The 60,948-nt window shown below is 44.6% G+C and overlaps 1 long non-coding RNA gene across 1 annotated transcript; it reads right to left on the reverse strand.

Moving 5' to 3' along the window:
* Positions 1-55,661: 55,661 nt before the first annotated feature.
* On the reverse strand, positions 55,662-59,489 carry LOC120968032 (uncharacterized). Its single transcript, XR_005762023.3, has 2 exons — positions 57,745-59,489; positions 55,662-56,661 (listed from the first exon to the last, which is right to left on the reverse strand). It is a non-coding gene; the product is annotated as an uncharacterized lncRNA (long non-coding RNA).
* Positions 59,490-60,948: the final 1,459 nt, after the last annotated feature.

Consider the following 60,948-nt stretch of genomic DNA (forward strand, 5'->3'; position numbering starts at 1 on the left):
GGTATGACTTGTATGTTTTATGTTGGTGCTGTCCTATTGTGCCCTCCGTGTCGCGCAAGCGTGAGGGATTCCCGCTGTAGGGTGTTGCAATACGTTTACGATTCGCTTATAGTGGGTTGCTTGAGTGACAGAAGCATAAACCCGAGTAAGGGGGTTGTTGCGTATGGGATAAAGGGGACTTGATGCTTTAATGCTATGGTTGGGTTCTACCTTAATAATCTTTAGTAGTTGCGGATGCTTGCTAGAGTTCCAATCATAATTAAGTGCATATGATCCAAGAAGAGAAAGTATGTTAGCTTATGCCTCTCCCTCATATGAAATTGAATGACGACTACCGATCTTGTTAACCGTTGCCTAGGATAATTCCGCACACCGACCCATCATTATTCCACATTCGCTATTTATAATATTTAGTAATATCTTCTAACTTTATGATAACAGCACCTACTTTTATGTTTTAGCTCTCCGATATCATGCAAAGTTATCCTCTTCATACCCACAACGTAGTTTTATTTCTCGTTTCTTGTTGGAAGCAAACGTTCGGTGTACGTAGAGTCGTATCAGTGGCAGATAGGACTTGAGAGAATATTGATCTTACCTTTAGCTCCTTGTGGGTTCGACACTCCATACTTATCACTTCCACCATTGGGAATTGCTACGATGATTCCCTGCACTAGGGGATTATCACCCCACTTCACAAAATTTGCCGTTTTATTCGCCTTCTTTTTCGTTCGCCGTTTTCTCATTAGATCTATCCTTTGCTTGCAATCTTGTTTGCCTCTTTGCTTGTGTTGCCATGTGTCTTCTATTTGCTTGCATCTTCGCTTGCTAAAATTCTATTGATATGGATCCTCATCCACTTGCTAATCTTTTTAAAAGATCCAATTACATGAACCAATTGCTAGTGATTTGAGTGCACTAGATTATCTCTATGAAGTTTTGCTTGAAATTCGTGAATCTGAAAATTGTGATGAAGTGCTAAAAGAAGACATATATGAAGTGATTTACGATAGCTCCTTGAATGAAAAGCTTGATTACAGTAGTGTTACTATAAATTCTATTATTGTGAATTGTGCTAATAATATGCAAAACCCAAGTTTGGGGATGCTAATTTTGCTATGTCCACTACTTTGTTGCAATGATCATGATTGGGGTGATAGTGATTCTTATGATCTTGAAAATTTATTTAAACCTCATGATGAATATGCTTGCGATAATATTAAAAGTGGGTTTGGAAGAATGTCAAATTTAGCTAAAAATAATCCCACATATTTGGAGAGTGTTCAATCTTATGAATTTTTTTTATGAAAGTGGGTTTGGAGAGGTCATGACTTTAGTTGATGATAATCACACTATATTGGAAGAGTGTCAACTTTGCATGCATGTGGATCATGTAGAGAAAATTTTATATGATAGCTATATTGTTGAATATGAGTATGATCCTACATGTAATTATTATGAGAGGAAAATATGGTTGTGGAAATTTTCATGTTACTAAATTACCTCTCGTTATGTTGAGGTTTTCAATGTTTTATTCCTCTCCTTTGCATATGCTAGATATTTGTTGTCTTGACAATTTGTTTTCCTATAAAATTCCTATGCATACGAAGTATGTTAGACTTAAATGTGTTTGTCACATGTTTCATGATGCTCTCTTTACATTTCAATTATTATCTTTCGTGTGAGCATCGTTGAAATCTTATGCCTAGCTAAGGGCGTAAAACTATAACGCTTGTTGGGAGGCAACCCAATGAATAAAATTATTTTTGCTTTTGCTTTCTGTTCTTGAGTGTTTGCACAATTATGCTACTATTAGAGCATCTCCAACCGCGCCCCCAACAGCCCCCCCGGGCCACTTTTTTGGCGTCGGCGCCAAAAAAGTGCCCCAGTCGCGCCCCGACGACGCCGAAAAGCGCCGGTTCGGCCCGTTTTTGGGCCCGACGGTCGTAGGCCGAACTCGGCGCACTGGGAGCGATCAGGGGCTCCGGCGCAAAGGAAAAGTGCGGCTGGCCCACACCGTCAGGTGGAAAAGTCAAGTTCTTCTTCCCCGACTCGCCTCCCACCCCCCGCGCCCTCGGCCGCTACTAGCTATCCCGGCGCCGCCCGCCGCCCTTCACCGCTAGATAGCCCATCCCCGCCGAAAAAATAGCAGAGGTTTGCCAAGGCAGACCCACCACCAGCACCTGGCCTTTTCCGGCCGCCGTTTCCGGCCGCGGAGGGGCAGTTTAGCGGCGGGTACACGCCCACCGGGCGCAAGGTGTTCGGCGATTTGCCTACCCCGGCGATGGACTCGGATGACGAGGATGCGTTGGCCGCGCTGCTGGAGGAGGAAGCCGAGGCCGACGTCCAGGAAGAAGAGCATCTCATGGTGCTCGCCGCCCTCGCCCAGCTGCTGGGGAGCAATGAAAAGCCGCGGCGAGGTGGCTCGGCGCCGGGGCGGGTGAAAGCAAAAAACCGGCATCGTCTCGAAGGCTACTGCATGCTCTACTCCGACTACTTCGCCGATGCTCCACTTCACGGAGAAAAAACATTTTGGCGCCATTATCGGATGAGCCGAAAGCTCTGCCTCAGGATTGTGAATTCCATCCGGGAGTTCGACAACTACTTCAACTGCAAGATGGATTGCACCGGCAAACTTGGATTCACCTCGATCCAGAAGTGCAAGACAGCGATGAGGATGCTTGCATACAGAGCTCCCGGTGATTCACTCGACGACTATGGGCGCATGGCCGAGTCCACCAGCATAGAGTGTTTCTACAAGTTCTGTCGGGCAGTGGTGGCAGTGTTTGGACCGCAATACTTGAGAACACCCAATGCGGAAGACACTGCTCGGATCCTAGCACAGAATGCAGCAAGAGGATTTCCTGGGATGCTTGGAAGCATCGACTGCATGCATTGGAAATGGAAGAATTGCCCATTTGCTTGGCATGGGATGTACAAAGGCGCCAAAGGTGGTTGTAGTGTGGTACTTGAGGCGGTGGCCACACAGGACCTCTGGATTCGGCACTCCTTCTTTGGTATGCCAGGAACTCACAATGACATCAACGTGCTGCAGTGCTCCCCTGTCTTTGCCAAGCTTGTTGAAGGTCATTCTCCTCCTGTGAACTTCGAGATCAATGGGCGGCCCTACAACAAGGGGTACTACCTAGCTGATGGCATCTATCCGAGATGGTGTACATTTGTGAAGACTATCTCAAATGTTGTGCCAGGAGGCAAGAAGTCCTACTTTGCCAAGTGCCAGGAGGCTTACAGGAAGGATGTCGAGCGGACTTTTGGTGTGCTCCAATCTCGATTTGCTGTTGTCCGGTACCTTGCTCAGACCTAGTCAAAAGATCAAATGTGGGAGATCATGACTTGTTGTGTCATCTTGCACAACATGATCATCGAGAGCGAGCAAGAAGACCCATTGTTTGACACTGAACCATACTACAGGCAGGGTCCTCTAGCCGAAGTTGATCACCAGCTACCGGCAACCTGGACTGCCTACCTCAGTATGCGTCAGGAGATCCGAGACCCATAGGTGCATCATGAGCTGCAGCAGGATCTAGTGGAGCACCTATGGAGGCTCAAGGGTGACGCAGGGTGCGACGTCTGATGAAATATGAGTTTTTATTTGTTGAACTATATAATTTGTATTGAACGATTTGTTGTTGCACTATTTTGTTGAACTATTTGATTTTCTGTTATGAACTATGTGATAGAAAAATATTTATGTTGATAATTGAACGCCGAGCCACGACGAACCATGCCGAATATGGGCCTATTCTCGCCCATATGGGCCCTTTATTCGCCGAAAGTGGGCCAATATCGGCGCCTGGGGGTGACGGCTGGACGCAAAACTGCCCCCAGCTCCGATTGTATCGCCGGCTCCCCCCCAGGGGGCGATTTTTACACGTCCTGGGGGGCCAACGGCTGGAGATGCTCTTATGATTGTGCTTTTTATGTTTTAATTAGTGTTTGTGCCAAGTAAAGCCTTTAGGATCTTCTTGGGTGATAGTTGTTTGATCTTGCTGAAAAACAGAAACTTTTGCACTCACAAAAATAATTTTCATAAATCACAGAAAAGTGCTTTTACCCTGATTCTTTTTGAAGAAGATTAATGTACAAATTACCCTGGTCATGCTAATTTTTCAGAATTTTTGGAGTTACAGACGTATCCGAAATAGTCAGATCGCTACAGACTATTCTGTTTTGACAGATACTATTTTCTTTGTGTTGTGTGCTTATTTTGATGGCTCTATGGTTTTCTTTGATGAGTTTTTGCCATACAAAAGTTGGAATACAGTAGATATAATACAAAAACAAAATATAAATTGGTTTGATACAGTACTTATAGTAGTGGTTTGCTTTCTTATACCACCGGATCTCACGAAGGTTTTGTTGAGTTTTCTGTGATTGAAGTTTTCCAGTTTTGGGTTATCTTACGATGGATGAAGGAAGGATTGAAGAGCCTAAGCTTGGGGATGCCCGGCATCCCAAGCTATTATCCAAAATGAGCAACCAACTAAGCTTGGGGATGCCCCCGAGTGGCATCCCCTCTTTCTTGTAACGACCATCGGTATTTTACTCGAAGCTATATTTTTATTCGTCACATGATATGTGTTTTGCTTGGAGCGTCTTGTATGATATGAGTCTTTGATTGATTTATTTTGTGTTTTAAGTCATCAATCCTTGTTGAACACACCTATTTGAGAGAGCCAAAATTATGTCATGACTTGTTAGAATTGATCTCTATGCTTCACTTGAATTTTTATGAGCTATGGACTTGCTCTAGTGCTTCACTCATATCTTTTTGAGCACGGTGTGCTTTAGTATTTTTGAAGAAATGCTCTCTTGCTTCACTTAGATCTGTTTGAGAGTTAGTAAAAGTTTCAAGAAATTCTCTCTTGCTTCACTTAAATTATTTTGAGAGAAAAAAAAGAATTATGCTCATGATCTTCACTTACATTTGTTTGAGCTTATCAAAAGCAACACATGAAAATTAGTCCCAAAGTGATAGATATCCAAGAAGGATATAATAAAAACTTTCATGAAGATCATTAGAGAAAATAAACTTGATTCTTAGTAATAGTTTTGAGATATGATGATGTGATATGTGAGTTGTGTTGATGAGTAATTATGCTTTAGTAAGAATATTGGTGTTAAGGTTTGTGATTCCCTATGCAAGCACAAAAGTCAATAGTCATACAATGAAATTATATCCTACTCGTGGTGCATTATTCGGTGTTAGTTATGCTTAATGATTGCTTATGCGATTATTCGTTTCTTGGTTGGTCACTTCTTAATCTTTTGCTAGCCTTCATTTTGCACTAAGTATGATCTCTACTTGTGCATCCAAAATCCTTTAAACCAGTTTTGCCACATGAGTCCACTATATCTACCTATATGTGGTATTCTTTTGCCGTTCTAAGCAAATTTGCATGTGCCATCTCTAATTTTCAAAATAAACTTCTATTTTGTGTGTTCGTTTCGCTCGCGGAACGGTGAGGGGGGGCTAATATTTTCCATGCTGGATGTGTTATTCTCACAATGAGTGTTTATTCACTTGTCATTGCATGAGAGTAAGTCAAAGGTTTTAGGGATGCCCAGTCCCGAAATGCAAAAAATAATTTACTTTATGTTGTCAAATAATAAGTTCCTTGGAAAGTGTTGGTATGGAGGGCAACCGTGGATACGGCTAACCATGGAAAGTGAAAGTATGGTGGAAAAAGGAATAAACTTTATTTTCTGTTTGGGAACCGCCTATGATATATCTAGCATGAAAAGTGTTGGGAACTCTAAGTCATTTTCGTTGATGGGATGGATACACCTCCCAAAATGTTTTTATCTGTAATTTTTCGCTTTGAGCTCTGGCACCTTTACAAATCCATGCTTCCCTATGCGAATGGCCTTTCTTTTACTCTATGCAATTTTTATTTGAATTTGAGTCTCCATCCTCTCTCATTAAATCACCAACTAGGAGGCAATATGATCGTACTTAAGTATTGGGTATAGCTAATATTCGAGTGTGTTTCATGATGGATCAATGGTTGAGCATGATGGGCTAGGGATAACTTATCTTAGTGTTGATATTTTGAAAGACATGGTTGCTTGTTAATATGCTTGAGTATCTAAATTATTATGTCAAAACTAGACTATTGCTTTGAATCACATAAAAGTCCAATTGTCCATGCTATAAAGAGAAGAATATGATATGACATGTTAGGCATCAATCCCCATCAAAAATTCTGTTTTTATCACTTACCTACTCGAGGACGAGTAGGAGTTAAGCTTGGGGATGCTGATACGTTGATACGTCCCCAACGTATCTATAATTTTTGATTGTTCCATGCTATTATATTATCTGTTTTGGATGTTTAATGGGCTTTACTAAGAACTTTTATATTATTTTTGGGACTAACCTACTAACCGAAGGCCCAGTGCAAATTGTTGTTTTTTGCCTATTTCAGTGTTTCGCAGAAAAGGAATATCAAACGGAGTCCAAACGGAATGAAACCTTTGGGAGAGTTATTTTTGGAACAAACATGATCCAGGGGACTTGGAGTGGACGTCAAGAAAGAAGCGAGGAAGCCACGAGGCAGGGAGGCGTGCCTGCCCCCCTGGGCGCGCCCCCCACCCTCGTGGGCCCCTCGCAGCTCCACCGACCTACTTCTTCCTCCTATATATACCCATATACACCAAAAACATAGAGGAGCACTACGAAACCCTATTTCCACCGCCGCAACCTTCTGTACCCGTGAGATCCCATCTTGGGGCCTTTTCCGACGCTCAGCCGGAGGGGGAATCGATCATGGAGGGCTTCTACATCAACACAATAGCCTCTCCGATGATGTGTGAGTAGTTTACCACAGACCTTCGGGTCCATAGTTATTAGTAGATGGCTTCTTCTCTCTCTCTTTGGATCTCAATACAAAGTTCTCCTCGATTCTCTTGGAGTTCTATTCGATGTAATTCTTTTTCCGGTGTGTTTCTCGAGATCCGATGAATTGTGGGTTTATGATCAAGATTATCTATGAACAATATTTGAATCTCCTCTGAATTCTTTAATGTATGATTGGTTATCTTTGCAAGTCTCTTCGAATTATCAGTTTGGTTTGGCCTACTAGATTGATCTTTCTTGCAATGGGAGAAGTGCTTAGCTTTGGGTTCAATCTTGCGGTGTCCTTTCCCAGTGATAGTAGGGGCAGCAAGGCACGTATTGTATTATTGCCATCGAGGATAAAAAGATGGGGTTTATATCATATTGCTTGAGTTTATCCCTCTACATCATGTCATCTTGCCTAATGCGTTACTCCGTTCTTATGAACTTAATACTCTAGATGCATGCTGGATAGCGGTCGATGTGTGGAGTAATAGTAGTAGATGCAGAATCGTTTCGGTCTACTTGTCGCGGACGTGTTGCCTATATACTTGATCATTCCTAGATATTCTCATAACTATGCGCTTTTCTATCAATTGCTCGACAGTAATTTGTTCACCCACCGTAATACTTATGCTATCTTGATAGAAGCCACTAGTGAAACCTATGGCCCCTGGGTCTATCCTCCATCATATAAGTTTCCAATCTATTTTACTTTATAATCTTTACTTTTCAATCTATATCATAAAAATACCAAAAATATTTAACTTATTATCTCTATCAGATCTCACTTTTGCAAGTGGCCGTGAAGGGATTGACAACCCCTTTATCGCATTGGTTGCAAGGTTCTTATTTGTTTGTGCAGGTACAAGGCGACTTGCGTCTAGTCTCCTACTAGATTGATACCTTGGTTCTCAAAACTGAGGGAAATACTTACGCTACTTTGCTGCATCACCCTTTCCTCTTCAAGGGAAAACCAACGCAGTGCTCAAGGGGTAGCAAGAAGGATTTCTGGCGCCGTTGCCGGGGAGGCTTACGCAAAGGCAAGTCAAAATTTGATCTCTCGTCAACTAGCCAATTTCTGGCGCCGTTGCCGGGGAGATCTACGCGAAGTCAAGACATACCAACACTACTAGGGAAAACCCTAGCAGTAGCGCGGGTATTTTGCCTATCAGTAGCGCGGGACAACGCGCTACTGATAAGGCGCTACAGCTAATATGTAGCAGTAGCGCCTGTCGTCCCACGCTACTGCTATACATGGCTAGCAGTAGCGCGCTTTAGTGAAGAGCGCTGCTGCTAATATCTGCAGCGCTTTTCAGCAGGAAGCGCTACTGGTAAGGCAGCGCTACTGCTAACTTTGTTCCCCTCGCTACTGCTAGTTTTATTAGTTTTTTTCTGCATATTTGTTTTGTATTTGAATAGGCTTTATACAATAATCTTTAGCATATCATACACATGCAAATGTAATCATAGCATATACATACAAATAGTCTCATCAAATCATGTCATCATCATAATCATCATCCAACACAAAGTGGTCTCTCGTCATCATCTCGAAAATAGCGATACAAGTCTCGATTACTTGCAACTGTACATTGTTATCCATCTAAACAATGATATATGCGAGAAGAGCTATCCCTTTGAGTGAGAGCGGAACTATGCAGTACATGAGTTCGTATCCCTCTCTCACATTAGCGTGAACCTAAGCTAACTACTGCCTGTCGCTCGGAAACCGGAAACCGGTACAGCTGGGCCTAACACTCCGACCACTCGTCGTATATACAATCCTAGCGTAGCACTTCTTCGCCATCGATGATCTATGCACCAGCATCATCACATGAGTCGATGATATGCAACATATATAGTTGAGCAACAGAAAGAGACAGACTTGGCAAAAATAGAAGCAACATATCATCAGCATAAATAACAAAGTTGATCATGCCCCAAATGCCCTAACTAGAGTGATCGTCGCTAGTCGAGGAGGACGGTTTAATTACATCACAAATAAATTTTCGTCGTGCATAACTCAAAGTTTCGTCATACAGAAAGTATGGACTAAACGGACACATTGTCATATATAGACAATCACTCCAACATGTCGTGCCATCCATCCAAGTCAGGGAGATAGTCCCCGAGCCTAGTGAAAGGCTTCAGGTCGAGACGCTGAGCGGCTACCCGTGTTCGGACGTCTTCCCGCGACATTTGTCCTTCTTCGTAGAACATCCCTGTTTTTCTGACGACCTCCTTCATGATGATTTGGGCAAGTTCGTGCTGGATGTGATAGAACTCAGCTCGAAGTCGATGATCCTCGATATCTCCTACGTTCTTTGCCAATTGCAGAATATGGGCATCGTGGGATGTAGGTGACATGCGAAGGTTCTGGTGATCCCGTCTGTACTCCAGCATGTGGTGTAGGACATAGAATCCATCATTAAGAGAATCACTCGTTGCTGGATGAAGCTGAAGTCGGTCTTATGGCCGAAGGCGGGCCTGCCGTCCCTTCTCTTCTTGTTCTTGACCTCTCCACCCCGTGCGTCGTAGTAAAACATAGCACTATCGAGAACATCCTTGATGTGGGTGTAATCCTTTTTGTTAATCTTCTTCGACGAGTCCAAGTAAAGAGCGTGTGAGTACCGGGGGTAGAGGATGATGAGGATGGCGCGCCCGCCGCTGCGCAAAATAAGTACACCTCAAATTAATTAGCCTCCACCGTGCAAATGAATGATTGAAATCGAAGGAAGGATATCCGCGCGGATGACTTACAGGGGATGATAAGGCACGAGAATCGCCTCCTTGTCCTTATTGGCGAGCATGAAATTGACGATGTGTTCCCTTGCGTATTCACGGTGCTTTGCGCAGACTCCCAAGAAGCCATCGTGCATGAAGTACCGGTCCGCGACACAAATATGAGGTATCTGCTCAACCCCGATGATGTAGTTCATGTGCAAGCATAAAGGCGAACAAACGTAAAATCCAGCTTCTTCACGTGAAACATGTCGAATATGTAATCGAATCGAAGGAAGAACTTCTTCGCGGGGAATGTGTCAACGTACGACAATTGCCGCGGAACGTTAACCACGTAGAGTGGGTATCCTGGATCTTTCGAGGCGATGAGGCCTTTCTCTATCCGCAGCACATCGTCATGAAGTCTCCTTAGATCGCCGAATCTGGCCCCTAGCGCTACTGCAGGTAGGACTGGTTGACCGGGGATATGCCATTTATCCGCACCGGGGATATCTATAAGGTCTTGAACCCGAGGCTGCTGAGGCGGTTGGATCATAGAATCAGCTTTTTGGCCTTTCCTCGGTCTCTTCCTAGCTTTCTTTACTACCGGAAGGTCGTCCATAATACGTTCAGCCTCCGGAGACGGCAATTCAGGCACCGACTCATGATGCTCAAACCCTAAGTAGGCGCCAGTATAGACATACTATTGAGTGCCATCGTCATCCTCATCCTCATCTATGGCGACGTCACCAGTGACTAATGGAGCCTTTTGTTGGGGAACGTAGCAGAAATTCAAAATTTTCTACGCATCACCAAGATCAATCTATGGATTAACTAGCAACAAGAGAGAGGGGAGTGCATCTTCATACCCTTGAAGATTGCGATGCGGAAGCGTTGCAAGAACGCGGTCGGTGGAGTCGTACACGAAGCGATTCAGATCGCGGCCGAATCCGATCTAAGCACCGAACAACGGTGCCTCCGCGTTCAACACACATGCAGCCCGGTGACGTCTCCCGTGCCTTGATCCAACAAGGAGAGAGGGAGAGGTTGGGGAAGACTCCGTCCAGCAGCAGCACAACGGCATGGTGGTGATGGAGGAGTGTGGCACTCCAGCAGGGCTTCGCCAAGCACTGCGAGAGACGAGGAGGGAGAGGGGTAGGGCTGCGCCAAGAGAGAGGAAGACTCGTGTCTATGGCAGCCCCAAAACCCCCACTATATATAGGGGAAGGGGAGGGGCTGTGCCCCCATCTAGGGTTCCCCCCTAGGGGTGGCGGCCAGCCCTAGATTGGATGGAGGGGGCGGCCAAGAGGGGGAGAGAGGGGGGCGCACCCTACGTGGGCCTTAGGCCCATCTGAGCCTAGGGTTTTTCCCCTTCCCCTTTTCCATGCGCCTTGGGCCTCTTGTGGGAGGCGCACCAGCCCACCTAGGGGCTGGTACCTTCCCACACTTGGCCCACGCAGGCCTCCGGGGATGGTGGCCCCTCCCGGTGGACCACCGGAACCCTCCGGTGGTCCCAGTACATTTCCGGTGACGCCCGAAACTCTTCCGGTGGCCAAAACGGGACTTCCCATATATAAATCTTTACCTCCGGACCATTCCGGAACTCCTCGTGACGTCCAGGATCTCATCCGGGACTCCGAACAACATTTGGTAACCACGTATATCTATTCCCTATAACCCTAGCGTCATCGAACCTTAAGTGTGTAGACCCTACGGGTTCGGGAACCATGCAGACATGACCGAGACGTTCTCCGGCCAATAACCAACAGCGGGATCTGGATACCCATGTTGGCTCCCACATGTTCCACGATGATCTCATCGGATGAAACACTATGTCGGGGATTCAATCAATCCCGTATACAATTCCCTTTGTCAATCGGTATGTTACTTGCCCGAGATTCGATCGTCGGTATCCCAATACCTCGTTCAATCTCGTTACCGGCAAGTCACTTTACTCGTTCCGTAATGCCTGATCCCGTGACTAACTACTTAGTCACATTGAGCTCATTATGATGATGCATTACCGAGTGGGCCCAGAGATACCTCTCCGTCATACGGAGTGACAAATCCCAGTCTCGATTCGTACCAACCCAACAGACACTTTCAGAGATACCTGTAGTGTACCTTTATAGCCACCCAGTTATGTTGTGACGTTTGGTACACCCAAAGCATTCCTACGATATCCGGGAGTTGCACAATCTCATGGTCTAAGGAAATGATACTTGACATTAGAAAAGCTCTTAGCAAACGAACTACACGATCTTGTGCTATGCTCAGGGTTGGGTCTTGTCCATCACATCATTCTCCTAATGATGTGATCCCGTTATCAATGACATCCAATGTCCATGGTCAGGAAACCATAACCATCTATTGATCAACGAGCTAGTCAACTAGAGGCTTACTAGGGACATGTTGTGGTCTATGTATTCACACATGTATTACGGTTTCAAGTTAATACAATTATAGCATGAACAATAGACAGTTATCATGAACAAGGAAATACAATAATAACCATTTTATTATTGCCTCTAGGGAATATTTCCAACAGTCTCCCACTTGCACTAGAGTCAATAATCTAGTTCACATCACTATGTGATTGTAATGAATCCAACACCCATGGGGTTTGTTCATATCTCGCTTGTGAGAGAGGTTATTAGTCAACGGGTCTGAACCTTTCAGATGTGTGTGTGCTTTACAAATCTCTATGTCATCTTGTAGATGCAGCTACCATGCGCTACTTGGAGCTATTCCAAATAACTGCTCTACTATACGAATCCGGTTTACTACTCAGAGTCATCCGGATTAGTGTCAAAGTTTGCATCGACGTAACCCTTTACGATGAACTCCTTTTCCACCTCCATAATCGGGAAAATTCCTTAGTCCACTAGATACTAAGGATAAGTTCGACCGCTGTCATGTGATCCATTCCTGGATCACTATTGTACCCCTTGACTAACTCATGGCAAGGCACACTTCAGGTGCGGTACACAGCATAGCATACTATAGAGCCTACGTCTAAAGCATAGGGGACGACCTTCGTCCTTTCTCTCTCTTCTGCCGTGGTCAGGTCTTGAGTCTTACTCAATACTCACACCTTGTAACACAGCCAAGAACTCCTTCTTTGCTGATCTATTTTGAACTCCTTCAAAATCTTGTCACGGTATGTATTCATTTGAAAGTACTATTAAGCGTTTTTGATCTATCCTTATAGATCTTGATGCTCAATGTTCAAGTAGCTTAATCCAGGTTTTCCATTAAAAACACTTTTCAAATAACCCTGGATGCTTTCCAGAAATTCTACATCATTTCTGATCAACAATATGTTAACAACATATACTCATCAAAAATTCTATAGTGCTCCCACTCACTGCTTTGGAAATACAAGTTTCTCATGAACTTTGTATAAACCCAAAATCTTTTATCATCTCATCAAAGCATTCATTCCAACTCCGAGATGCTTACTCCAATCCTTAGAAGGATTGCTGGAGCTTTGGATACTTGTTAGCATCTTTTAGGATTGACAAAACCTTCTGGTTGTATCACATACAACCTTTCCTCAAGAAAATCGTCGAGGAAACAATGGTTTGACATCCTATCTACAAGATTTCATAAATAATGCAGTAACTGCTAATATAATTCTAACAGACTCTTAGCATCGCTACGAGTGAGAAAGTCTCATCGCAGTCAAATCCTTGAACTTGCCGGAAAACATCTTAACGACAAGTCGAGCTTTCTTAATGGTGACACTTACCATCATTGTCTGTCTTCCCTTTAAAATCCATCTGTACCCAACAGCCTTACAACCATCAAGTAGTTCTTTCAAAGTCTATACTTTATTTTAATACATGGATCCTCTCTCAGATTTCATGGCCTCGAGCCATTCGTCGGAATTCGGGCCCATCATCGCTTCTCCATAGCTCGTAGGTTCATTGTTGTCTAGCAACATGACTTCCAAGACAGGATTACGTACCACTCTGAAGTAGCATGCATCCTTGTCGTCCTACGAGGTTTGGTAGTGACTTGATTCGAAGTTTCATGATCACTATCATAAGCTTCCACTTCAATTGGTGTTGGTGCCACAGGAACAACTTCCTGTGCCCTGCTACACACTAGTTGAAGTCATGGTTCAATAACCTCATCAAGTCTCCACCATCCTCCCACTCAATTCTTTTGAGAGAATCTTTTCCTCGTTAAAGGACCTGTTTCTAGAAACAATCACTTTGCTTCCGGATCTGAAATAGGAGGTATACCCAACTGTTTGGGGTATTCTATGAAGATGCATTTATCCGCTTTGGGTTTGAGCTTATCAGCCTGAAACTTTTCCACATAAGCGTCGCAGCCCCAAACTTTTAAGAAACGACAGCTTAGGTTTCTCTAAACCATAGTTCATACGGTGTCGTCTCAACGGAATTGCGTGGTGCCCTATTTAAAGTGAATGCGGTTGTCTCTAATGCCTAACCCATAAACGATAGTGTAATTCGATAAGAGACATCATGGCATGCACCATATCCAATAGGGTGCAGTTATGATGTTCGGACACACCATCACACTATGGTGTTCCGGGCAGTATTAGTCGTGAAACAATTTCCACAATTTCTTAATTGTGTGCCAAACTCGTAACTCAGATATTCATCTCTATGATCATATCACAGACATTTTATCCTCTTGTCACGACGATCTTCAACTTCACTCTGAAATTACTTGAACCTTTCAATAATTCAGACGTGTGTTTCATCAAGTAAATATACTCAGCATCTACTCAAATCATCTGTGAAGCAAGAACATAACGATATCCACTGCATGCCTCAGCACTCATTGGACTGCACACATCAAAATGTATTACTTCCAACAAGTTGCTTTCTTGTTCCATCTTACTGAAAACGAGGCCTTTCAGTCATCTTGCCCATGTGGTATGATTTGGATGTCTCAAGTGATTCAAAATCAAGTGAGTCCAAACGATCCATCTCTATGGACTTTCTTCATGCATATATACTAATAGACATGGTTCGCATGTCTCAATCTTTTCAAAAACGAGTGAGTCCAAAGATCCATTAACATGGAGCTTCTTCATGCGTTTTATACCAATATGACTCAAGTGGCAGTGCTACAAGTATGTGGTACTATCATTACTATCTTATATCTTTTGGCATGAACATGTGTATCACTACGATCGAGATTCAATAAACCATTCATTTTAGGTGCAAGACCATTGAAGGTATTATTCAAATAGACAGAGTAACCATTATTCTCCTTAAATGAATAACGTATTGCGATAAACATAATCCAATCATGTCTATGCTCAATGCAAACACCAAATAACAATTATTTAGGTTTAACACCAATCTCGATGGTAGAGGGAGCATGCGATGCTTGATCACATCAACCTTGGAAACACTTCCAACACATATCGTCATCTCACCTTTAGCTAGTCTCCGTTTATTCCGTAGCCTTTTATTTCGAGTTACCAACACTTAGCAACCGAACCGGTATCTAATACCCTGGTGCTACTAGGAGTACTAGTAAAGTACACATTAATATAATGTATATCCAATATACTTCTGTCGACCTTGCCTACCTTCTTATCTACCAAGTATCGAGGGTAGTTCTGCTTCAGTGACCGTTCCCCTCATTACAGAAGCACTCAATCTCGGGTTTGGGTTCAACCTTGGGTTTCTTCACTAGAGCAGCAACTGATTTGCCGTTTCATGAAGTATCCCTTCTTTCCCTTGCCCTTCTTGAAACTAGTGGTTTTACTAACCATCAACAATTGATGCTCCTACTTGATTTCTGTTGGGGAACGTAGCAGAAATTTAAAATTTTCTACGTATCACCAAGATCAATCTATGGAGTCATCTAGCAACGAGAGAGAGGGGAGTGCATCTACATACCCTTGTAGATCGCGCGCGGAAGCATTCAAGAGAACGGGGTTGATGTGGTCGTACTCGTCGTGATCGAAATCACCGATGATCCTAGCGCCGAACGGACGGCACCTCCGCGTTCAACACACGTACGGAGCGGGGACGTCTCCTCCTTCTTGATCCAACAAGGGGGGAGGAGAAGTTGATGGAGATCCAGCAGCACGACAGCGTGGTGGTGGAAGTAGCGGGATCCCGGCAGGGCTTCGCCAAGCGCAAGCGGGGAGGAAGAGGTGTCACGGGAGGGAGGGAGGCGCCAGGGCTTGGGGTGCTGCTCCCATGCGCCTCCCCACTATATATAGGGGTGGAGGGGGCTGGTTTCTTGCCCTCCAAGTCCATTGGGGCGTTGGCAAAGGTGGGGGAAAGAAATCCCATCATTTCCCTTTCCCACCGATTGTTATCCCCCTTTTTTAGGGATCTTGATCTTATCCCTTCGGGATATGATCTTATTCCTTCTAAGGTGGGATCTTGGTGCGCCTTGACCAGGGGTGTGGGGCCTTGCCCCCACTACCCACGTTCATGTGGGTCCCCCCATGCAGGTGGGCCCCACTTCGGAACCTTCTAGAACCTTCCCGGTACAATACCGAAAAATCCCGAACATTTTCCGGTGGCCAAAATAGGACTTCCCATATATAAATCTTTACCTCCAGACCATTCCGGAACTCCTCGTGACGTCCGGGATCTCATCCGGGACTCCGAACAACTTTCGGTTAACCGCATACTAATATCTCTACAACTCTAGTGTCACCGAACCTTAAGTGTGTAGACCCTACGGGTTCGGGAGACATGCAGACATGACCGAGACGACTCTCCGGTCAATAACCAACATCGGGATCTGGATACCCATGTTGGCTCCCACATGTTCCACGATGATCTCATCGGATGAACCACGATGTCGAGGATTCAATCAATCCCGTGTACAATTCCCTTTGTCAATCGGTACGTTACTTGCCCGAGATTCGATCGTCGGTTTCCCAATACCTTGTTCAATCTCGTTACCGGCAAGTCACTTTACTCGTACCGTAACGCACGATCTCGTGGCTAACTCCTTAGTCACATTGAGCTCATTATGATGATGCATTACCGAGTGGGCCCAGAGATACCTCTCCGTCATACGGAGTGACAAATCCCAGTCTCGATTCGTGCCAACCCAACAGACACTTTCGGAGATACCTGTAGTGTAGCTTTATAGCCACCCAGTTACGTTGTGACGTTTGGTACACCCAAAGCATTCCTACGGTATACGGCAGTTCCACAATCTCATGGTCTAAGGAAATGATACTTGACATTAGAAAAGCTCTAGCAAACGAACTACATGATCTTGTGCTATGCTTAGGATTGGGTCTTGTCCATCACATCATTCTCCTAATGATGTGATCCCATTATCAATGACATCCAATGTCCATGGTCAGGAAACCATAACCATCTATTGATCAACGAGCTAGTCAACTAGAGGCTTACTAGGGACATGTTGTGGTCTATGTATTCACACATGTATTATGGTTTCCGGTTAATACAATTATAGCATGAACAACAGACAATTATCATGAACAAGGAAATACAATAATAACCATTTTATTATTGCCTCTAGGGCATATTTCCAACAGTCTCCCACTTGCACTAGAGTCAATAATCTAGTTCACATCACCATGTGATTAACACTCAAAGTTCACATCGACATGTGACTAATACCCAAGAGTTTACTAGAGTCAATAATCTAGTTCACATCACCATGTGATTAACACTCAATGAGTTCTAGGGTTTGATCATGTTATGCTTACGAGAGAGGTTTTAGTCAACGGGTGTGCAACATTCAGATCCGTGTGTGCTTTACAAATCTCTATGTCATCTTGTAGATGCAGCTACCACGCGCTACTTGGAGCTATTCCAAATAACTACTCTACTATACGAATCTGGTTCAGTACTGAGAGTCATCCGGATTAGTGTCAAAGTTTGCATCGACGTAAACCTTTACGACGAAACCCCTTTCCACCTCCATAATCGAGAAAATTCCTTAGTCCACTAGATACTAAGGATAAGTTCGACCGCTGTCATGTGATCCCTTCCTGAATCACTATTGTACCCCTTGACTAACTCATGGGAAGGCACACTTCAGGTGCGGTACACAGCATAGCATACTGTAGAGCCTACGTCTAAAGCATAGGGGACGACCTTCGTCCTTTCTCTTTCTTCTGCCGTGGTCAGGTCTCGAGTCTTACTCAATACTCACACCTTGTAACACAGCCAAGAACTCCTTCTTTGCTGATCTATTTTGAACTCCTTCAAAATCTTGTCACGGTATGTATTCATTTGAAAGTACTATTAAGCGTTTTTTATCTATCCTTATAGATCTTGATGCTCAATGTTCAAGTAGCTTAATCCAGGTTTTCCATTAAAAACACTTTTCAAATAACCCTGGATGCTTTCCAGAAATTCTACATCATTTCTGATCAACAATATGTTAACAACATATACTCATCAAAAATTCTATAGTGCTCCCACTCACTGCTTTGGAAATACAAGTTTCTCATGAACTTTGTATAAACCCAAAATCTTTTATCATCTCATCAAAGCATTCATTCCAACTCCGAGATGCTTACTCCAATCCTTAGAAGGATTGCTGGAGCTTTGCATACTTGTTAGCATCTTTCAGGATTGACAAAACCTTCTGGTTGTATCACATACAACCTTTCCTCAAGAAAATCGTCGAGGAAAAAATGGTTTGACATCCTATCTGCAAGATTTCATAAATAATGCAGAAACTGCTAATATAATTCTAACAGACTCTTAGCATCGCTACGAGTGAGAAAGTCTCATCGCAGTCAACTCCTTGAACTTGCCGGAAAACATCTTAACGACAAGTCGAGCTTTCTTAATGGTGACACTTACCATCATTGCCTGTCTTCCCTTTAAAATCCATCTGTACCCAACAGCCTTACAACCATCAAGTAGTTCTTTCAAAGTCTATACTTTGTTTTCATACATGGATCCTCTCGGATTTTATGGCCTCGAGCCATTCGTCGGAATCTGGGCCCACCATCGCTTCTCCATAGCTCGTAGGTTCATTGTTGTCTAGCAACATGACTTCCAAGACAGGATTACGTACCACTCTGAAGTAGTACGCATCCTTGTCGTCCTATGAGGTTTGGTAGTGACTAGATCTGAAGTTTCATGATCACTATCATAAGCTTCCACTTCAATTGGTGTAGGTGCCACAGGAACAACTTCCTGTGCCCTGCTACACATTAGTTGAAGTGACGGTTCAATGACCTCATCAAGTCTCCACCATCCTCCCACTCAATTCTTTCGAGAGAAACTTTTCCTCGAGAAAGGACCCGTTTCTAGAAACAATCACTTTTGCTTCCAGATCTGAAATAGGAGGTATACCCAACTGTTTTGGGTATTCTATGAAGATGCATTTATCCGCTTTGGGTTCGAGCTTATCAGCCTGAAACTTTTTCACATAAGCGTCGCAGCCCCAAACTTTTAAGAAACGACAGCTTAGGTTTCTCTAAACCATAGTTCATACGGTGTCGTCTCAACGGAATTGCGTGGTGCCCTATTTAAAGTGAATGCGGTTGTCTCTAATGCCTAACCCATAAACGATAGTTGTAATTCGATAAGAGATATCATGGTATGCATCATATCCAATAGGGTGCAGTTATGATGTTCGGACACACCATCACAATATGGTGTTCCAGGCGGTATTAGTCGTGAAACAATTTCCACAATTTCTTAATTGTGTGCACAACTCGTAACTCAGATATTCATCTCTATGATCATATCACAGACATTTTCTCCTCTTGTCACGACGATCTTCAACTTCACTCTGAAATTAATTGAACCTTTCAATAATTCAGACTTGTGTTTCATCAAGTAAATATTCTCAGCATCTACTCAAATCATCTGTGAAGTAAGAACATAACGATATCCACTGCGTGCGTCAGCACTCATTGGACTGCACACATCAAATATATTACTTCCAACAAGTTGCTCTCTTGTTCCATCTTACTGAAAACGAGGAATTCAGTCATCTTGCCCATGTGGTATGATTTGCATGTCTCAAGTGATTCAAAATCAAGTGAGTCCAAATGATCCATCTGTATGGACTTTCTTCATGCATATATACTAATAGACATGGTTCGCATGTCTCAATCTTTTCAAAAACGAGTGAGTCCAAAGATCCATCAACATGGAGCTTCTTCATGCGTTTTATACCAATATGACTCAAGTGGCAGTGCCACAAGTATGTGGTACTATCATTACTATCTTATATCTTTTGGCATGAACATGTGTATCACTACGATCGAGATTCAATAAACCATCCATTTTAGGTTCAAGACCATTGAAGGTATTATTCAAATAGACAGAGTAACCATTATTCTCCTTTAATGAATAACCGTATTGCAATAAACATAATCCAATCATGTCTATGCTCAACGCAAACACCAAATAATAATTATTCAGGTTTAACCCCAATCTCGATGGTAGAGGGAGCATGCGATGCTTGATCACATCAACCTTGGAAACACTTCCAACACATATCGTCATCTCACCTTTAGCTAGTCTCCGTTTATTCCGCAGCTTTTATTTCGAGTTACTAACACTTAGCAACCGAACCGGTATCTAATACCCTGGTGCTACTAGGAGTATAGTAAAGTACACATTAATATAATGTATATCCAATATACTTCTGTCGACCTTGCCAGCCTTCTCATCTACGAAGTATCTAGGGTAGTTCTGCTTCAGTGACCGTTCCCCTCATTTCAGAAGCACTTAGTCTCGGGTTTGGGTTCAACCTTGGGTTTCTTCACTAGAGCAGCAACTGATTTGCCGTTTCATGAAGTATCCCTTCTTGCCCTTGCCCTTCTAGAAACTAGTGGTTTTACTAACCATCAACAATTGATGCTCCTTCTTGATTTCTACTTTCGCGGTGTCTGTGACGCCCCCGATTTGACCGTACACTAATCATGCACGCAAATGTGTACGATCAAGATCAGGGACTCACGGGAAGATATCACAACACAACTCTACAACATAAATAAGTCATACAAGCATCATAATACAAGCCAGGGGCCTCGAGGGCTCGAATACAACTGCTCGATCATAGACGAGTCAGCGGAAGCAACAATATCTGAGAACAGACATAAGTTAAACAAGCTTGCCTTAAGAAGGCTAGCACAAACTAGGATACAGATCGAACGAGGCGCAGGCCTCCTGCCTGGGACCTCCTAACTACTCCTCGAAGCCGAACTCCATATAGAATCATCCTCGGGATCTCTAGCTCCTGGACTCCAGCATCTGGTTGCGACAATCAGGTATAGGAAGGGGAAAAGAGGGAGAAAAGCAACCATGAGTACTCATCCAAAGTACTCGCAAGCAAGGAACTACACTACATATGCATGGATATATGTGTAAAGGGCCATATCAGTGGACTGAACTGCAGAATGCCAGAATAAGAGGGGGATAGCTAATCCTGTTGAAGACTACGCTTCTGGACATCTCCATCTTGCAGCATGTAGAAGAGAGTAGATTGAAGCCCTCCAAGTAGCATCGCATAGCATAATCCTACCCGGCGATCCCCTCCTCGTCGCCCTGTTAGAGAGCGATCACCGGGTTGTATCTGGCACTTGGAAGGGTGTATTTTATTCAGTATCCAGTTCTAGTTGTCATAAGGTCAAGGTACAACTCCGGGTCGTCCTTTTACCGAGGGACACGGCTATTCGAATAGATAAACTTCCCTGCAGGGGTGCACCACATAACCCAACACGCTCGATCCCATTTGGCCGGACACACTTTTCTGGGTCATGCCCGGCGTCGTAAGATCAACGCATCGCAGCCCCACCTAATCACAACAGAGCGGTCAGCACGCCGGTCTAATCCTAAGCGCGCAGGGGTCTGGGCCCATCGCCCTATGCACACCTGCACGTTGCGAACGCGGCCGCGAGCAGACCTAGCAACCCACACGATCACGACGGTTACGTCAAAGCGGTCCAACACGGCGTGCGCCACTCAGTCGCTGACGTCACGAAGGCTTCGGCTGATACCACGACGCCGGGATACCCATAACTACTCCCGCGTAGATGGCTAGTGCGTATAGACCAAATGGCCAGACTCAGATCAAATACCAAGATCTCGTTAAGCGTGTTAAGTATCCGCGAACGCCGACCAGGGCCAGGCCCACCTCTCACCTAGGCGGTCTCAACCTGCCCTGCCGCTCCGCCATAAAGTAACAGTCGGGGGCCGTCAGGAACCCAGGCCCACCTCTACCGGGATGGAGCCACCTGTCCTTTCAGCCCCCTCATCAGAATCACTTGCGGGTACTCAACGAGCCGACCCGACTTTAGTCACCACATGTGTCATGTATATAATGTATATAGTATATACCCGTGATCACCTCCCGAAGTGATCACGGCCCAGTAGTATAGCATGGCAGACGGACAAGAGTGTAGGGCCACTGATGGAACACTAGCATCCTATACTAAGCAGTAGGATAGCAGGTAAGGGTAACAATTGTAGTAACAAAGACAGGCTATGCATCAGGATAGGATTAACGGAAAGCAGTAACATGCTACACTACTCTAATGCAAGCAGTATAGAGAAGAATAGGCGATATCTGGTGATCAAGGGGGGGGCTTGCCTGGTTGCTCTGGCAAGTAGGAGGGGTCGTCAACTCCGTAGTCGAACTGGGCAGCAGCAGTGTTGGTCTCGTAGTCTACCGGAGAGAAGAGGGGGAAGAAACAGTAAATACAATGCAAACATAAACATGACGATGCATGACATGACAATGAGCAGCGCGAGGTGTGTCCTAACGCGAGAGTAGGTGGTACCGGCGAAGGGGGGGAACATCCGGGAAAGTATTCCCGATGTTTTGCGTTTTCGGACAGATGGACCGGAGGGGGAAAGTTGCGAGTTCGGTAGGTTAGGGAGGTGTGGTGGACGAATGGAGTGCGTATCCAGATTCGTCTCGTCATTCTGAGCAACTTTCATGTAGAAAGTTTTTTCATCCGAGCTACGGATTATTTTATATTAATTTATAAAGATTTAATTTATTTATAGAATTAATAGAATTAATTTAATTAGAAAAGTAATTATGACGTCAGCGTGAGGTCAGCATGATGTCATCAGTCAACCATCTGTTGACTGGGTCAACAGACGCGTGGGTCCCGTTCGTCATAGTCTCAGGTTAACTAAACAATAGTCAGTTTTTATTAATTGAATAATTAGTTTTAATTATTTAATTAAACAGATTAATTAAGTTAATTAACTAAATTTTATTAGTATTATTTTTATAACTTTATTTTTCCTTTTAAAAAAAACAAGTTTCCAGGGGGGCACTGTCAGTGGCCCTAGGGCCAAACGGGGCGGTTCGGGCGCTGGTGCCCGACAGGGCGCCCGGGGGGGGCGCTGGCGAGGCTCGAAGCGGGGCGAGGCCGTGGTGGTGCGCGGGCGGCAGCCGGAGGTGGCGCTCGGCGGCGGCCCAGCGGGAGCTGCGGCAGTGGCCGCCGGGAGGCTAGGCCGAAGCCGCAGGGGGAGGCGGGCGGTGACCGAAGGTGACGGCGCGCGGGACAGGAGCGGCCAGCGGTAGGAGCGGGACGCGGCCACCACAGGAGGGCAGAGAGGGAGCACGAGGCGTGCTCACGTTCGTTGTAGGGAAGAGGGCGGCGTGGCTCGATGGTGTCCGGCGAGGAGGAGGATGGGGACGAGCGACGTAGACGGGGAGGCGGCGCCAACGACGGCGGATGGCGGGGTGGCTCCAGCGGGGGTCGCCCGGCGTCGGCGCAGGTCGTCGGGGGCGTCGATTGCCCCCGACCGGATCCACGCAAGAGGAGGGTTGAGGAGGCGGGCGACGGCGGGGCAGCGCCGGGCGGCGTCGGTGAGGTGGCGGTGGTTGGCGACGGTTGTGGTCGAGGCGGAGGCGCTTCCGGGCGGCGGCGACGTCGCCCAGCGTTGGTGGCGGGGCGATGGCGACGGGGGCGACGAAGCGACGGCGTCGCGGGCGGCGACGTGGTGGTGGCGACGGGTGTCGGGGGGCGACGGGGTCAAGCCCTCGATCTCGATCCAGATCGAGGTGGGGAGTGGGCGACGTGGGGGGGGGAGTGTGCGGTCTGGGTGGGGGTTAGGGTTACGGGGTCCAGGGGATAATGGGAGTGGGCGAGGCCGGTTGGGCCGGCCTGGCTAACAGCGGGGCCGACTGGCCCAGTGGGGGGCTTCTCTCTTTTATTTTTTGTGTTTACTTTCTTTGAAAATTTTCTTTTCTGTTCATTTACTTTCCCTATAGTTTTCAATTTATTTTAGTTTCAAAAATACGAAACAACTCCTAAATCAGTATAGCTTAATATACCACTGCCACAATTAATTATGGCACCCAAGTAAAATAGTTTAACATTTTATTAATTCTAAAAAGGCATTATCTAATTGATTAAGCCACTGTTTTAATTATTTTAGTGCCTTTAATTATTTTATAAAAATGTGGGTTCTCCCCCATTATTACTAAGGATTTATTTGTAACATTTAGCACATTTTAGTTTTTATGTTTGAAAACTTTTATCGTTTGACTTTAATTCAAATTTGAATTTGAATCGGTTTCGAACTAACGCGAGATTAACAACAATAACTGAGGTGACGTGGCATCATTAGTAGAGGGTTACTGTAGCTTAATTATCCGGGCGTCACAATTCTCCTCCACTACAAGAAATCTCGTCCCGAGATTTAAGAAGGGGAGTAAGGGGTAAATGTCTGGTTACGAAATTATAACGAATCTTCTCGGTCTTGGTTGCTCTTCTCGAAGAGGTCGATCCATAGCGTTGATTTCTTCATACCTATGCATGAATGCATCATGATGAAGTTGTCGTCCTTTCTTCAGGAACTCCATCGTACTTACGAAAGAACAAGGGGTAACTTCGGAAGAACGGGCCTTACAAGGTTGACTATCTGGTAGATAACTCAGGGAATGTGGTAGAAAGTAACTCTCGAATAGCTACTTCAGAAAATATTGAGAGTAAATTAAGAAGGTACCATGAGAAGTTTCCAATGGCAGGCAATCGTTGGATGGCCTAATCAGAAGGTGAAAGGGGTTTAGAGCAACAAGAATAAGTACTGCGTCTGATACCAGAATTGATGATATCTCGGAAGGTGGCTCGTGAATTACTTATGTGGCCACGCGCGAGGAATAACTTTAGAAACAGGGGGTGTATAGGAGAGTCAGGTTTCGATCCTGTGGAACTGTGGGTTATGGGCCCACATGTGGCTTAAAAGCAGGAAGGCGCTAACATTTGCACAGTCAAGATAGCAAAGTATGTCAGAGGATAGCCTGTCAGTTTTGTTGGCAACAACGTTGGTACCAAGGGCGAGGGACGAAGAGAACCATTTTCCTGCTCGTTGAAACGAGGTGGACCATTAGGCAAAGTTCTCGTCCATCAGTGGTTACCGAAATGTCACCAACAATAATAACAGGGTCTTGCTGACAGAATTGTACACCGAGGTGTTTACATAAGCAGGAGAATATTACTGCTTAGATCATATAGAACTCAAGAAGGGTTAAACAAAAGAATGGGAAGGAAAATATCATTATCAGATTAAACAGAACAATGGAAAGGAAAATGTGTTTAAACACATATTTCAAGGGTATATTCTTCCCAAGGGTAAGCAGAGCATGATATCCATGTTGGGATATAACGTAGAAAACCCTTTAGGAAAGAGGAGAGAAATTTCATGCCATTACCCATACAACGGTGTTTGGATAATTGATAAAGAAAGTTTAGCATTATGCTTCAATTGTTCTTATTGAAATTCGGAGTACCACAGACATGCTTCGAGATAGCATTGACATGGTCAACAGGTGAAGATCAGAATTTGGAAACAAAAAGGATCCATCAGGAACAACTTATAGAATAAGTCTTACAATTTCCTCATGGAAGAACAGCTAACCTTGCTAAAAAGGAAAGCTTATAACAATAGGTCCTCTGGCCAGGTGTGTTAGGCATGACATCACCTTACCGGGTCATAAATAGACCAATGTTACAACTCTTGGAAATATGTTCCAACCATCATATCTGACCGAGATTCAGATCTGATTGGTGTCAGGATAACTCAGACTCAGGATAACTGAGAAGAAAGGTGCAACACGAATTGTCGAGATGACATTGTAAGATTCTCGAGAATTGAACTATGGAAACGAGTTCCGAAACAAGAGTTCATCATTAAACCAAGGAGAGGATGAGGGGGTGGCTGATGGACTCAGCGACAATTCCTCGAGATTTCCAAAACGAGGGATTTCCACACTTATGTGAACAAGGAGATAACATTTGTCAGATCAAATGATATAGTGAGGTATGCTCGAGGAAAACATACTCAATTAAACATTGGTTGAAAGGTGTACCCGAAATATGGGCTTAGGTAGAACGATCAATGTTAGAACGGTGATTCGATAACCAATGGTCTAAGAATGAAATATCGACCATTAACTTCAAAGCAATAGGGTTGCTAGAAGTTTTGAAGTCGCACATCATAGTTCAATTGTCGGTTTTCCGGTTAGAAACAACACGGGGATCAGAAAACAAATGGAGATGGCGAGAAGTATTACTATATCAAGAATTCTCAAGAGGTGGAGAAATTCTCACAATATCCTTGACATAAAAGATGGTAATACTCCAAGGTAGAACATAACATAAGCTGGTTAGCAAGGAGCTCCATAACATGATCAAGTTTGTGATGAAAGGAATGTAAGGATGTTGTCGATGGTAACTCAAATTACCAAGGAACGAGGATGGCACTTATCATCAAGAATTCCATTGATATCCTGGAAGGAGTCAAAATGTTGATGATGATCACGACATTTTGTTGTCGAGGGGATCCACGAAGAAGCAATTGATCAGCGACTGCATCAAGCAAAAGGACTGATGCAACAAAAGATTATTGGAGCCACAGATACTACACAAACTCGGGGTCAAGTTTGTTGTTCGAGGTGAAACGATATGGCGAGGAAAATCGACGTAAGCTTAGCTCATCGTCGAAAGTGGTGCTCCGGAAATAAGGACCAGGTAGCACAGTTAAAATCATCAAGATAATGATATAGCCAAACATGCTAGGAATGGCGTGATCGGGTACAAACTCGTACTTTAAAGAATATTACTAAGAGTTGTTGAACCGTAGTGCGGACTCGGTTCAGTTATCGGTGTCTTTGCGTGATTAATAACTCAGAGCCCGTGAAAAATTGGAATCAGTGAGAATGTAGCACTTGATGAAGAACTCATAAGAAGTTATGCAGTTCCATGATAATCTTGAGATACCAGGGGGTAATACTCGACGACAGATCAAGGTAGAGGTTGGACTAGGGTATTGCTTTGCAGAAGACAAGTGCTTAAACTTGCACGAGAAATGGTGTTTAAAGGAGAACATGGTCGGAACCACGATTGCAAAAGGCCAGATCCCAGATATAAGATGAACTTATACCAAGGTAATAATTAATTTAAGAGAAGCTTTTAATGATAAGATCTACATCGTGTCCATGGGCATGAACACAGGGTTCAAGGTCGACTCCCACTTGTTCAACGCATAACCTTTCATTTACTTCTCATTTTTCAAAGAAGTTGTAGTGTTGAAATTTTATCTGGCAAAATACCAGAAGATTATGACTCATGAAAACTTTCGAGTTCACACATATTATGGAAGGCATAGGTTCAACCCATCGGGGCATCGTGGAAACATATACCACAAACTTCGGAGTAAATAATACAAGCTCGAAAGTAGAGCATGGTTCACAAAACAGATGATACAATTTACCAAAGGCACTATATATCCATGGAAAGGCTCACAAGGTTATTCAATAGGAAGGACACTACCGGATAAAATCCAACAAAGGAACCGATGGTCCACAAGGGATCTGATGTGAGCATCGGTACTCAACCAGAGGAAGAAGAATGCAAGGAGATCTGATTATAGAAACAACTGACTAACTCAAAGTTCAAATGCAAAAGAATTATGATTTCCAAATCAGGGGGTCAGAAGCAACGCTCGGATCAAGGATGGATAAGTTGAGTAGGCTTAGGGGTACAATCGATGGCAATTTGATAGGTCGAGATCTAGCTCATGTTAAAAATGATGTCTGAGCCGGAAGGATGAATTCTAGGATCTGACTGAGGATTGCGAGCATTCGCAACCTATTGAATCAATAGACTCAAAAAGATAATGACAAGAGATGCCAGTAAGATTACGAGAATTAAGATTAATCATAATGCAAGTAAGCAAGAATTTCAAGAGCAAAAAGGCTCCTGAAGATTTTCGGAAGATCGAATGTTATTCTGAACACTTTTATGATATACTTGAATCAACTGGGGATGAGCGGATACTCGGTAAGTGCGAGAATTATCCGTAGGGGTATTCAGGTGACAAAGAACAGCAAGGCAGTAAGCTCAAAGGATTCTCGGAACAATAGAGAGAATTTCGGGGTATCTTGTAATAACAAGATCAACTGGGAAACATTGTATGAATGGCGAGTATACGTGGTTATCCATAGGAGTTTATCGATGAAAGAGAATTGCAAAAGCAATGAACACAAGTTCTTGGGTTATCAGCGGAGAGTATCTTCAGGGTCTTCACGTGCAGCAGACGATCATCAGTAATAAGGGGCTCTCTGGGTGAAAGTGATAACAAGATCCTAATGTTAGATTTAGTAAAATTCACTTAACCCGAATAGAAGAGAGATCAGAGTCCCAGAGTATAGACAAGGAGTAAAAGATCCTAATACCACCCAATGGCGACGTGGGCCCGTAAGACACACAGCCATGTTAGTAAAAGTTTTGTAATGTCTAGACTCGACTTCGGCCAAGGAGTGTGGAAAGGGGGATTCCTACAGGCAGTTGGCTCTGATACCAACTTGTGACGCCCCCGATTTGACCGTACACTAATCATGCACGCAAATGTGTGCGATCAAGATCAGGGACTCATGGGAAGATATCACAACACAACTCTACAACATAAATAAGTCATACAAGCATCATAATACAAGCCAGGGGCCTCGAGGGCTCGAATACAACTGCTCGATCATAGACGAGTCAGCGGAAGCAACAATATCTGAGAACAGACATAAGTTAAACAAGCTTGCCTTAAGAAGGCTAGCACAAACTGGGATACAGATCGAACGAGGCGCAGGCCTCCTGCCTGGGACCTCCTAACTACTCCTCGAAGCCGAACTCCATGTAGAATCATCCTCGGGATCTCTAGCTCCTGGACTCCAGCATCTGGTTGCGACAATCAGGTATAGGAAGGGGAAAAGAGGGAGAAAAGCAACCGTGAGTACTCATCCAAAGTACTCGCAAGCAAGGAACTACACTACATATGCATGGATATATGTGTAAAGGGCCATATCAGTGGACTGAACTGCAGAATGCCAGAATAAGAGGGGGATAGCTAATCATGTTGAAGACTACGCTTCTGGACATCTCCATCTTGCAGCATGTAGAAGAGAGTAGATTGAAGCCCTCCAAGTAGCATCGCATAGCATAATCCTACCCGGCGATCCCCTCCTCGTCGCCCTGTTAGAGAGCGATCACCGGGTTGTATCTGGCACTTGGAAGGGTGTATTTTATTCAGTATCCAGTTCTAGTTGTCATAAGGTCAAGGTACAACTCCGGGTCGTCCTTTTACCGAGGGACACGGCTATTCGAATAGATAAACTTCCCTGCAGGGGTGCACCACATAACCCAACACGCTCGATCCCATTTGGCCGGACACACTTTTCTGGGTCATGCCCGGCCTCGTAAGATCAACGCGTCGCAGCCCCACCTAAGCACAACAGAGCGGTCAGCACGCCGGTCTAATCCTAAGCGCGCAGGGGTCTGGGCCCATCGCCCTATGCACACCTGCACGTTGCGAACGCGGCCGCGAGCAGACCTAGCAACCCACACGATCACGGCGGTTACGTCAAAGCGGTCCAACACGGCGCGCGCCACTCAGTCGCTGACGTCACGAAGGCTTCGCCTGATACCACGACGCCGGGATACCCATAACTACTCCCGCGTAGATGGCTAGTGCGTATAGACCAAATGGCCAGACTCAGATCAAATACCAAGATCTCGTTAAGCGTGTTAAGTATCCGCGAACGCCGACCAGGGCCAGGCCCACCTCTCACCTAGGCGGTCTCAACCTGCCCTGTCGCTCCAACATAAAGTAACAGTCGGGGGCCGTCAGGAACCCAGGCCCACCTCTACCGGGATGGAGCCACCTGTCCTTTCAGCCCCCTCATCAGAATCACTTGCGGGTACTCAACGAGCCGACCCGACTTTAGTCACCACATGTGTCATGTATATAATGTATATAGTATATACCCGTGATCACCTCCCGAAGTGATCACGGCCCAGTAGTATAGCATGGCAGACGGACAAGAGTGTAGGGCCACTGATGGAACACTAGCATCCTATACTAAGCAGTAGGATAGCAGGTAAGGGTAACAATTGTAGTAACAAAGACAGGCTATCCATCAGGATAGGATTAACGGAAAGCAGTAACATGCTACACTACTCTAATGCAAGCAGTATAGAGAAGAATAGGCGATATCTGGTGATCAAGGGGGGGGCTTGCCTGGTTGCTCTGGCAAGTAGGAGGGGTCGTCAACTCCGTAGTCGAACTGGGCAGCAGCAGTGTCGGTCTCGTAGTCTACCGGAGAGAAGAGGGGGAAGAAACAGTAAATACAATGCAAACATAAACATGACGATGCGTGACATGACAATGATCAGTGCGAGGTGTGTCCTAACGCGAGAGTAGGTGGTACCGGCGAAGGGGGGGAACATCCGGGAAAGTATTCCCGATGTTTTGCGTTTTCGGACAGATGGACCGGAGGGGGAAAGTTGCGAGTTCGATAGGTTAGGGAGGTGTGGTGGACGAACGGACTGCGTATCCGGATTCGTCTCGTCGTTCTGAGCAACTTTCATGTAGAAAGTTTTTTCATCCGAGCTACGGATTATTTTATATTAATTTATAAAGATTTAATTTATTTATAGAATTAATAGAATTAATTTAATTAGAAAAGTAATTATGACGTCAGCGTGAGGTCAGCATGATGTCATCAGTCAACCATCTGTTGACTGGGTCAACAGACGCGTGGGTCCCGTTCGTCATAGTCCCAGGTTAACTAAACAATAGTTAGTTTTATTAATTGAATAATTAGTTTTAATTATTTAATTAAACAGATTAATTAAGTTAATTAACTAAATTTATTAGTATTATTTTTATAACTTTATTTTTCCTTTAAAAAAAATAAGTTTCCAGGGGGGCCACTGTCAGTGGCCCTAGGGCCAAACGGGGCAGTTCGGGCGTTGGTGCCCGACAGGGCGCCCGGGAGGGGGCGCTGGCGAGGCTCGAAGCGGGGCGAGGCCGTGGTGGTGCGCGGGCGGCCGCCGGAGGCCGTGCGGGCGGCAGCCGGAGGTGGCGCTCGGCTGCGGCCCAGCGGGAGCTGCGGCAGTGGCCGCCGGGAGGCTAGGCCGGAGCCGCAGGGGGAGGCGGGCGGTGACCGAAGGTGACGGCGCGCGGGATAGGAGCGGCCAGCGGTAGGAGCGGGACGCGGCCACCACAGGAGGGCAGAGAGGGAGCACGAGGCGTGCTCACGTTCGTTGTAGGGAAGAGGGCGGCGTGGCTCGATGGTGTCCGGCGAGGAGGAGGATGGGGACGAGCGACGTAGACGAGGAGGCGGCGCCAACGACGGCGGATGGCGGGGTGGCTCCAGCGGGGGTCGTCCGGCGTCGGCGCAGGTCGTCGGGGGCGTCGATTGCCCCCGACCGGATCCACGCAAGAGGGGGGTTGAGGAGGCGGGCGACGGCGGGGCAGCGCCGGGCGGCGTCGGTGAGGTGGCGGTGGTTGGCAACGGTGGTGGTCGAGGCGGAGGCGCTTCCGGGCGGCGGCGACGTCGTCCAGCGTTGGTGGCGGGGCGATGGCGACGGGGGCGACGAAGTGACGGCGTCGCGGGCGGCGACGTGGTGGTGGCGACGGGTGTCGGGGGCGACGGGGTCAAGCCCTCGATCTCGATCCAGATCGAGGGGGGGAGTGGGCGACGTGGGGGGGGGAGTGTGCGGTCTGGGTGGGGGTTAGGGTTACGGGGTCCAGGGGATAATGGGAGTGGGCGAGGCCGGTTGGGCCGGTTGGGCCGGCCTGGCTAACAGCTGGGCCGACTGGCCCAGTGGGGGGGGGGGCTTCTCTCTTTTATTTTTGTGTTTACTTTCTTTTAAAATTTTCTTTTCTGTTCATTTACTTTCCCTATAGTTTTCAATTTATTTTAGATTCAAAAATACGAAAACAACTCCTAAATCAGTATAGCTTAATATACCACTGCCACAATTAATTATGGCACCCAAGTAAAATAGTTTAACATTTTATTAATTCTAAAAAGGCATTATCTAATTGATTAAGCCACTGTTTTAATTATTTTAGTGCCTTTAATTATTTTATAAAAATGTGGGTTCTCCCCCATTATTACTAAGGATTTATTTGTAACATTTATCACATTTTAGTTTTTATGTTTGAAAACTTTTATCGTTTGACTTTAATTCAAATTTGAATTTGAATCGGTTTCGAACTAACGCGAGATTAACAACAATAACTGAGGTGACGTGGCATCAGTAGTAGAGGGTTACTATAGCTTAATTATCCGGGCGTCACAGTGTCAAACATCGCGAGTTGCTCAAGGATCATCATGTCTATCCCTGATACGTTATAGTTCATCACGAAGCTCTAATAGCTTGGTGGCAGTGACTATGGAGAACCATCACTATCTCATCTGGAAGATTAACTCCCACTCGATTCAAGTGATTGTAGTACTCTGACAATCTGAGCACATGCCCAACGATTGAGCTTTTCTCCCTTAGTTTGCAGGCTTAAGAAACTTGTCAGAGGTCTCATACCTCTTGACGTGGGCACTAGTCTGAAATCCCAATTTCAGTCTTTGGAACATCTCATATGTTCTGCGACGTTTTAAAACCGTCTTTGGTGCTACAATTTTAAACCGTTCAACATTACGCACTGAACTATCACGTAGTCATCAAAACGTGTATGTCAGATGTTCGCAACATCCACAAACGACGCTCGAGGTTCAGCACACCGAGCGGTGCATTAAGGACATAAGCCTTCTGTGCAGCAATGAGGACAATCCTCAGTTTACGGACCCAGTCCGCATAATTGCTACTATCAACTTTCAACTAAATTTTCTCTAGGAACATATCTTAGTAGAACTAAAGCGTAAGCTACGACATTATTTGCAAAGACCTTTTGACTATGTTCATGATAATTAAGTTCATCTGATTATTTAATGAACTCCCACTTAGATAGACATCCCTCTAGTCATCTAAGTGATACATGATCCGAATCGACTAGGCCGTGTCCGATCATCACGTGAGATGGACTAGTCATCATCGGTGAACATCTCCATGTTGATCGTATCTACTATACGACTCATGTTCGACCTTTCGGTCTCTTGTGTTCCGAGGCCATGTCTGTACATGCTAGGCTCGTGAAGTCAACCTAAGTGTTTTGCTTGTGTTCCGAGGCCATGTCTGTACATGCTAGGCTCGTCAACACCCGTTGTATGCGAGCGTTAGAATCTATCACACCTGATCATCATGTGGTGCTTCGAAACAACGAACCTTCGCAATGGTGCACAGTTAGGGGGAACACATCTCTTGAAATTTTAGTGAGGGATCATCTTATTTATGCTACCATCGTTCTAAGCAAATAAGATGTAAACATGACAAACATCACATGCAAATCATAAAGTGACATGATATGGCCAATATCATCTTGCGCCTTTTGATCTCCATCTTCGAGGCGCGGCGTGATCACCTTCGTCACCGGCATGACACCATGATCTCCATCATCGTGTCTTCATGAAGTTGTCTCGCCAACTATTACTTCTACTACTATGGCTAACGGTTAGCAATAAAGTAAAGTAATTACATGGCGTTTTTCATTGACACGCAGGTCATACAATAAATTAAGACAACTCCTATGGCTCCTGCCGGTTGTCATACTCATCGACATGCAAGTCGTGATTCCTATTACAAGAACATGATCAATCTCATACATCACATATATCATTCATCACATCCTTTTGGCCATATCACATCACATAGCATACCCTGCAAAAACAAGTTAGACGTCCTCTAATTGTTGTTGCATGTTTTACGTGGCTGCTATGGGTTTCTAGCAAGAACGTTTCTTACCTACGCAAAAGCCACAACGGTGATATGCCAATTGCTATTTACCCTTCATAAGGACCCTTTTCATTGAATCCGATCCAACTAAAGTGGGAGAGACAGACACCCGCTAGCCACCTTACGCATCAAGTGCATGTCAGTCGGTGGAACCTGTCTCACGTAAGAGTACGTGTAAGGTCGGTCTGGGCCGCTTCATCCCACAATGCCGCCGAATCAAGATAAGACTAATAACGGAAAGCAAATTGAACAAATCATCGCCCACAACTACTTTGTGTTCTACTCGTGCATAGAATCTACGCATAGACCTGGCTCTGATACCACTGTTGGGGAACGTAGCAGAAATTTAAAATTTTCTACGTATCACCAAGATCAATCTATGGAGTCATCTAGCAACGAGAGAGAGGGGAGTGCATCTACATACCCTTGTAGATCGCGCGCGGAAGCGTTCAAGAGAACGGGGTAGATGGAGTAGTACTCGTCGTGATCCAAATCACCGATGATCCTAGCGCCGAACGGATGGCACCTCTGTGTTCAACACACGTACGAAGCGGGGATGTCTCCTCCTTCTTGATCCAGCAAGGGGGAGGAGAAGTTGATGGAGATTCAGCAGCACGACGGCGTGGTGGTGGAAGTAGCGGGATCCCGGCAGGGCTTCGCCAAGCGCAAGCGGGGAGGAAGAGGTGTCACGGGAGGGAGGGAGGCGCCAGGGCTTGGGGTGCTGCTCCCATGCGCCTCCCCACTATATATAGGGGTGGAGGGGGCTGGTTTCTTGCCCTCCAAGTCCATTGGGGCGTTGGCAAAGGTGGGGGAAAGAAATCCCATCATTTTCCTTTCCCACCGATTGTTATCCCCCTTTTTTAGGGATCTTGATCTTATCCCTTCGGGATATGATCTTATTCCTTCTAAGGTGGGATCTTGGTGCGCCTTGACCAGGGGTGTGGGGCCTTGCCCCCACTACCCACGTTCATGTGGGTCCCCCCATGCAGGTGGGCCCCACTTCGGAACCTTCTAGAACCTTCCCGGTACAATACCGAAAAATCCCGAACATTTTCCGGTGGCCAAAATAGGACTTCCCATATATAAATCTTTACCTCCGGACCATTCCGGAACTCCTTGTGACGTCCGGGATCTCATACGGGACTCCGAACAACTTTCGGTTAACCGCATACTAGTATCTCTACAACCCTAGCGTCACCGAACCTTAAGTGTGTAGACCCTACGGGTTCGGGAGACATGCAGACATGACCGAGACGACTCTCCGGTCAATAACCAACAGCGGGATCTGGATACCCATGTTGGCTCCCACATGTTCCACGATGATCTCATCGGATGAACCACGATGTCGAGGATTCAATCAATCCCGTATACAATTCCCTTTGTCAATCGGTACGTTACTTGCCCGAGATTCGATCGTCGGTATCCCAATACCTTGTTCAATCTCGTTCCGGCAAGTCACTTTACTCGTACCGTAATGCATGATCCCGTGACCAAACACTTGGTCACATTGAGCTCATTATGATGATGCATTACCGAGTGGGCCCAGAGATACCTCTCCGTCATACGGAGTGACAAATCCCAGTCTCGATTCGTGCCAACCCAACAGACACTTTCGGAGATACCTGTAGTGCACCTTTATAGCCACCCACTTACGTTGTGACATTTGGTACACCCAAAGCATTCCTACGGTATCCGGGAGTTGCACAATCTCATGGTCTAAGGAAATGATACTTGACATTAGAAAAGCTCTAGCAAACGAACTACACGATCTTGTGCTATGCTTAGGATTGGGTCTTGTCCATCACATCATTCTCCTAATGATGTGATCCCGTTATCAATGACATCCAATGTCCATGGTCAGGAAACCATAACCATCTATTGATCAACGAGCTAGTCAACTAGAGGCTTACTAGGGACATGTTGTGGTCTATGTATTCACACATGTATTATGGTTTCCAGTTAATACAATTATAGCATGAACAACAGACAATTATCATGAACAAGGAAATACAATAATAACCATTTTATTATTGCCTCTAGGGCATATTTCCAACAATTTCTACTTTCGTGGTGTCAAACATCGCGAATAGCTCAAGGATCATCATATCTATCCCTGATTTGTTATAGTTCATCACGAAGCTCTAGTAGCTTGCTGGCAGTGACTTTGGAGAACCATCACTATCTCATCTGGAAGATTAACTCCCACTCGATTCAAGCGATTGTAGTACTCAGACAATCTGAGCACATGCTCAACGGTTGAGCTTTTCTCCCTTAGTTTGCAGGCTTAAGAAACTTATCAGAGGTCTCATACCTCTTGACGTGGGCACGAGCCTAAAATCCCAATTTCAGCTCTTGGAACATCTCATATGTCCGCGACGTTTCAAAATGTCTTCGGTGCCTCAATTCTAAACCGTTCAACATTACGCACTGAACTATCACGTAGTCATCAAAACGTGTATGTCAGATGTTCGCAACATCCACAAACGACGCTCGAGGTTCAGCACACCGAGCGGTGCATTAAGGACATAAGCCTTCTGTGCAGCAATGAGGACAATCCTCAGTTTACGGACCCAGTCCGCATAATTGCTACTATCAACTTTCAACTAAATTTTCTCTAGGAACATATCTTAAACAGTAGAACTAAAGCGTAAGCTATGACATAATTTGCAAAGACCTTTTGACTATGTTCATGATAATTAAGTTCATCTAATCAAATTATTTAATGAACTCCCACTCAGATAGACATCCCTCTAGTCATCTAAGTGATACATGATCCGAGTCAACTAGGCCGTGTCCGATCATCACGTGAGACGGACTAGTCATCATCGGTGAACATCTTCATGTTGATCGTATCTTCTATACGACTCATGTTCGACCTTTCGGTCTCTTGTGTTCCGAGGCCTTGTCTGTACATGCTAGGCTCGTCAAGTCAACCTAAGTGTTTCGCACGTGTAAATCTAGCTTACACCCGTTGTATGCGAACGTTAGAATCTATCACACCCGATCATCACGTGGTGCTTCGAAACAACGATCCTCCGCAACGGTGCACAGTTAGGGGGAACACATTCTTGAAATTTTAGAGAGGGATCATATTATTTATGCTACCGTCGTTCTAAGCAAATAAGATGTAAACATGACAAACATCACATGCAAATCATAAAGTGACATGATATGGCCAATATCATCTTGCGCCTTTTGATCTCCATCTTTGAGGCGCAGCATGAACACCTTCGTCACCGGCATGACACCATGATCTCCATCATCGTGTCTTCATGAAGTTTTCTCGCCAACTATTACTTCTACTACTATGGCTAACGGTTAGCAATAAAGTAAAGTAATTACATGGCGTTTTTCATTGACACGCAGGTCATACAATAAATTAAGACAACTCCTATGGCTCCTGCCGGTTGTCATACTCATCGACATGCAAGTCGTGATTCCTATTACAAGAACATGATCAATCTCATACATCACATATATATAATTCATCACATACTTTTGGCCATATCACATCACATAGCATACCCTGCAAAAACAAGTTAGACGTCCTCTAATTGTTGTTGCATGTTTTACGTGGCTGCTATGGGTTTCTAGCAAGAACGTTTCTTACCTATGCAAAAGCCACAACGGTGATATGTCAATTGCTATTTACCCTTCATAAGGACCCTCTTCATCGAATCCGATCTGACTAAAGTGGGAGAGACAGACACCCGCTAGCCACCTTACGCATCAAGTGCATGTCAGTCGGTGGAACCTGTCTCACGTAAGAGTACGTGTAAGGTTGGTCCGGGCCACTTCATCCCACAATGCCGCCGAATCAAGATAAGACTAGTAACGGTAAGCAAATTGAACAAATCATCGCCCACAACTACTTTGTGTTCTACTCGTGCATAGAATCTACGCATAAACCTGGCTCCGATACCACTGTTGGGGAACGTAGCAGAAATTCAAAATTTTCTACGCATCACCAAGATCAATCTATGGATTAACTAGCAACGAGAGAGAGGGGAGTGCATCTTCATACCCTTGAAGATCGCGATGCGGAAGCGTTGCAAGAACGCGGTTGGTGGAGTCGTACACGAAGCGATTCAGATCGCGGCCGAATCCGATCTAAGCACCGAACAACGGTGCCTCCGGGTTCAACACACATGCAGCCATGTGACGTCTCCCGTGCCTTGATCCAGCAAGGAGAGAGGGAGAGGTTGGGGAATACTCCGTCCAGCAGCAGCACAACGGCATGGTGGTGATGGAGGAGCGTGGCACTCCAGCAGGGCTTCGCCAAGCACTGCGAGAGACGAGGAGGGAGAGGGGTAGGGCTGCGCCAAGAGAGAGGGAGACTCGTGTCTATGGCAGCCCCAAAACCCCCACTATATATAGGGGAAGGGGAGGGGCTGTGCCCCCATCTAGGGTTCCCCCCCTAGGGGTGGCGGCCAGCCCTAGATTGGATGGAGGGGGCGGCCAAGAGGGGAAGAGAGGGGGGGCGCACCCTAGGTGGGCCTTAGGCCCATCTGAGCCTAGGGTTTTCCCCCTTCCCCTTTTCCATGCGCCTTGGGCCTCTTGTGGGAGGCGCACCAGGACACCTAGGGGCTGGTCCCTTCCCACACTTGGCCCACGCAGGCCTCCGGGGTTGGTGGCCCCTCCCGGTGGACCCCCGGAACCCTCCGGTGGTCCCGGTACATTACCGGTGACGCCCGAAACTCTTCCGGTGGCCAAAACGGGACTTCCCATATATAAATCTTTACCTCCGGACCATTCCGGAACTCCTCGTGACGTCCGGGACTCCGAACAACATTCGGTAACCACGTATATCTATTCCCTATAACCCTAGCGTCATCGAACCTTAAGTGTGTAGACCCTACGGGTTCGGGAACCATGCAGCATGACCAAGACGTTCTTCGGCCAATAACCAACAGCGGGAGCTGGATACCCATGTTGGCTCCCACATGTTCCACGATGATCTCATCGGATGAACCACGACGTCGGGGATTCAATCAATCCCGTATACAATTCCCTTTGTCAATCGGTATGTTACTTGCCCGAGATTCGATCGTCGGTATCCCAATACCTCGTTCAATCTCGTTACCGGCAAGTCACTTTACTCGTTCCGTAATGCATGATCCCGTGACTAACTACTTAGTCACATTGAGCTCATTATGATGATGCATTACCGAGTGGGCCCAGAGATACCTCTCCGTCATACGGAGTGACAAATCCCAGTCTCGATTCGTACCAACCCAACAGACACTTTCGGAGATACCTGTAGTGTACCTTTATAGCCACCCAGTTACGTTGTGACGTTTGGTACACCCAAAGCATTCCTACGGTATCCGGGAGTTGCACAATCTCATGGTCTAAGGAAATGACACTTGACATTAGAAAAGCTCTTAGCAAACGAACTACACGATCTTGTGCTATGCTTAGGATTGGGTCTTGTCCATCACATCATTCTCCTAATGATGTGATCCCGTTATCAATGACATCCAATGTCCATGGTCAGGAAACCATAACCATCTATTGATCAACGAGCTAGTCAACTAGAGGCTTACTAGGGACATGTTGTGGTCTATGTATTCACACATGTATTACGGTTTCCAGTTAATACAATTATAGCATGAACAATAGACAATTATCATGAACAAGGAAATACAAGAATAACCATTTTATTATTGCCTCTAGGGCATATTTCCAACACCTTTTCCTCACCCCCTCCGCTATCACCCAGCACGACAGCCGACGCTAATTGGGTAGGTGAGGTGTTCATGTTCATACCTAACTGCGTGCTCGTGGGTGTGCTCCCGGCCGCCTCCAGACGAAGCAGACTCTATGGCCACAACGGGACCCACCATTGCAACAATCACCAAGCCGCCGCGGGGTCTCGTCGTCATCCCCCACTAGTACCAGAGGAAGCAAATTCTCGTGGCCTGGTTTGACACCGGCCACGGAAACCTTGAAGACGTTCGGGGGGATCGGCCGGCTGTGGAACAATGGTTCCTTTGGCTTCATTATCGTCGCCTTCCCCACGTCCACCTTCTGGTCGCCGATGGTGTACAATATGGTTCACGGGGTTTCGTCGGCCTGCGAAGAAAAGTCTGCGACGTGAGACATCCGAAAGGCAACGAAAACGGGAGATTATACATTTATTGAAGGGGGCCGGTGTGACAGATACCGTGAGGGCGTCGAGCTCAGCCAAAGATGAAGCACCGCCGAGCACGTCCGGTGCCGGAGCCGGTGCCGGAGCAGGTGCGGGAGTAGGTGCAGCTGCAGGTGCTGGTGCAACACTAGTCGAGCTGCTCCCCAAGAAGTCAGCAAGGGGAAAGTCCGCTGCATTTTTTTCTGGATTTTGCCTGGTCCAATTGAAAACGGCCGGAACCAAGGAAGTAGACATATCTACAACCACCTGTTTTGCGGTAGCTACCGCTATTGCGATTGTCTGAGATGATTTCTTCTCAACCGCAATCTCAACCTTCTTGTCGATGTTTTCTTCAGTTAACCTTCGTCTTTCCTTTCTCTCCTCCGTGGTCTCATGGTAGTACTTCTTCCACGTGGCGCCGTCTCCGAGACTGTGCATGCGTCCATACGACGGTCGAGTCTCCACCGGGAGTCGTTTCAATATGTTCAACGCCCGGTTGAATGGAGTGTCCCACTTGGGCCTCGCCAACGCCTCAGACGGCGAGTCGCTTTCGGCCGCAATCCTGTGCTGCTCTCTCTGCAAAAGGCACAAGGATCGTTTACAAATATGACTAACGTGCAGTCGAATTGATCAAAAACTAAAATTACCAGCAGTCTCATGAACTCCGTCGTGACCGCGTTTGTCTCGAAAACCTTCTTCACTAGGTCCCAACGGTGCCGGGCCCTGAGGACGTCACGCTCCTGCGGGGCGGTGAACTCCGCCAAGGGGTCTGGGATGCCCAGACTCGCGGCTTCCGCGTCCTCCTTGGCCCATATGGACCTCTTCCCGCCGTAACCACGACTTCCGAGGTGGTGGCACCCAATGTTCCTCTGTTGAAGCCCCTTCATGTACTTCGACTTTTTTTGGCAGCTTCGGCCTCGCAAGCCGCCTTGAATATTTCAAAGTGCTCTGCCGTGATTGTCGGATTATCCTTTACAATCTCGGAGTAGGGTTCCTTTTTGTCGATGATCCTTGCTTTCACCCTTGTTTTCCAGGCAGCCAACGCGTCGCTAAACTTGGTCATGGCGTGTTTGTTTATCTTCTTCATTGCCGGGTCCTTATCTGGATCTTTATAATCCTTTTCATTCCGGCCCGGGAACAAGAATATCTGGTGCAGCTTCTTTAGGAGGGAGGGCCTCATATTATCTATCTTCTGTAGTTTCTCATCATTGATGGTGGCGGTTGTCCGTACGATGCAGCCTATTTGATTGCCATAGCACGCGCGCGCTTCCTCGGGCGCGTTTGGCTCAAAATTGTCGTCGTCCACCTCCGTGACCACCAGTCTAGTAGCCCTGAGTTTGTTAGGAAGTCGTTGCCTCTTTGCTTTTGGTTCTACACTGGCTCCGCTCCCATAGGCAGCGCCGGTCTCACTCTCAGCGCCGGTCTTGATGCCGGTCTGAGTCTCAGTGCCGATCTCAGTCTCAGCGCCGGTCTTAGTCTCAGCACCGGTCTGCGTGTCGGTCTCAGTCCCCGATGCGACTGGTGGGCCCAGCAACAACATCGGTTGATCGTCGGCAAGGCTCAAAAATTCGTCTGCCGCCAGGTAGACGTCGTCGCAATAACCAGAACCCTGTCCTTCATCGTTGCCATCCATGTTTCCTACGATTAAATCTAGTCAATTAATTCTAGACCTTATAAAATGAATAATGACATAAAAAAGGCCTATGTTTTGCAGGAACGATGACTCCTTCCCGGTGCGGGAAATCTCGGACACTCGATATGTCCTAGTTTGTAGCACAAGTCATGCCGAAATTCACAGAAAATTTCGGCATGACCTTTGCTAAAAAGTGGACAAATCGAGAACCTGAAATTTGCTGGAACGGAAATGAATCAACATTCTGGCAAAACATAGGCCACTCAGCTTCATTCCCTAGAAACAGTGTTCAAATATCCATCTTTGACACCGCAACACATGTCCAAATATACACGAGCAACCACATGTCCAAATATACATGTCCAAATTTCACAAGCTAATTCAAAAACAAAGTGTAGAAGAGAATTCATTTAACTACTAATAGAACAAAATTTAGTTAACTTTAGTGCTCTATAATGATGAAAGGAAAAAATTCAGTTAACTACTAATTTCATTCATTTAGGTTATTCATTTAACTTCACCTAATTAACCTACTGTACCACTACTACTAGCAGCACTACTAACCTAATTAACCAAGCAAAACTCTACTGCCCTAACTAAAAAACATCTAATTAACATCTACTAGTACCACTACTGCCCTAACCTAATTAGCATCTACTAGTATCACTATATACTACAAGCAGCATCTACCCTAATTAAACCCTACTGCCCTAACTAACTTTTGTTCTAAACCAAATTTTTTTGCTCTAACTAATTTTTGCTCTAACATCTACTACTTAACATCTTTTGCTCTAAACTAAATTTTTTGCTATAAACTAACTTTTGCTCTACTAAATGCAGAGAGAGAGAGAGGAGTTGGGGGGGAGGGGTGGGGGACTTACAGAGAGGGGAGAGACGGTGGCGGGGAGGTGCTCGGCGACGGAGGCAGGGGCGGAGAGGGCGGGCTCGGGCACAGGCAGTGGCGGTCCTAGGCGTGCTCGGGCGGCGGTGAGGTCGAGGGCGGCCTCGGGCGGCGGCGGTGAGGCTGAGGGCGGCCTCGGGCGGCGGCGGTGAGGATGACGGCGGCCTCGGGGGGAGACGGTGAGGTTGCGGGCGTCCACGCCGGCAGGAGACGGCGGCGAAGTGGGGCGACGGCGAATTGGGGAGACGGCGACGAGGGCGAGGAATTTGGGGGAGAAGTGGTGGCCGGGGGGGAGGGAAACCGCTGTTTAAGTGAAACGTAATGGTAGCGCGTTCCTGAAAACGCGCTATAGCTAAGTTAGCTACAGCATGTTTCCTGAAACGCGCTACTGCTATTTCTTTCTCCTTTTTCCCCCTTTTCATTTATTTTTCTTTACATTTTATTTTTTCATTTCTCCTTTTTCTATTTCTTTCATTTTCATTTACTTTTCTACTTGTTTTTCATTTTATTTTATTTTCGTTAGCAGTAGCGCCTTACACATAAACGCGCTGCTACAACAAAATTAGCGGCAGCACTGTTTCTAAAAGAGCGCTACTACTATGTGTAGCTGATTGGCTTAGTGGTGGGAATTTTTGTAGTAGCGCTTTTACAAAGTGACGCGCTACTGCTATATGTGTATCTACAGCGCGGTTATTTCGCGCGCGCTACTGTTGTCTAGCAGTAGCGCCCTTTTTTAACAAGCGCTACTGCTAATGTTCTGTGTATAGGCTTTTCCCTAGTAGTGCAAGTACCCATCACAAACTCTTATCCCTCGCATTACATTATTCGCCATTTTCCTCTCATTTTCCTCTCCCCCACTTCACCTTTGCCGTTTTATTCGCCCTCTTTTTCCGTTCGCCTCTCTTAGCTTGCCTCTTGTTGCCTGTTCGCCCTAATGGCCCAACGTTGATCCTCACCTTAAAAGGTTGGAAGAAATTGAAAACAACGTCAGAAGCTTTATGACTTTGCAATTTGAGCATAATAATTTCTTTAGAAGCGAGATTAAAGAACAAAAAGGCTTTATGGAGTACATGAATAAAGAGCTTGATGATATGTCTAAGGAATTTTATGGTTTGAAATCTCACTTTGCTCATCTCGAAAAATTAATAGCCCAAATTTCGGATAAGCAGGCCACCTTAGTCAATAAGATGGCCGCCAAACCAAAAGATCTAGAAGGTAATAGGGATGAAGATCTAAAAGTGATTGATGTGTCTCCTATTAAATCTTTGTTTTGCAATATGAATCTTGATAATGATGGGACTAGAGATGAGTCAACTTTAGTTAAAAGGCGTCCCAATGATTCGGAGTTTTTAGATCTTGATGCAAAAATTGGTAAAAGTGGGATTGAAGAGGTCAAAACTTTACATAGCAATGAACCCACTATTTTGGATTTCAAGGGATTTAATTATGATAATTGTTCTTTAATAGATTGTATTTCCTTGTTGCAATCCGTGTTAAATTCTCCTGATGCTTATAGTCAAAATAAAGCTTTTACCAAACATATTGTTGATGCTTTAATGCAATCCTATGAAGAAAAGCTTGAATTCGAAGTTTCTATACCTAGAAAATTTTATGATGATTAGGAACCTACTATTAAAATTAAGATTAAATATCATGAATGCTATGCTTTATGTGACTTGGGTGCTAGTGTTTCCACGATTCCAAAAACTTTATGTGATGTGTTAGGTTTCCGTGAATTGATGATTGTTCTTTAAATTTGCATCTTGCGGATTCCAACATTAAGAAACCTATGGGAAGGATTAATGATGTTCTTATTGTTGCAAATAGGAATTATGTGCCCGTAGATTTCATTGTTCTTGATATAGATTGCAATCCTACGTGTCCTATTATTCTTGGTAGACCTTTCCTTAGAACGATTGGTGCAATTATTGATATGAAAGAAGGAAATATTAGATTCCAGTTTCCGTTAAGGAAAGGCATGGAACACTTTCCTAGAAAGAAAATTAAATTACCTTATGAATCTATTATGAGAGCCACTTACGGATTGCATACCAAAGATGATAATACCTAGATCTATTCGTGTCTTTATGCCTAGCTAAGGGCGTTAAACGATAGCGCTTGTTGGGAGGCAACCCAATTTTATTTTTGTTTCCTGCTTTTTGGTTCTGTTTAGTAATAAATAATTCATCTAGCTTCTGTTTATATGTGGTTTCATGTTTTAATTAGTGTTTGTGCCAAGTAGAACCTTTGGGAAGACTTGGGTGAAGTCTTTATGATCTTGCTATAAAAAACAAAAACTTTAGTGCTCACGACATTAGCTGCCATTTTTTTACTGGAGAGTGATTTTAGGTTTATTCTTTTTGCAGACGATTAATAGACAAATTCCTCACATCCACCAATTTATTTCAGAATTTTTGGAGTTACAGAAGTTTGCAGTTTGATACAGATTACTACAGACTGTTCTGTTTTTGACAGATTCTGTTTTTCGTGTGTTGTTTGCTTATTTTGATGAATCTATGGCTAGTATCGGAGGGTATGAACCATAGAGAAGTTGGAATACAGTAGGTTTAACACCAATATAAATAAAGAATGAGGTCATTACAGTACCTTGAAGTGGTGGTTTGTTTCCTTTTCGCTAACGGAGCTCATGAGATTTTCTGTTGAGTTTTGTGTTGTGAAGTTTTCAAGTTTTGGGTAAAGATTTGATGGATTATGGAATAAGGAGTGGCAAGAGCCTAAGCTTGGGGATGCCCAAGGAACACCAAGGTAAAATTGAAGGACAACCAAAAGCCTAAGCTTGGGGATGCCCCGGAAGGCATCCCCTCTTTCGTCTTCGTCTATCGGTAACTTTACTTGAGGCTATATTTTTATTCACCACATGATATGTGTTTTTCTTGGAGCGTCTTGTATGATTTGAGTCTTTGCTTTTTAGTTTACCACAATCATCCTTGCTGTACACACCTTTTTGGGAGAGACACACATGAATCGGAATTTATTAGAATACTCTATGTGCTTCACTTATATCTTTTGAGCTAGATAATTTTGCTCTAGTGCTTCGCTTATATCTTTTTAGAACACGGTGGTGGTCTTATTTTATAGAAATTATTTATCTCTCATGCTTCACTTATATTATTTTGAGAGTCCTTTAGAACAGCATGGTAATTAGCTTTGGCTATAAAATTAGTCCTAATATGATAGGCATCCAAGATGGGTATGATAAAAACTATCATATAAAGTGCATTGAATACTATGAGAAGTTTGATACTTGATGATTGTTTTGAGATATGAAGATGGTGATATTAGAGTCATGCTAGTTGAGTAGTTGTGAATTTGAGAAATACTTGTTCTAAAGTTTGTGATTCCCGTAGCATGCACGTATGGTGAACCGTTATGTGATGAAGTCGGAGCATGATTTATTTATTGATTGTCTTCCTTATGAGTGGCGGTAGGGGACGAGCGATGGTCTTTTCCTACCAATCTATCCCCCTAGGAGCATGCACGTAGTACTTTGTTTCGATAACTAATAGATTTTTGCAATAAGTATGTGAGTTCTTTATGACTAATGTTGAGTCCATGGATTATACGCACTCTCACCCTTCCACCATTGCTAGCCTCTCTAATACCGCACACCTTTCACCGGTATCATACACCCACTATATACCTTCCTCAAAACAGCCACCATACCTACCTATTCTACCTATTATGGCATTTCCATAGCCATTCCAAGATATATTGCTATGCAACTTACCACCGTTCTGTTTGTTATGACACGTTTCATCATTGTCATATTGCTTTGCATGATCATGTAGTTGACATCGTATTTGTGGCAAAGCCATCTTTATAATTCTTTCATACATGTCACTCTTGATTCATTGCATATCCCGGTATACCGCCGGAGGCATTCACATAGAGTCATATTTTGTTCCAAGTATTGAGTTGTAATTTTTGAGTTGTAAGTAAATAAAAGTGTGATGATCATCATTATTAGAGCATTGTCCCAAGTGAGGAAAGGATGAAGGAGACTATGATTCCCCCACAAGTCGGGATGAGACTCCTGACGAAAAAAATAAAGAAAAAAAGAGGCCAAAAAAGGAGAGAAAAGGGCCCAAATAAAAAATATGAGAGAAAAAGAGAGAAGGGACAATGTTACTATCCTTTTACCACACTTGTGCTTCAAAGTAGCACCATGATCTTCATGATAGAGAGTCTCCTATGTTGTCACTTCCATGTACTAGTGGGAATTTTACATTATAGAACTTGGCTTGTATATTCCAATGATGGGCTTCCTCAAAATGCCCTAGGTCTTCGTGAGCAAGCGAGTTGGATGCACACCCACTTAGTTTCTTTTGTTGAGCTTTCATACACTTATAGCTCTAGTGCATCTGTTGCATGGCAATCCCTACTCACTCACATTGATATCTATTGATGGGCATCTCCATAGCCCGTTGATACGCCTAATTGATGTGAGACTATCTTCTCCTTTTTGTCTTCTCCGCAACCACCATTCTATTCCACATATAGTGCTATATCCATGGCTCACGCTCATGTATTGTGTGAAGATTGAAAAAGTTTGAGAACATCAAAAGTATGAAACAATTGCTTGGCTTGTCATCGGGGTTGTGCATGATTAAATACTTTGTGTGATGAAGATAGAGCATAGCCAGACTATATGATTTTGTAGGGATAACTTTCTTTGGCCATGTTATTTTGAGAAGACATGACTGCTTTGTTAGTATGCTTGAAGTATTATTATTTTCATGTTAATATTAAACTTTTGTCTTGAATCTTTCGGATCTAAACATTCATGCCACAATAAAGGAAATTACATTGAGAAATATGCTAGGTAGCGTTCCACATCAAAAATTCTGTTTTTATCATTTACCTACTCGAGGACGAGCAGGAATTAAGCTTGGGGATGCTTGATACGTCTCCAACGTATATATAATTTTTGATTGTTTCATGCTATTATATTATCTGTTTTGGATGTTTAATGGGCTTTACTAAGCACTTTTATATTATTTTTGGGACTAACCTACTAACCGAAGGCCCAGTGCAAATTGCTGTTTTTTTTTCCTATTTCAGTGTTTCACAGAAAAGGAATATCAAACGGAGTCCAAACGGAATGAAATCTTCGGGAGAGTTATTTTTGGAACAAACGTGATCCAGGGGACTTGGAGTGGACGTCAAGAAAGAAGCGAGGAAGCCACAAGGCAGGGAGGCGCGCCCCCCACCCTCGTGGGCCCCTCGCAGCTCCACCGACCTACTTCTTCCTCCTATATATACCCATATACCCCAAAAACATCGAGGAGCACCACGAAACCCTATTTCCACCGCCGCAACCTTCTGTACCCGTGAGATCCCATCTTGGGGCCTTTTCCGGCGCTCCACCAGAGGGGGAATCGATCACGGAGGGCTTCTACATCAACACCATAGCATCTCCGATGATGTGTGAGTAGTTTACCACAGACCTTCGGGTCCATAGTTATTAGCTAGATGGCTTCTTCTCTCTCTTTGGATCTCAATACAAAGTTCTCCTCGATTCTCTTGGAGATCTATTCGATGTAATTCTTTTTGCGGTGTGTTTGTGGAGATCCGATGAATTGTGGGTTTATGATCAAGATTATCTATGAACAATATTTGAATCTCCTCTGAATTCTTTTATGTATGATTTGTTATCTTTGCAAGTCTCTTCGAATTATCAGTTTGGTTTGGCCTACTAGAGTGATCTTTCTTGCAATGGGAGAAGTGCTTAGCTTTGGGTTCAATCTTGCGGTGTCCTTCGCCAGTGACAGCAGGGGCAGCAAGGCACGTATTGTATTGTTGCCATCGAGGATAAAAAGATGGGGTTTATATCATATTGCTTGAGTTTATCCCTCTACATCATGTCATCTTGCCTAATGCGTTACTCTATTCTTATGAACTTAATACTCTAGATGCATGCTGGATAGCGGTCGATGTGTGGAGTAATAGTAGTAGATGCAGAATCGTTTCGGTCTACTTGTCGCGGACGTGATGCCTATATACATGATCATGCATAGATATTCTCATAACTATGCGCTTTTCTATCAATTGCCCGACAGTAATTTGTTCACCCACCGTAATACTTATGCTATCTTGAGAGAAGCCACTAGTGAAACCTATGGCCCCCAGGTCTATTCTCCATCATATAAGTTTCCAATCTATTTTACTTTGCAATCTTTACTTTTCAATCTATATCATAAAAATACCAAAAATATTTATCTTATTATCTCTATCAGATCTCACTTTTGCAAGTGGCCGTGAAGGGATTGACAACCCCTTTATCGCGTTGGTTGCAAGGTTCTTATTTGTTTGTGCAGGTACAAGGTGACTTGCGTGTAGTCTCCTACTGGATTGATACCTTGGTGCTCAAAAACTGAGGGAAATACTTACGCTACTTTGCTGCATCACCCTTTCCTCTTCAAGGGAAAACCAACGCAGTGCTCAAGAGATAGCATACGTCTCCAACGTATTTATAATTTTTGATTATTCCATGCTGTTATATTATCAATCTTGGATGTTTTATAATCATTTTTTGGTACTAAACTATTGACATAGTGCCAAGTGCCAGTTGCTCTTTTCTGCAGTTTTTTACATCGCAGGAAATCAATATCAGACGGAGTCCAAATGCAACGAAAGTTTAAGGAAATTTTTTATGGACTAGAAGGAACGTAATGGGCCCTGGCTGTGCCTGGGGGGTGCCCCGAGGGAGGCACAACCCACCAGGGCGCGCCAGGAGGCCCAGGCGTGCCCTGGTGGGCTGTGCCCACCTCGGGTGCCCCCCGGACCGCCCTTTGCTCTATAAACACCCCAATATTCCCAAAACCCTAGGGGAGTCGACGAAATATTCATCCAGCCACCGCAGAGTCCAGAACCACCAGATCCAATCTAGACACCATCTCGGATGGGGTTCACCACCTCCATTGGTGCCTCTCCGATGATGCGTAAGTAGTTCTTTGTAGACCTTCGGGTCCGTAGTTAGTAGCTAGATGGCTTCCTCTCTCTCTCGCTGAATTCTCAATACAATGATCTCTTGAAGATCCATATGATGTAACTCTTTTTGCGGTGTGTTTGTTGGGATCTGATGAACTTTGAATTTATGATCAGTTATATCTTTTTATATCCATGAAAGTTATTTGAGTTACTTTGATCTCTTATATGCATGATTGCTTATAGCCTCATATTTCTTCTCCGATATTTAGGTTTTGTTTGGCCAACTTGTTCTATTTATCTTGCAATGGGAAGAGGTGCTTTGTAGTGGGTTCGATCTTACGGTGCTTGATCCAAGTGACAGAAGGGGAAACGACACATATGTATCATTGCTACTAAGGATAAAATGATGTGTTCTATCTCTACATAGGTATATCTTGTCTACATCATGTCATCGTTCTTATTGCATTACTCCGTTTTTCCATGAACTTAATACACTAGATGCATGCTGGATAGCGGTCGACGTGTTGAGTAATAGTAGTAGATGCAGGCAAGAGTCGATCTACTAATCTTGGACGTGAGGCCTATATAATGATCATTGCCTGGACATCGTCATGATTATTCGAAGTTCTATCAATTGCCCAACAGTAATTTATTTACCCACCGTTTGCTATTTTTCTCGAGAGAAGCCACTAGTGAAACCTACCGGCCCCGGGTCTTCTTTCTCATATATTTGCCTTTGCGATCTACTTTGCTCTTGCATTTATTTTTAGATCTATTAAACCAAAAATACAAAAATACCTTGTTGTGTTTTATTTCTATTTATTTTATTTGGCGTTCGATCTATCAATCTACTATAATTTACCGCACGTCCGTTTGCCTATCTTGAGGCGCCGTACCCCAGAAGGGATTGACAACCCCTTTAACACGTCGGGTTGCGAGGATTTGGTATCTGTGTGCAGGGGCTGTTTATGTTGTGTTGCTTGGTTCTCCTACTAGTTCGATAACCTTGGTTTCATATCTGAGGGAAATACCTACCGCCGCTGTGCTGCATCATCCCTTCCTATTTGGGGAAATACCGACATAGCTTCAAGCGACATCATGCATCGGGTCCAATGAAAATCTTTTGTGACAATACTAGAGCAATTACTTTGGCTAAGGAATCCAGATTTCACAAAAGAACCAAACACATCAAGAGACGCTTCAACTCCATCCGTGATCAAGTCAAGGAGGGAGACATAGAGATTTGCAAAATACATACGAATTTGAATGTGGCATACCCGTTGACTAAGCCTCTTCCACGAACAAAACATGATCAGCACCAAGACTCCATGGGTGTTAAGAATCATTACAATGTAATCTAGATTATTGACTCTAGTGCAAGTGGGAGACTGAAGGAAATATGCCCTAGAGGCAATAATAAAGTTGTTATTTTATATTTCCTTATATCATGATAAATGTTTATTATTCATGCTAGAATTGTATTAACCAAAAACTTGATACATGTGTAGATACATAGACAAAACACTATGTCCCTAGTAAGCCTCTACTAGACTAGCTCGTTGATCAAAGACGGTTAAGTTTCCTAACCATAGACATGTGTTGTCATTTGATGAACGGGGTCACATCATTAGAAGAATGATGTGATGGACATGACCCATCTGTTAGCTTAGCATTTTGATCGTTCAGTTTTATTGCTATAGCTTTCTTCATGTCATATACATATTCCTTTGACTATGAGATTATGGAACTCTCGGATACCGGAGAAATACCTTGTGTGCTATCAAAAGTCACAACGTAACTGGGTGATCATAAAGATGCTCTACAGGTATCTCCGAATGTGTTTGTTGGGTTGGCATAGATCGAGATTAGGATTTGTCACTCCGAGTATCAGAGAGGTATCTCCGGGCCCTCTCGGTAATACACATCATAAGAAGCCTTGCAAGCAATGTAACTAATGAATTAGTTACGGGATGATGTATTACTGAATGAGTAAAGAGACTTGCCGGTAACGAGATTGAACTAGGTATAGAGATACCGACAATCGAATCTCGGGCAAATAACATACCGATGACAAAGGGAATAACGTATGTTGTCATTACAGTTCGACCGATAAAGATCATCGTAGAATATGTAGGAGCCAATATGAACATCGTGGTTCCGCTATTGGTTATTGACCGGAGAGGTGTCTCGACCATGTCTACATAGTTCTCGAACCCGTAGGGTCCGCACGCTTAAGGTCCGATGTCGATTTTGTATTATATGAGTTATGTGATTTGGTCACCGAATGTTGTTCGGAGTCCTGGATGAGATCACGGACATGATGAGGAGTCTCGAAATGGTCGAGAGGTAAAGATTCATGTATAAGATGATAGTATTCGGGCACCGGCGGTGTTTCGGGGTATACCGGGTACATATCGGAGTACCGGGAGGGGGGTTACCGGAACCCCTCGGGGGAATAATGGGCCTTATGGGCCATAGGAGGGAAGCACACCAGCCTACAAGGGGTGCCCCCCCCCCCCCGAAGGAAGGAGGCCGAGTGGGAGAAGGAAGAGGGGGTTCGCCCCCCCCCCCTTCCTTCCTTCCTCCCTCTCTTCCCTTTTTCCCCCCTCCGGTAAAAGGAAAGGTGAGGCTGAATTGGACTAGGGGCCCAAGTAGGATTCCTCCTACTTGGGGTGCCCCTTGGCTGTTCCCCTCCCCCTCCCACCTATATATACGTGGGGAGGGGCGCCTAAAACACACACCAACAATTGTTAGCCGTACGGCGCCCCTCTCCATAGTTTACGCCTCCGGTCATATTCACGCAGTGCTTAGGCGAAACCCTACGCGGATCACTTCACTATCACCGTCACCACGCCGTCGTGCTGGCGGAACTCTCCCTCGACACTTTGCTGGATCAAGAGTTCGAGGGACGTCATCGAGCTGAACGTGTGCAGAACTCGGAGGTGTCGTAGTTCGGTGCTTGATCGGTCGGAACGAGAAGAAGTTCGACTACATCAACCGCGTTGTCAAACGCTTCCGCTTTCGGTCTACGAGGGTACGTGGACACACTCTCCCCCTCTCGTTGCTATGCATCTCTTAGATAGATCTTGCGTGAGCGTAGGAAATTTTTTGAAATTGCATGCTACGTTTCCCAACACGATGGTGGTCAGTTTTGGCCAGCTTATTGGGTCTCGGCACTGGGGCCTCCCAGGGGTGCGAAAGGCGGGGCCTTTCCACTCGTCTCTTCGATTGGGGTAGCGCCGGGTCTCGGATGAGGTGGTGTCTTGGTCTTGGATGCCGAGGCGGCAGCGCTGGTGGTGGTAGTGCGGTGCTCATGGTCAGAGCCCGTGGCTTCGTGCTGCCCGGTGGCCATGACTATGTGGGCGGCATGGTAGCCGGGCTGTGGCATTCGGTGGCGGTGAGTGTTGGTCGGGGTGAAAACATGTTCCATCCTCAGATGGACTGGCGGCGGCGAAGCTCGTTCCCTTCTTGAAGGCGTCGTCGCGGCTCTCATTGTCGTCGTGTTGCTCCAGGGAAAACTCTGACCCTCAGGTTGGGCGGTGGCAGCGCTCCAGTATCACATCCTTCCTGAAGGCGCCGCCTTGAAGTCCACAGTTCGTCGTGTGCAGCTTCATCTCGTCGTAGATAGGGGTGATGTTGCTACGCTCAGCGCTTGTATCCTGCCTTGGATGTGTGTGTGTTGTGATGACGTGCGTTTGTACCGGAATGTTGATGATCGTTGCTTTATATATAAAGCGAGGCGAAAGCTTTTTTCGGTGACGCAGCAGACACTTCGCCCTCTGAAGGTGCCTCTCCATGCTCCATTGCACTAGTTGTCGACGTTGTCGGCATCGACTGCCAATGGAACAGCGGCCGCGTGGATTCAGGGAAAAACACTGTATACATATATCCTACCACTAGTAGGAAGGGAGATATAAGATTTTTATAATGTTGCCGAATGGATGCAAGAAATGAGTCACAGAAAGAGAAAGTTGAAAATTAATAGTTGTGGGCTACTAGAGATAAAATAAATTATTTTTGAGATTTCTGTCTGTTTAGAGTGCACATGTGACTTTCCTATCATCCAGGTATGGATTTAAAGTAGATATACCTCATGTTGGATTTGAAGTAAATACTTCACATACTTCTTGTAGAGTTTCCTATCAATTTTCAGCTGCTTGTGTGCCACCATTGATTTCTATATAAAATTTATGAAATTATGTCATTAATTCTCCGGTAAAAATCATATCACCAAAGGCTTCCCCAGGCATGCTACTTTTCACTTCACAATTGAAAAAAGATGATAATCTTTTAGTCAACAATTAGTAATGCAAATTAGCAGCTGCTTCACTTTTCTTGTTTTCTTTTGCAATCTGCAAGGAACTCAAAAGACAGCAGTACATTGCTCATCTGCATCCTGGTCCATATATAGTTTGGGCAATGTGGAATGTTAGAACTTGCAGTATACAGGTTTGGATAGAAATTCATGAATGCATGTTTTGAGGACTAAAAGCTTATCAATCAATTAGATGCTGAATTTTGTTGTTCAGGAATAGATGACTCTCTCCATGCAAAAGAAAGTGAAGTAGTTAGCTCTCATATGAACATGTTTCTAGATCTTTTGGCTCTGTTATGCATGGATCTAAAAGAAGATTCATTTAGTTAGCAGGCTATTGTCTTCAGTTTGAGCTTCATGATGTTACTACTTGTTCTATACAGATAGAAGAAATTTATGTGTATATGGGTATTTCCAATTTCTACCTTAAATATTACTTTTCTTTTCAACCTTAGAAGTTAGAACTTAGAATAATCCTTATTTCCTTGTTTTTCTGTCTGGGTTGTTGCCTTCAGAATACCATTTTCTGTTTACAATGTTTTCAGTAAAGGAAATTTTAACGGAAAACCCCACAGTTTCATTTCTTACTCAGGTTATCTATGTGTTGATTTCTTGTTTAAAACTGTTGGGCGTTCATATTACCAAAGCTTCATATGCTTGACCCATCAGCATTGTGCTATAGGGCTTTCATGCATGTTACTTAGCATAAAATGAGTTAAGAACCCTTCGTTTTAGGTGGTAACTAAATAATGTAACTCAGTATTAACTAATAGATTGCAAGGGGGTTGTACAGATGCAGCAGCTGCAAGGACCGCGGGGAATTTGCGGTAATGCCGGGATGCTCATGTCACCTATGAGAACGAGCACAACCACAAGCACGTTCAGCTGCTCAACCTGTTGATGATCGCCGCGAATTCAGAAGCCCAACTGAAGCTACCAGTTCCATAAGAAGTTGAAGAACTCTAAATTTTTATGGCATGGATTGAACATGACATTCAACTGTACTTTGGTTATTCAGTCTGACAAAAAGCAAAATTTGTAACAAAAGGGCAAAGATTTCGCCGCCATATTTTTCATGATGTATAGTGAATACTTGATTGGGGTGCAATGCATTTACCTTTCAAAATATTCTATCGATAAAATCGTTCCATGTGAGAGCTTGTCGAATTTACTTGTAGAAGTACCACTGGAAGTTTGTTCTAATTTGTGTGTGCTTTTCAGCAGATTGTGATAGGCTTGTCAACAAGTATCTTTGTTGAGTGTATCCGAGAAAAATTGTGTTTATTTGTTGGTTTCGGATATTCTTCATGTCTGTATCTTCCTCTAGTTTTTTGCCAGATGGTTGTCTATCGGATCATTTTGATAGTTATAGACCACAAACAAAAAGATTCCTGATATGCCAAATCAGAATGCACTATTTCTCAGTTCTCGTCTTCAGCGTTCTCTATGAGGTAAGTTCTATCTGTTCGATTCCGTGGCTCTATAGGAGTAATTACAATACGATAGTATGTGTCTTAGTTCTTCTATGACACAAAAACTCACTTATACAAGATTCAGGAGCTCTGATTAGAGGGACAATATGTTGTATTAGATGAAGGATGTAGGAAGTCTTGTTTTTTAGTGTCAATAAAAAGATGAAGGATGCAGGAAGTCGCAAGCCAATGGTGTACTGATGAAATTGTAGATGCTGACATGTTTTGTATTGAGAGGATCTAGTGTCTGTATGATCAGTGTACAATGTATTTTTTTCTATACGAAATACACATGGATGTTTTGAAAGGAGGCATATATACTTGATTGATTATTATAAAGAATTCAAATATGTGATTGTTTTTCTGATTCCTTTCAAAATATAATATGAAATATTGTCTAATATGAAACCTTGAGGGTCAAATCTCGAATATGACGTATGGAGTCTAAAATACAATTAAAGTGTGCAATCTGGAAACAAAAAGGAGAAAAAACCTCTGAAATTCTCGGATTCCAACGAAAATTCAGTGAAACACAGTGCAGGCCAAAATATGCAGTACGCTATATTAAGAAGTAAAGTTCTTGCATACACCAAAATCCGTCCAAATAAAATCGGAAATTCTCTGAATTTTTAGTATACCACATACACCACTGGTATGCAAATAACTTAGCTAATTTCTTTGAGCTGCAAAATAACTCAACTAATCAGGATCTCCTCTAGCTCAGAATCCTTCCATCTGACAAAAGAATCATCGCCAGCCCCAATATCAATCACCTCTTCTGTCCTAGTGGGATCATCTTCGGAATTCTTCGCTCCTGCAGCAGAGGGGTCATCTTTGGTCGTTTCAGATATACACACAGTAGGATTGGCATAGAATTCGTCTCTTTCTGGCATGACTTCCAAGCAATCTCAAATAGGTCCTTTCTGGACTACTCGCACCTGCGATGAGAATTTATAAATAAGGTGTAGAGTTGTTTAACATTTTATTGTGACCAATATATCTCATGAGAAAAGTAGTGTCGCAATTCACAATAAACTAAGAGATATAGCTAACAAGGATGTGCAACGAAACAACAGAAGCATCAGAGCATCCCCTTGGTCCAACAACAGCAAGTATTCTGACCATGTTGCCATTATTGTCATAATCAATTCCATCGCAGATAATCATATCAATCGAAGTCGTCAGAATGAATGTGCCAAAAATTCAGTCAACTCATCTTTGCTTGACAATGATCCTTTTATATGGAAATATGGAAAGAGCGCTCTGAGGGCTTGTAAAGTGTCTTCTTCGCCTCGCTACAAGTAGCATAAATATGGACATTGCTTCTGTGGCCTAATGCTCCAAACAACAGCCCTACCTCCTTAGGAGTTTAGTGGGCACATACCTTACCTTCTTCCTTTCTCTTGGTTATTTCTCTCAGATCTGAACACAAAAGGTTGGCGATAGGTAGCTTTACCTCACTATCAAAGTATTGTGACCTGAAATTGTGCATACATGCAAGGTTTGTATCGCTTCAAAATGGCACCTTGATCTCAGCTCTCCTTTTCTCTGCCATAGTAACACCCTAAAAGGCAAGCATATCACTTTCAAATCTGCCATAAAGCCATGGAACATATATTGATAAAAAAACAAAAGCATAATGATGCATGCTGCAATATTTTACAAAGAAAAATATTATTCATTTCTTCTTTCCTTTTGATTAATTAGCCAATTAGCCTTCATAAGTTTGGTGCTCCAGTATCTTTTAGTTATAAACTCGCAGGCTCTGAAAGGCAACTAAATAGTAGTCACTAAATTGTACTGGCATTAGCTAACAACAGTATACCTATAACATATTTTAAATAACAATATAAAGAAGAGAAGGTTGCTGTTTTTCCATGACATGGAAAGAAGAACATTCTACGATTAAATCCAGCTAACAACAGTACACCTAAGTTCTGAGAGAAATGCACCATTGAACCAACAAAAATAAAGGAAGAAACTGAATTTAGATAGACAGCCAAGCACAAATGCAGATTTAGTCCAAGATGTATATGCCGAGCCTATGAGAAACATTACATGGCATTTGAAAAATGGAAACATCTAGGTTTGCAACCATCAAATCAACAAATTTTGTTTGATGATTCTCCAATTATGTCATAAATTAAATAATTTATATGGGATTTCTAAAATTCATTCCAAATTCAGAATGAGATAAATGCTACTGTGGTACAGTACCTGATTCCTAATTGGGAATAAACTTATACACAGGATAAAGCAAAATCATAAACCTAACTAATAAGGAAATATCTAAGATGGTCAGATAAGATGTAAATTGATCTCTGGTCTTTATACATTACTAATGGGGGATTTCTAAAATACGTTCCAGATCCAGAATGAGATAAATGCTACTGTGGTATAGTAGCTGATTCCTAACTGGGAATAAACTTATACAAAGGACAAAGGAAATATCTAAGATAGTCAGATAATAAGATGTAAATTGACTCCTGGTCTTTATACTTTACTAATGGGGCTTCCTGCACAATACTCGTCCTGCATAACATGCCAATTAATCTGAACACCAGTAATGACTAATAAGAAGAACACAGCCGCACACATGCACACACATACAACAGAGGGAGAGAAGGAAAGAGGAAAAGAGATAAACCTGTCCAAAGAGTAGAAACTAGGACACGAAGGCCATGGAGCCTCGTCCAGCCGGTTGAAGTAGGGGCGTGGAATAGATGTTGCTACTGCAACCGTGCACGGCGCATGTTACGCGAGGTCTGCTTTCGTTGGTCGTAGGAAGGGGGCCGTGTCCGTCGCAGAGACCTCCTGCTGCTGTGCGCAACCAAAAAGGATGAAGGGATGGGTTCCGGCGCTGGTGTGATGATGACAGGATATGGCAGGAGCTCGGGGGCGGGGAATGGAAAAGCAGGCCGGGCCATCGCCGGCGCAACGACGAAACGGAGGGTGGAGGCGGGTCGTGGCACAGCCGCCGGCCGACGAGGCCTCTCGAAACGCTGCTCGCCTTGACGCTGCAACCAGCCAAAGGGGGCTACCCCCAGAGTCGCACACACCCAAATCCACCCGCAGCTGCCGTCGGCACGCCGCCGAAACCTACCGCCGCCGAACCGCTCGCCGCTTCCGCTCCCACTAGTTTCAGAAATTGCGGGGAGTGGGGTCCGCTCCTAAATTGCTAAAGCCCATCGGAAAAAAACAGTTGGTAGGGAATAAATTACCTGGGCTGGAGAGCGCGGTGCGGGCGGCTGTGATGGAAAAGTTGCGGGCTGGCTGGGTCGTTCGACCGGGGTGAACGATAGCTTATTCTTCACCCTGGGTTTTATATATACATCTGGGCTATTCTGTTAAATGTAACAGAATATTATTCTGTTACACTTCATGAACTGATGAATTCAAGCGGCTGAACTGATGAAATTTGAGCGCTTCAACTAATGCTTTCTATTTCTGTTAAAAATCATCTTCTTTAGTTCAATTCTTTTTGCAATTTTTTTGTCGAAACGGGGTGTGTAATATATCGTTGGAAAGCACTTGACATCTACATTACAATTTTATAATTTGTTTTTGCAAAAAAATTATGGTTTAAGAGCACTTGAAAAAACCGTTTTTTTCAAAACCGAAAACGCAAATCGTATTTTGGACTTAATTTTCGAACGGTTTGTCGAAATTGAGCAAATGAGACGGCGTTGGAAAGCTTGTGAAAATCCGCATCTTCCGTATATCTACTATTTTTCCAAATTCTATATGATTTAAAAGTAATTTGAAAAATGGTGAAATTCTGGGCGAAAAATATTTTTGCTGTTTTTTGCAAACGTTTTGTCGGATTGACGCACACGATACGGCTTTGGAAAGCTATGGAAAATGCGCAACTTTTGTGTATAGAAAGTTTTTTCTAATTTCTTACGGTTTAAATACGAACTCAAATACGGTTAAAGTTGGTTTTGAACGTGATTTTGTTAAAAAGTTTATTGAAATGGTGCAAATAATATACCATTAAAAAGCTACCGGAAATGCGAAACTTAGTCACGTTAAACATTTTCTCAAATTCGCAATCGTTTAAGAGTAATTTTGAATACGGCAAGACGGACCCTGCTGTTTTTCCGTCTGAAAAACAGAGTACTCGTACTGATATATGTGTATTTGTATTGAGCTATTTTTTGTAGAGTAATTTTGAATTATTCTGAAAAAAGAGTACTTGTACTGATGTTTGCATGGGTTTGTATTAAGCATGTTTTCACTAACTAGGCTTTGCTCTGTTATTGAGTAATATTTTTGCTCGTAAATTTTCAACGGTTTACTGTATCGTCGCCCCTGTACTTGAATGGTTTGTATCATCGAACTGAATGATATTTTATTCAAAAAGAAAATGTTTTGTTTTTTTTTTTGAACTCAACATTTTTTTGACAACGATATTCTAAATTTCTCTCATTTCACGACTTGTACTGAGGTACTTACTAAGCAGGATTTTCATGGGGTTTCTTTTTTGCTTGAACTTTTACAATTTGAATTTCTGCCATTTCTTTTATTCCGAACAGACCACCATTTTTAACTCGTGCTGAGGTACTTACTATGCCCGAACTAGGGTGGCTGACGCGTGTCTCGGCGAGGAAGAAGACGAAGCTCGGGGGCGAGGCTGGATTCGGCCCGCGGCTAGTCCGGTCGGTAGGATGCTGCGCAAGGCTGGGGGTGACAGGCGCAGGGCGGCGGCGCACGGCGGAGGAGCTCGGGGTGGCGGCGCGGGGCGGGGATGGCGGTGCGTGGCGGCGAAGGGAGGCTGGGACGGCGCGCGGCAGCCGCCGGAGGCGGGGACGGGCCGACGAGCTCGTCGGAGGGGAGGCGCGCGGGGAGGATCCGGCACCCATCGACGGGGAGGTGCGCGGGGAGGGGCCTGCGCCCGTCGGAGGGAAGGCGCGCGGGGAGGGGCCGGCGAGCCCGTCGGCGGGGAGGCGTGCGGACGGCCGGCCGGCAGCAGCGCGTGGGTCGGAGGAGCGACCCGTCACGGTGCCGCGGGGTCCCTCGCTCCGGCTGCCGCCGTCGCTCGCTCACCCATGACGGCTGCCTCCGACGGTAGGAGGCGGGTTAGGTTGGGGTCGGGTCGGGGAGTTTCTGCTATGGCCTGCGCGTCGCGTCCTTATAGGGCTGAGGGGTAACAAAATAATATTCTGTTACCAGTAACAGAATAGTCTAGCCCTATATATTTGGACGTCTGTTACCGATGCCCTATTTGGATGACAACCAGTCCGTCCTACCAGCTGAGGGGCGGATGACACCGAGTTCGTTTTGTCAGATCACGATCGCGGTAATTATTTGACGAAAGATTTTGCTGCTGGGATCTTAATTGGATTTTGGCGAGCAAATTGGACAGCTGTACAAAAGGTCGAAGTAAATCTGAAATTTCGGCAGCCATCCAAACGCCCGCCTACGTCCACAGTCAGTTCCAAGATTTTCCTAGGGTAGTTATCAGCTGCGACCCAAGCAGTCCCCAATTTACGATCCTGCTGCCAGCGCCACTGGTTGTAGCCCTCCATCTTGTAGGCTGACACATTGCTAATAGTGGATAAATAGGCTGCAGTAGGCAATAGTTCATCGGACCTATCAACAAAATTTGATCAACAATCGCACGGACCATCTCAGCGTTACTACGTTTTCTAATACCTCCCAATCCTTGCATCTTCAGTGCGCACCACTGTATAATGGCTCTCATGTTTGGCATGCATTACTAAACAGATTTCGAGCTGACTTGGGCATCGACAGTACTAAGTTATTTCATCCCTAGCAACGAAAGCAACTTTTGATGTTTGTCACTCTGGTCTGGTCTCTCTCAAAATCTGACCACACTCAGCTTTCTGTG

Source organism: Aegilops tauschii, chromosome 7 (assembly GCF_002575655.3).
Source record: "Aegilops tauschii subsp. strangulata cultivar AL8/78 chromosome 7, Aet v6.0, whole genome shotgun sequence".
Classification (NCBI taxonomy): Eukaryota; Viridiplantae; Streptophyta; class Magnoliopsida; order Poales; family Poaceae; genus Aegilops; species Aegilops tauschii.